Source organism: Pristiophorus japonicus, chromosome 30 (assembly GCF_044704955.1).
Source record: "Pristiophorus japonicus isolate sPriJap1 chromosome 30, sPriJap1.hap1, whole genome shotgun sequence".
Classification (NCBI taxonomy): Eukaryota; Metazoa; Chordata; class Chondrichthyes; family Pristiophoridae; genus Pristiophorus; species Pristiophorus japonicus.
In genome coordinates, this window is record NC_092006.1 from 14062480 (window position 1) to 14128170 (window position 65691).

The 65691-nt window shown below is 55.0% G+C and overlaps 1 protein-coding gene across 1 annotated transcript; it reads right to left on the bottom strand.

The window, feature by feature from the left end:
- Window positions 1-39987: 39987 nt before the first annotated feature.
- Window positions 39988-57826, bottom strand: LOC139240129 (ephrin-A3-like). Its single transcript, XM_070868504.1, has 5 exons — window positions 57732-57826; window positions 50336-50625; window positions 48493-48558; window positions 46357-46437; window positions 39988-40112 (listed from the first exon to the last, which is right to left on the bottom strand). Exons 1-5 carry the CDS (start codon window positions 57824-57826, stop codon window positions 39988-39990), a joined length of 657 nt encoding a protein of 218 aa, XP_070724605.1.
- Window positions 57827-65691: the final 7865 nt, after the last annotated feature.

A 65691-nucleotide genomic window follows, 5' to 3' on the forward strand; every position in this document is an offset into this window, starting at 1 on the left:
CTGGTAAATCTCCTCTGTACCCTCTCCAGGGCAACATCCTGGTAAATCTCCTCTGTACCCTCTCCAGTGCAACATCCTGGTAAATCTCCTCTGTACCCTCTCTAGTGCAACATCCTGGTAAATCTCCTCTGTACCCTCTCCAGTGCAATCATATCTTTCCTGTAATGTGGTGACCAGAACTGCACGCAGTACTCCAGCTGTGGCCTAACCAGTGTTTTATACAGATTTAAACACAAACTCCCTGCTCTTGTATTCTGTGCCTCGGCTAATAAAGCCAAGTATTCCGGATGCCTTCTTAACCACCTTATCTACCTGGCCTGCTACCTTCAGGGATCTGTGGGCCTGCACTCCAAGGTCCCTCTGTTCCTCTACACTTCTCAGTGTCCTACCATTTAATGTGTATTCCCTTGCCGAGTTAACCCTCCCCAGATGCATTACCTCACACTTCTCCGGATTGAATCCCATTTGCCACTGATCTGCCCATCTGACCAGTTCATCGATATCTTCCTGCAGTCCGCAGCTTTCTTCTTCATTATCAACCACACGGCCCATTTTTCCCTACGGAGCCCAGACCCCAACCAAAGGAAGAGAGTGGGGAGGCCGGCGTGCGATGGGTAGGTGTGGGTGTTAGGGGGAAATAATCAAGGAGAAGCGGCGAGGATAAGGAGGATAAAGATCAGTTGGATTGCCCGCACTGCCGAGACGTCGCTCCTGAGGTCTGAAGGCCCCCAGGGCGGCTGACGTCATGCCTGAATGGGCAATGGGCCATTGATCTGGAGCGCTGAGGTCAGGTTTGGTGAGCACTGCCAATGACCTGATGTTTGAGCAGGCAGGACGATCAGTGGGCCACTCCGGGGTGATGGACTGCCTACGCTGGCTCTCTGGGAACGTCCCCGCATCCGCTTTATGGGCACAGGCTTCGTTACCACACTTAGTTGTTCCCATGAGCCTCTGATCCTGTGTCCTCGGGTCCCAGCGTTCCTGTGTTCCTGTGTCTCTGTGTCCCTGTGTTCCTGTGTCTCTGTGTCCCTGTGTCCCTGTGTGCCTGTGTCCCTGTGTTCCTGTGTCTCTGTGTCCCTGTGTTCCTGTGTCTCTGTGTTCCTGTGTCCCTGTGTCTCTGTGTCCCTGTGTCCCTGTGTGCCTGTGTCCCTGTGTTCCTGTGTCTCTGTGTCCCTGTGTCCCTGTGTCTCTGTGTCCCTGTGATCCTGTGTCTCTGTGTCCCTGTGTTCCTGTGTCCCTGTGTTCCTGTGTCTCTGTGTTCCTGTGTCCCTGTGTCTCTGTGTTCCTGTGTCCCTGTGTCCCTGTGTTCCTGTGTCTCTGTGTTCCTGTGTCCCTGTGTCCCTGTGTCCCTGTGTCTCTGTGTCTCTGTGTCCCTGTGTCTCTGTGTCCCTGTGTTCCTGTGTCTCTGTATCTCTGTGTTCCTGTGTTCCTGTGTCTCTGTGTCCCTGTGTCCCTGTGTCTCTGTGTCTCTGTATCTCTGTATCCCTGTGTCTCTGCAACCCTGTGTCTCTGTGTCTCTGTGTCCCTGTGTTCCTGTGTCTCTGTGTCTCTGTATCTCTGTATCTCTGTGTTCCTTTGTCTCTGTGTCTCTGTGTCTCTGTGTCCCTGTGTCTCTGTGTCTCTGTGTTCCTGTGTTCCTGTGTCTCTGTGTCTCTGTATCTCTGTATCTCTGTGTTCCTTTGTCTCTGTGTCTCTGTGTCTCTGTGTCCCTGTGTCTCTGTGTCCCTGTATCTCTGTGTCTCTGTATCTCTGTGTTCCTGTGTCTCTGTGTTCCTGTGTTCCTGTGTCTCTGTGTTCCTGTGTTCCTGTGATCCCGTGTCTCTGTGTTCCTGTGTACCTGTATTCCTGTGTTCCTGTGTTCCTGTGTCTCTCTATCACTGTATCTCTGTATCTCTGTGTTCCTGTGAACCCGTGTCTCTGTGTTCCTGTCTTCCTGTGTCCCTGTGTCTCTGTGTTCCTGTATCTCTGTATCTCTGTGTTCCTGTGACTCTGTATCTCTGTGTTCCTATGTTCCTGTATCTCTGTATCTCTATGTTCCTGTGTTCCTGAGTCCCTGTGTTCCTGTGTACCTGTGTCCCTGTATCCCTGTGTTCCTGTGTACCTGTGTCCCTGTATCTCTGTGTTCCTGTGTTCCTGTGTCCCTGTGACTCTGTATCTCTGTGTTCCTGTGTTCCTGTATCCCTGTGTTCCTGTGTTCCTGTGTCCCTGTATCCCTGTGTTCCTGTGTTCCTGTGTCCCTGTGTCTCTGTGTTCCTGTGTATCTGTGTCCCTATGTTCCTGTGTCCCTGTGTTCCTGTGTTCCCGTGTCACTGTGTTCCTGTGTCTCTGTGTCTCTGTGTTCCTGTGTCTCTGTGTCTCTGTGTCTCTGTGTCCCTGTGTTCCTGTGTCTCTGTGCCTCTGTGTCTCTGTATCTCTGTTTTCCTGTGATCCGTGTCTCTGTGTCCCTGTGTCCCTGTGTCTCTGTGTCTCTGTATCTCTGTATCCCTGTGTCTCTGCAACCCTGTGTCTCTGTGTCTCTGTGTCCCTGTGTTCCTGTGTCTCTGTGTCTCTGTATCTCTGTATCTCTGTGTTCCTTTGTCTCTGTGTCTCTGTGTCTCTGTGTCCCTGTGTCTCTGTGTATCTGTGTTCCTGTGTTCCTGTGTCTCTGTGTCTCTGTATCTCTGTATCTCTGTGTTCCTTTGTCTCTGTGTCTCTGTGTCTCTGTGTCCCTGTGTCTCTGTGTCCCTGTATCTCTGTGTCTCTGTATCTCTGTGTTCCTGTGTCTCTGTGTTCCTGTGTTCCTGTGTCTCTGTGTTCCTGTGTTCCTGTGATCCCGTGTCTCTGTGTTCCTGTGTACCCGTATTCCTGTGTTCCTGTGTTCCTGTGTCTCTCTATCACTGTATCTCTGTATCTCTGTGTTCCTGTATCTCTGTATCTCTGTGTTCCTGTGACTCTGTATCTCTGTGTTCCTATGTTCCTGTATCTCTGTATCTCTATGTTCCTGTGTTCCTGTGTCCCTGTGTTCCTGTGTACCTGTGTCCCTGTATCCCTGTGTTCCTGTGTACCTGTGTCCCTGTATCTCTGTGTTCCTGTGTTCCTGTGTCCCTGTGACTCTGTATCTCTGTGTTCCTGTGTTCCTGTATCCCTGTGTTCCTGTGTTCCTGTGTCCCTGTATCCCTGTGTTCCTGTGTTCCTGTGTCCCTGTGTCTCTGTGTTCCTGTGTCTCTGTGTCCCTATGTTCCTGTGTCCCTGTGTTCCTGTGTTCCCGTGTCACTGTGTTCCTGTGTCTCTGTGTCTCTGTGTTCCTGTGTCTCTGTGTCTCTGTGTCTCTGTGTCCCTGTGTTCCTGTGTCTCTGTGTCTCTGTGTCTCTGTATCTCTGTTTTCCTGTGATCCGTGTCTCTGTGTCCCTGTGTCCCTGTGTCTCTGTGTCTCTGTGTTCCTGTGTCTCTGTGTCTCTGTGTCTCTGTGTCTCTGTGTCCCTGTGTTCCTGTGTCTCTGTGTCTCTGTGTCTCTGTATCTCTGTTTTCCTGTGATCCGTGTCTCTGTGTCCCTGTATCCCCGTGTCCTGTATCCCTGTGTCCCTGTGTCCCTGTGTCCCTGTGTCCCTGTGTTCCTGTATCTCTGTGTCTCTGTATGTCTGTATCTCTGTATCTCTGTGATCCCGTGTCTCTGTGTTCCTGTGTCCCTGTATCCCTGTGTTCCTGTGTTCCTGTATCTCTGTATCTCTGTGTTCCTGTGTTCCTGTGTACCTGTGTTCCTGTGTCCCTGTGTCCCTGTATCTCTGTGTTCCTGTGTTCCTGTGTCCCTGTGACTCTGTATCTCTGTGTTCCTGTGTTCCTGTGTTCCTGTTTCCCTGTGTTCCTGTGTTCCTGTGTCCCTGTATACCTGTGTTCCTGTGTTCCTGTGTCTCTGTGTTCCTGTGTCCCTGTGTCTCTGTGTCCCTGTGTTCCTGTGTCCCTGTGTTCCTGTGTCCCTGTGTTCCTGTGTCTCTGTGTCCCTGTGTCTCTGTGTCTCTGTATCTCAGTATCTCTGTGTCTCTGTATCTCTGAATCTCTGTGTTCCTGTGATCCCGTGTCTCTGTGTCCCTGTGCTCCTGTGTCCCTGTGACTCTGTATCTCTGTGTTCCTGTATCTCTGTGTTCCTGTGTTCCTGTGTCTCTGTGTTCTTGTGTCCCTGTGTTCCTGTGTCTCTGTATCTCTGTATCTCTGTGTCTCTGTATCTCTGTATCTCTGTATATCTATGTTCCTGTGATCCCGTGTCTCTGTGTCCCTGTGTTCCTGTATCCCTGTGTTCCTGTGTTCCTGTGTCCCTGTATCCCTGTGTTCCTGTGTTCCTGTGACTCTGTATCTCTGTGTCTCTGTGCCTCTGTATCTCTGTGTCCCTGTGTCCCTGTGACTCTGTATCTCTGTATCTCTGTGTTCCTGTGTTCCTGTGTCCCTGTGTCCCTGTGTCCTTGTGTCTCTGTATCTCTGTATCTCTGTGTTCCTGTGTACCCGTGTCCCTGTATTCCTGTGTTCCTGTGTTCCTGTGACTCTGTATCTCTGTATCTCTGTATCTCTGTGTCCCTGTGTTCCTGTGTCTCTGTATCTCTGTGTTCCTGTGTTCCTGTGTCCCTGTGACTCTGTATCTCTGTATCTCTGTGTCTCTGTGTCCCTGTGTTCCTGTGTCCCTGTGTCCCTGTATCCCTGTGTTCCTGTGTTCCTGTGTCCCTGTGACTCTGTATCTCTGTGTTCCTGTGTTCCTCTATCTCTTTATCTCTGTGTTCCTGTGTTCCTGTGTTCCTGTGTCCCTGTATCCCTGTGTTCCTGTGACTCTGTATCTCTGTATCTCTGTGTTCCTGTGTTCCTGTGTCCCTGTGACTCTGTATCTCTGTGTTCCTGTGTTCCTCTATCTCTTTATCTCTGTGTTCCTGTGTTCCTGTGTTCCTGTGTCCCTGTATCCCTGTGTTCCTGTGACTCTGTATCTCTGTATCTCTGTGTTCCTGTGTTCCTGTATCCCTGTGTTCCTGTGTTCCTGTGTCCCTGTATCCCGGTGTCTCTGTATATCTGTGTTCCTGTGTTCCTGTGTCCCTGTGTCCCTGTGTCTCTGTGTTCCTGTGTTCCTGTGTCCCTGTGACTCTGTATCTCTGTATCTCTGTGTTCCTGTATTCCTGTGTCTCTGTGTCTCTGTATCTCTGTATCTCTGTGTTCCTGTGTCCCTGTGTTCCTGTGTCCCTGTGTTCCTGTGTCCCTGTATCTCTGTGTTCTTGTGTCCCTGTGTTCCTGTGTCCCTGTGACTCTGTATCTCTGTGTTCCTGTGTTCCTGTATCTCTGTATCTCTGTGTTCCTGTGTTCCTGTGTACCTGTGTCCGTGTATCCCTGTGTTCCTGTATTCCTGTCTTCCTGTATCTCTATGTTCCTGTGTTCCTGAGTTCCTGTGTCCCTGTGTCTCTGTGTCTCTGTGTTCCTGTGTTCCTGTGTCCCTGTGACTCTGTAGCTCTGTATCTCTGTGTTCCTGTGTTCCTGTGTCCCTGTATCTCTGTATCTCTGTGTTCCTGTGTCCCTGTGTTCCTGTGTCCCTGTATCTCTGTGTTCCTGTGTTCCTGTGTCCCTGTGTTCCTGTGTCCCTGTGTTCCTGTGTTCATGTGTCCCTGTGTCCCTGTATCTCTGTGCCCCTGTGTCCCTGTGTCTCTGTGTCTCTGTGTTCCTGTGCTCCTGTGTCCCTGTGTTCCTGTGTCCCTGTGTTCCTGTGTCCCTGTGTCTCTGTGTCCCTGTGACTCTGTATCTCTGTATCTCTGTGTTCCTGTGTTCCTGTGTCTCTGTATCTCTGTATTTCTGTGTTCCTGTGTCCCTGTGTTTGTTTGTCCCTGTGTTCCTGTGTCCCTGTATCTCAGTGTTCCTATGTTCCTGTGTTCCTGTGTTCCTGTGTCCCTGTATCTCTGTGTTCCAGTGTTCCTGTATCTCTGGGTTCCTGTGTCTCTGAATATCTGTGTTCCTGTGTTCCTGTGTCTCTGTGTCCCTGTGTTCCTGTGTCCCTGTGTCCCTGTGTCCCTGTGACTCTGCAAATCTGTGTCCCTGTGTTCCTGTGTCTCTGTGTCTCTGTGTTCCTGTGTCTCTGTGTCTCTGTATCTCTGTATCTCTGTGTTCCTGTGATCCCGTGTCTCTGTGCTCCTGTGTCCCTGTGACTCTGTATCTCTGTGTTCCTGTATCTCTGTGTTCCTGTGTTCCTGTGTCTCTGTGTTCTTGTGTCCCTGTGTTCCTGTGTCTCTGTATCTCTGTATCTCTGTGTCTCTGTATCTCTGTATCTCTGTATATCTATGTTCCTGTGATCCCGTGTCTCTGTGTCCCTGTGTTCCTGTATCCCTGTGTTCCTGTGTTCCTGTGTTCCTGTGTTCCTGTGTCCCTGTATCCCTGTGTTCCTGTGTTCCTGTGACTCTGTATCTCTGTGTCTCTGTGCCTCTGTATCTCTGTGTCCCTGTGTCCCTGTGACTCTGTATCTCTGTATCTCTGTGTTCCTGTGTTCCTGTGTCCCTGTGTCCCTGTGTCCTTGTGTCTCTGTATCTCTGTATCTCTGTGTTCCTGTGTACCCGTGTCCCTGTATTCCTGTGTTCCTGTGTTCCTGTGACTCTGTATCTCTGTATCTCTGTATCTCTGTGTCCCTGTGTTCCTGTGTCTCTGTATCTCTGTGTTCCTGTGTTCCTGTGTCCCTGTGACTCTGTATCTCTGTATCTCTGTGTCTCTGTGTCCCTGTGTTCCTGTGTCCCTGTGTCCCTGTATCCCTGTGTTCCTGTGTTCCTGTGTCCCTGTGACTCTGTATCTCTGTGTTCCTGTGTTCCTCTATCTCTTTATCTCTGTGTTCCTGTGTTCCTGTGTTCCTGTGTCCCTGTATCCCTGTGTTCCTGTGACTCTGTATCTCTGTATCTCTGTGTTCCTGTGTTCCTGTGTTCCTGTATCCCTGTGTTCCTGTGTTCCTGTGTCCCTGTATCCCGGTGTCTCTGTATATCTGTGTTCCTGTGTTCCTGTGTCCCTGTGTCCCTGTGTCTCTGTGTTCCTGTGTTCCTGTGTCCCTGTGACTCTGTATCTCTGTATCTCTGTGTTCCTGTATTCCTGTGTCTCTGTGTCTCTGTATCTCTGTATCTCTGTGTTCCTGTGTCCCTGTGTTCCTGTGTCCCTGTGTTCCTGTGTCCCTGTATCTCTGTGTTCTTGTGTCCCTGTGTTCCTGTGTCCCTGTGACTCTGTATCTCTGTGTTCCTGTGTTCCTGTATCTCTGTATCTCTGTGTTCCTGTGTTCCTGTGTACCTGTGTCCGTGTATCCCTGTGTTCCTGTATTCCTGTCTTCCTGTATCTCTGTGTTCCTGTGTTCCTGAGTTCCTGTGTCCCTGTGTCTCTGTGTCTCTGTGTTCCTGTGTTCCTGTGTCCCTGTGACTCTGTAGCTCTGTATCTCTGTGTTCCTGTGTTCCTGTGTCCCTGTATCTCTGTATCTCTGTGTTCCTGTGTCCCTGTGTTCCTGTGTCCCTGTATCTCTGTGTTCCTGTGTTCCTGTGTCCCTGTGTTCCTGTGTCCCTGTGTTCCTGTGTTCATGTGTCCCTGTGTCCCTGTATCTCTGTGCCCCTGTGTCCCTGTGTCTCTGTGTCTCTGTGTTCCTGTGCTCCTGTGTCCCTGTGTCCCTGTGTCCCTGTGTTCCTGTGTCCCTGTGTCCCTGTGACTCTGTATCTCTGTATCTCTGTGTTCCTGTGTTCCTGTGTCTCTGTATCTCTGTATCTCTGTATTTCTGTGTTCCTGTGTCCCTGTGTTCGTTTGTCCCTGTGTTCCTGTGTCCCTGTATCTCAGTGTTCCTATGTTCCTGTGTTCCTGTGTCCCTGTATCTCTGTGTTCCAGTGTTCCTGTATCTCTGGGTTCCTGTGTCTCTGAATATCTGTGTTCCTGTGTTCCTGTGTCTCTGTGTCCCTGTGTTCCTGTGTCCCTGTGTCCCTGTGTCCCTGTATCTCTGTGTCCCTGTGTTCCTGTGTCTCTGTGTCTCTGTGTTCCTGTGTCTCTGTGTCTCTGTATCTCTGTATCTCTGTGTTCCTGTGATCCCGTGTCTCTGTGTTCCTGTGTTCCTGTGTCCCTGTGTCCCTGTATCTCTGTGTTCCTGTGTTCCTGTGTTCCTGTATCTCTGGGTTCCTGTGTCTCTGAATATCTGTGTTCCTGTGTTCCTGTGTCTCTGTGTCCCTGTGTTCCTGTGTCCCTGTGTCCCTGTGTCCCTGTGACTCTGTATCGCTGTGTCCCTGTGTTCCTGTGTCTCTGTGTCCTGGTGTTCCTGTGTCTCTGTGTCTCTGTATCTCTGTGTTCCTGTGATCCCGTGTCTCTGTGTTCCTGTGTTCGTGTGTACCTGTGTTCCTGTATCCCTGTGTTCCTGTGTTCCTGTGTCCCTGTGACTCTGTATCCCTGTGTTCCTGTGTCCCTGTGTCTCTATATCTGTGTTCCTGTGTTCCTGTGTCCCTGTGTCTCTGTATCTCTGTGTTCCTGTGTTCCTGTGTTCCTGTGTCCCTGTGTTCCTGTGTCCCTGTGTCTCTGTGTCTCTGTGTCTCTGTGTTCCTGTGTTCCTGTGTCTCTGTATCTCTGTGTTCCTGTATCTCTGTGTTCCTGTGTTCCTGTGTCCTCGTGTCTCTGTGTCCCTGTATCTCTGTGTCTCTGTATATCTGTGTTCCTGTGTTCCTGTGTCCCTGTGTCTCTGTGTCTCTGTGTCCCTGTGTCCCTGTGTTCCTGTGTCCCTGTGTTCCTGTATTCCTGTGTCCCTGTGTTCCTGTGTCTCTGTGTCCCTGTGTCTCTGTGTTCCTGTGTTCATGTTTCCCTGTATCTCTGTGTCCCTGTGTCCCTGTGTTCCTGTGTTCCTGTGTTCCTGTGTCTCTATGTCCCTGTGTCCCTGTATCTCTGTATCTCTGTGTTCCTGTGTCCCTGTGTTCATGTGTCCCTGTGTCTCTGTGTTCCTGTGTTCATGTGTCCCTGTGTCTCTGTGTTCTTGTGTTCTTGTGTCCCTGTGTTCCTGTGTCCCTGTGTCTCTGTGTTCCTGTATTCCTGTGTTCCTGTGTCCCTGTGTTCCTGTGTCCCTGTGTCCCTGTATTCCTGTGTTCCTGTGTCCCTGTATCCCTGTATCTCTGTATCTCTGTGTTCCTGTGTCCCTGTGTTCCTGTGTTCCTGTATCTCTGTATCTCTGTGTTCCTGTGTTCCTGTGTCTCTGTGTCCCTGTGTCCCTGTGTTCCTGTGTCCCTGTATCTCTGTGTTCCTGTGTTCCTGTGTCCCTGTGTCTCTGTATCTCTGTGTTCCTGTGTTCCTGTGTCCCTGTGTCCCTGTGTCCCTGTGTCTCTGTATCTCTGTGTTCCAGTGTTCCTGTGTCCCTGTGACTCTGTATCTCTGTATCTCTGTGTTCCTGTGTCCCTGTGTCCCTGTATCGCTGTGTTCCTGTGTTCCTGTGTCCCTGTGTTCCTGTGTCCCTGTGTCCCTGTATTCCTGTGTTCATGTGTCCCTGTGTCTCTGTGTTCTTGTGTTCTTGTGTCCCTGTGTTCCTGTGTCCCTGTGTCTCTGTGTTCCTGTATTCCTGTGTTCCTGTGTCCCTGTGTTCCTGTGTCCCTGTGTCCCTGTATTCCTGTGTTCCTGTGTCCCTGTATCCCTGTATCTCTGTATCTCTGTGTTCCTGTGTCCCTGTGTTCCTGTGTTCCTGTATCTCTGTATCTCTGTGTTCCTGTGTTCCTGTGTCTCTGTGTCCCTGTGTCCCTGTGTCCCTGTGTTCCTGTGTCCCTGTATCTCTGTGTTCCTGTGTTCCTGTGTCCCTGTGTCTCTGTATCTCTGTGTTCCTGTGTTCCTGTGTTCCAGTGTTCCTGTGTCCCTGTGACTCTGTATCTCTGTATCTCTGTGTTCCTGTGGCCCTGTGTCTCTGTATCTCTGTGTTCCTGTGTCCCTGTGTTCCTGTGTTCATGTGTCCCTGTATCTCTGTGTCCTTGTGTTCCTGTGTCCCTGTATCCCTGTGTCTCTGTATCTCTGTGTTCCTGTGTTCCTGTGTCCCTGTATCTCTGTGTCCCTGTGTCTCTGTCACTGTGTCCCTGTGTCTCTGTGTCACTGTGTTCCTGTGTTCCTGTGTACCTGTGTCCCTATATCCCTGTGTTCCTGTGTCCCTGTGTTCCTGTGTCCCTGTGTCCCTGTGTTCATGTGTCCCTGTGTCTCTGTGTCCCGCTGTCCCTGTGTCCTTGTGTCTCTGTGTCTCTGTGTCTCTGTGTTCCTGTGTACATTTGTACCTGTATCTCTGTGTTCCTGTGTTCCTGTGTCCCTGTGACTCTGTATCTCTGTATCCCTGTGTTCCTGTGTTCCTGTGTCCCTGTGTCTCTATATCTCTGTGTTCCTGTGTTCCTGTGTACCTGTGTCCCTGTATTTCTGTGATCCTGTGTCCCTGTGACTCTGTTTCTCTGTATCTCTGTGTTCCTGTGTTCCTGTATACCTGTATCTCTGTGATCCTGTGTTCCTGTGTCCCTGTGACTCTGTATTGCTGTGTTCCTGTGTCCCTGTGTTCCTGTGTCCCTGTGTCCCTGTGTTCCTGTGTCCCTGTGTCTCTGTATCTCTGTATATCTGTGTTGCTGTGTCCCTGTGTTCCTGTGTTCCTGTGTCCCTGTGTTCCTGTGTTCTTGTGTCCCTGTATCCCTGTATCTCTGTATCTCTGTGTTCCTGTGTCCCTGTGTTCCTGTGTTCCTGTATCTCTGTATCTCTGTGTTCCTGTGTCTCTGTGTCCCAGTGTTCCTGTGTCTCTGTGTATCTGTGTCCCTGTGTCCCTGTGTCTCAGTTTCTCTGTGTCCCTGTGTTCCTGTGTCCCTGTGTCTCAGTATCTCTGTATATCTGTGTTCCTGTGTCCCTGTGTCCCTGTATCTCTGTGTTCCTGTGTCCCTGTGTCTCAGTATCTCTGTATATCTGTGTTCCTGTGTCCCTGTGTCCCTGTATCTCTGTGTTCCTGTGTTCCTGTGTCCCTGTGACTCTGTATCTCTGTATCTCTGTATCTCTGTGTCCCTGTGTTCCTGTATCTCTGTGTTCCTGTGTACCTGTGTACCTGTGTCCCTGCGTCCTTGTGTTCCTGTGTCCCTGTGTCCCTGTATCTCTGTGTTTCTGTATATCTGTGTTCCTGTGTTCCTATGTCCCTGTGTTCCTGTGACTCTGTATCTCTGTATCTCTTTATATCTGTGTTCCTGTGTTCCTGTGTCCCTGTATCTCTGTGTCCCTGTGTTCCTGTGTCTCTGTGTCTCTGTGTCCCTGTATCTCTGTGTTCCTGTGTTCCTGTGTCCCTGTATCTCTGTATATCTGTGTTCCTGTGTCCCTGTGACTCTGTATCTCTGTATCGCTTTATATCTGTGTTCCTGTGTCCCTGTGTCTCTGTGTCTCTGTGTCTCTGTGTTCCTGTGTTCCTGTGTCTCTGTATCTCTGTGTTCCTGTATCTCTGTGTTCCTGTATCTCTGTGTTCCTGTGTTCCTGTGTCCTCGTGTCTCTGTGTCCCTGTATCTCGGTGTCTCTGTATATCTGTGTTCCTGTGTTCCTGTGTCCCTGTGTCTCTGTGTCTCTGTGTCCCTGTGTCCCTGTGTTCCTGTGTCCCTGTGTTCCTGTATTCCTGTGTCCCTGTGTTCCTGTGTCTCTGTGTCCCTGTGTCTCTGTGTTCCTGTGTTCATGTTTCCCTGTATCTCTGTGTCCCTGTGTCCCTGTGTTCCTGTGTTCCTGTGTTCCTGTGTCTCTATGTCCCTGTGTCCCTGTATCTCTGTATCTCTGTGTTCCTGTGTCCCTGTGTTCATGTGTCCCTGTGTCTCTGTGTTCCTGTGTTCATGTGTCCCTGTGTCTCTGTGTTCTTGTGTTCTTGTGTCCCTGTGTTCCTGTGTCTCTGTGTTCCTGTATTCCTGTGTTCCTGTGTCCCTGTGTTCCTGTGTCCCTGTGTCCCTGTATTCCTGTGTTCCTGTGTCCCTGTATCCCTGTATCTCTGTATCTCTGTGTTCCTGTGTCCCTGTGTTCCTGTGTTCCTGTATCTCTGTATCTCTGTGTTCCTGTGTCCCTGTATCTCTGTGTCCCTGTGTCCCTGTGTCTCTGTATCTCTGTGTTCCAGTGTTCCTGTGTCCCTGTGACTCTGTATCTCTGTATCTCTGTGTTCCTGTGTCCCTGTGTCCCTGTATCGCTGTGTTCCTGTGTTCCTGTTTTCACGTGTCCCTGTGTCCCTGTGTTCCTGTGGCCCTGTGTCTCTGTATCTCTGTGTTCCTGTGTCCCTGTGTTCCTGTGTTCATGTGTCCCTGTATCTCTGTGTCCCTGTGTTCCTGTGTCCCTGTATCCCTGTGTCTCTGTATCTCTGTGTTCCTGTGTTCCTGTGTCCCTGTATCTCTGTGTCCCTGTGTCTCTGTGTCACTGTGTCCCTGTGTCTCTGTGTCACTGTGTTCCTGTGTTCCTGTGTACCTGTGTCCCTATATCTCTGTGTCCCTGTGTCCCTGTGTTCCTGTGTCCCTGTGTTCCTGTGTCCCTGTGTCCCTGTGTTCATGTGTCCCTGTGTCTCTGTGTCCCGCTGTCCCTGTGTCCTTGTGTCTCTGTGTCTCTGTGTCTCTGTGTTCCTGTGTACTTTTGTACCTGTATCTCTGTGTTCCTGTGTTCCTGTGTCCCTGTGACTCTGTATCTCTGTATCCCTGTGTTCCTGTGTTCCTGTGTCCCTGTGTCTCTATATCTCTGTGTTCCTGTGTTCCTGTGTACCTGTGTCCCTGTATCTCTGTGATCCTGTGTCCCTGTGACTCTGTTTCTCTGTATCTCTGTGTTCCTGTGTTCCTGTATACCTGTATCTCTGTGATCCTGTGTTCCTGTGTCCCTGTGACTCTGTATTGCTGTGTTCCTGTGTCCCTGTGTTCCTGTGTCCCTGTGTCCCTGTGTTCCTGTGTCCCTGTGTCTCTGTATCTCTGTATATCTGTGTTGCTGTGTCCCTGTGTTCCTGTGTTCCTGTGTCCCTGTGTTCCTGTGTTCTTGTGTCCCTGTATCCCTGTATCTCTGTATCTCTGTGTTCCTGTGTCCCTGTGTTCCTGTGTTCCTGTATCTCTGTATCTCTGTGTTCCTGTGTCTCTGTGTCCCAGTGTTCCTGTGTCTCTGTGTATCTGTGTCCCTGTGTCCCTGTGTCTCAGTTTCTCTGTGTCCCTGTGTTCCTGTGTCCCTGTGTCTCAGTATCTCTGTATATCTGTGTTCCTGTGTCCCTGTGTCCCTGTATCTCTGTGTTCCTGTGTCCCTGTGTCTCAGTATCTCTGTATATCTGTGTTCCTGTGTCCCTGTGTCCCTGTATCTCTGTGTTCCTGTGTTCCTGTGTCCCTGTGACTCTGTATCTCTGTATCTCTGTATCTCTGTGTCCCTGTGTTCCTGTATCTCTGTGTTCCTGTGTACCTGTGTACCTGTGTCCCTGCGTCCTTGTGTTCCTGTGTCCCTGTGTCCCTGTATCTCTGTGTTTCTGTATATCTGTGTTCCTGTGTTCCTATGTCCCTGTGTTCCTGTGACTCTGTATCTCTGTATCTCTTTATATCTGTGTTCCTGTGTTCCTGTGTCCCTGTATCTCTGTGTCCCTGTGTTCCTGTGTCTCTGTGTCTCTGTGTCTCTGTGTCCCTGTATCTCTGTGTTCCTGTGTTCCTGTGTCCCTGTATCTCTGTATATCTGTGTTCCTGTGTCCCTGTGACTCTGTATCTCTGTATCTCTTTATATCTGTGTTCCTGTGTCCCTGTGTCTCTGTGTCTCTGTGTCTCTGTGTTCCTGTGTTCCTGTGTCTCTGTATCTCTGTGTTCCTGTATCTCTGTGTTCCTGTATCTCTGTGTTCCTGTGTTCCTGTGTTCCTGTGTCCCTGTGTTCCTGTGTCCCTGTGTCCCTGTATTCCTGTGTTCCTGTGTCCCTGTATCCCTGTATCTCTGTATCTCTGTGTTCCTGTGTCCCTGTGTTCCTGTGTTCCTGTATCTCTGTATCTCTGTGTTCCTGTGTTCCTGTGTCTCTGTGTCCCTGTGTTCCTGTGTATCTGTATATCTGTGTCCCTGTGTTCCTGTGTCCCTGTGTCTCAGTTTCTCTGTATATCTGTGTTCCTGTGTCCCTGTATCTCTGTATCTCTGTGTTGCTATGTCCCTGTGTTCCTGTGCTCCTGTATCTCTGTGTTCCTGTGTCCCTGTGTCTCTGTGTCTCTGTGTTCCTGTGTTCCTGTGTCTCTGTGATCCTGTGTTCCTGTGTCCCTGTGTTCCTGTGCTCCTGTATCTCTGTGTTCCTGTGTTCCTGTGTTCCTGTGTCCCTGTGTCTCTGTGTTCCTCTGTTCCTGTATCTCTGTGTCCCCGTGTTCCTGTGTTCCTGTGTCCCTGTGAATCTGTATCTCTGTATCTCTGTATCTCTGTGTTCCTGTGTTCCTGTGTCCCTGTATCTCTGTGTCCCTGTGTTCCTGTGTCTCTGTGTTCCTGTGTCCCTGTATCTCTGTGTTCCTGTGTCCCTGTATCTCTGTGTTCCTGTGTCCCTGTATCTCTTTTTTCCTGTGTTCCTGTGTCCCTGCGTCTCTGTATCTCTGTGTCCCTGTGTTCCTGTATCTCTGTACATCTGTGTTCCTGTGTCCTTGTATTTCTGTGTTCCTGTGTTCCTGTGTCCCTGTGTTCCTGTGTCCCTGTATCTCTGTGTTCCTGTGTCCTTGTATTTCTGTGTTCCTGTGTCCCTGTGTCTCTGTGTCTCTGTATCCCTGTATTCCTGTGTCTCTGTGTTCCTGTGTCTCTGTATCTCTGTATCTCTGTATCTCTGTATCACTGTGTTCCTGTGATCCCGTGTCTCTGTGTTCCTGTGTTCCTGTATCTCTGTGTTCCTGTGTTCCTGTGTCCCTGTGACTCTGTATCTCTGTGTCCCTGTGTTCCTGTATGTCTGTATATCTGTGTTCCTGTGTCCTTGTATTTCTGTGTTCCTGTGTTCCTGTGTCCCTGTGTTCCTGTGTCTCTGTATCTCTGTGTTCCTGTGTCCTTGTATTTCTGTGTTCCTGTGTTCCTGTGTCCCTGTGTCTCTGTGTCTCTGTATCCCTGTATTCCTGTGTCTCTGTGTTCCTGTATCTCTGTATCTCTGTATCTCTGTATCACTGTGTTCCTGTGATCCCGTGTCTCTGTGTTCCTGTGTTCCTGTGTTCCTGTATCTCTGTGTTCCTGTGTTCCTGTGTCCCTGTGACTCTGTATCTCTGTATCTCTGTATCTCTGTGTCCCTGTGTTCCTGTATCTCTGTATCTCTGTATCTCTGTGTTCCTGTGTTCCTGTGTCTCTGTGTTCCTGTGTTCATGTGTCCCTGTGTTTCTGTGCTCCTGTATCTCTGTGTTCCTGTGTTTCTGTGTCTCTTTGTTCCTCTGTTCCTGTGTCTCTGTGTCCCTGTGTTCCTGTGTTCCTGTGTCCCTGTGAATCTGTATCTCTGTATCTCTGTATCTCTGTGTTCCTTTGTTCCTGTATCCCTGTATCTCTGTGTTCCTGTGTCCCTGTGTTCCTGTGTCTCTGTGTTCCTGTGTCCCTGTGTTCCTGTGTCCCTGTGTCTCTGTATCTCTGTGTCCCTGTGTTCCTTATCTCTGAATATCTGTGTTCCTGTGTCCTTGTATTTCTGTGTCCCTGTGTTCCTGTGTCTCTGTGTTCCTGTGTTCCAGTGTCCCTGTTTTCCTGTGTCTCTGTATCTCTGTGTTCCTCTGTCCCTGTATCTCTGTGTTCCTGTGTTCCTGTGTCCTTGTGTTCCTGTGTCCCTGTGTCTCTGTGTTCCTGTGTCCCTGTATCTCTGTGTTCCTGTGTCCCTGTGTCTCTGTATCTCTGTATCTCTGTGTTCCTGTGTTCCTGTGTCTCTGTGTCCCTGTGACTCTGTATCTCTGTGTTCCTGTGTCCCCGTGTCCCCGTGTCTCTGTGTTCCTGTGTCTCTGTGTTCCTGTGTCCCTGTGACTCTGTATCTCTGTGTTCCTGTGTTCCTGTGTCCCTGTGACTCTGTATTGCTGTGTTCCTGTGTCCCTGTGTTCCTGTGTCCCTGTGTCCCTGTGTTCCTGTGTCCCTGTGTCTCTGTATCTCTGTATATCTGTGTTGCTGTGTCCCTGTGTTCCTGTGTTCCTGTGTCCCTGTGTTCCTGTGTTCCTGTGTCCCTGTGTTCCTGTGTTCCTGTGTCCCTGTATCCCTGTATCTCTGTATCTCTGTGTTCCTGTGTCCCTGTGTTCCTGTGTTCCTGTATCTCTGTATCTCTGTGTTCCTGTGTCTCTGTGTCCCAGTGTTCCTGTGTCTCTGTATATCTGTGTCCCTGTGTCTCAGTTTCTCTGTGTCCCTGTGTTCCTGTGTCCCTGTGTCTCAGTATCTCTGTATATCTGTGTTCCTGTGTCCCTGTGTCCCTGTATCTCTGTGTTCCTGTGTCCCTGTGTCTCAGTATCTCTGTATATCTGTGTTCCTGTGTCCCTGTGTCCCTGTATCTCTGTATCTCTGTGTTCCTGTGTTCCTGTGTCCCTGTGACTCTGTATCTCTGTATCTCTGTGTCCCTGTGTTCCTGTATCTCTGTGTTCCTGTGTACCTGTGTACCTGTGTCCCTGCGTCCTTGTGTTCCTGTGTCCCTGTGTCCCTGTATCTCTGTGTTTCTGTATATCTGTGTTCCTGTGTTCCTATCTCCCTGTGTTCCTGTGACTCTGTATCTCTGTATCTCTTTATATCTGTGTTCCTGTGTTCCTGTGTCCCTGTATCTCTGTGTCCCTGTGTTCCTGTGTCTCTGTGTCTCTGTGTCCCTGTATCTCTGTGTTCCTGTGTTCCTGTGTCCCTGTATCTCTGTATATCTGTGTTCCTGTGTCCCTGTGACTCTGTATCTCTGTATCTCTTTATATCTGTGTTCCTGTGTCCCTGTGTCTCTGTGTCTCTGTGTCTCTGTGTTCCTGTGTTCCTGTGTCTCTGTATCTCTGTGTTCCTGTATCTCTGTGTTCCTGTATCTCTGTGTTCCTGTGTTCCTGTGTCCTCGTGTCTCTGTGTCCCTGTATCTCTGTGTCTCTGTATATCTGTGTTCCTGTGTTCCTGTGTCCCTGTGTCTCTGTGTCTCTGTGTCCCTGTGTTCCTGTGTCCCTGTGTTCCTGTATTCCTGTGTCCCTGTGTCCCTGTGTCTCTGTGTTCCTGTGTTCATGTTTCCCTGTATCTCTGTGTCCCTGTGTCCCTGTGTTCCTGTGTTCCTGTGTCTCTATGTCCCTGTGTCCCTGTATCTCTGTATCTCTGTATCTCTGTGTTCCTGTGTCCCTGTGTTCATGTGTCCCTGTGTCTCTGTGTCCCTGTGTTCCTGTGTCCCTGTGTCTCTGTGTTCCTGTATTCCTGTGTTCCTGTGTCCCTGTGTTCCTGTGTCCCTGTGTCCCTGTATTCCTGTGTTCCTGTGTCCCTGTATCCCTGTATCTCTGTATCTCTGTGTTCCTGTGTCCATGTGTTCCTGTGTTCCTGTATCTCTGTATCTCTGTGTTCCTGTGTCTCTGTGTCCCTGTGTTCCTGTGTCTCTGTATATCTGTGTTCCTGTGTCCCTGTGTCTCAGTTTCTCTGTATATCTGTGTCCCTGTGTTCCTGTGTCCCTGTGTCTCAGTATCTCTGTATATCTGTGTTCCTGTGTCCCTGTGTTCCTGTGTCCCTGTATCTCTGTATCTCTGTGTTCCTGTGTCCCTGTATCTCTGTATCTCTGTGTTGCTATGTCCCTGTGTTCCTGTGCTCCTGTATCTCTGTGTTCCTGTGTTCCTGTGTCTCTGTATCTCTGTGTTCCTGTATCTCTGTGTTCCTCTATCTCTGTGTTCCTGTGTTCCTGTGTCCTCGTGTCTCTGTGTCCCTGTATCTCTGTGTCTCTGTATATCTGTGTTCCTGTGTTCCTGTGTCCCTGTGTCTCTGTGTCTCTGTGTCCCTGTGTTCCTGTGTCCCTGTGTTCCTGTATTCCTGTGTCCCTGTGTCCCTGTGTCTCTGTGTTCCTGTGTTCATGTTTCCCTGTATCTCTGTGTCCCTGTGTCCCTGTGTTCCTGTGTTCCTGTGTCTCTATGTCCCTGTGTCCCTGTATCTCTGTATCTCTGTATCTCTGTGTTCCTGTGTCCCTGTGTTCATGTGTCCCTGTGTCTCTGTGTTCCTGTGTTCATGTGTCCCTGTGTCTCTGTGTTCTTGTGTTCTTGTGTCCCTGTGTTCCTGTGTCCCTGTGTCTCTGTGTTCCTGTATTCCTGTGTTCCTGTGTCCCTGTGTTCCTGTGTCCCTGTGTCCCTGTATTCCTGTGTTCCTGTGTCCCTGTATCCCTGTATCTCTGTGTTCCTGTGTCCATGTGTTCCTGTGTTCCTGTATCTCTGTATCTCTGTGTTCCTGTGTTCCTGTGTCTCTGTGTCCCTGTGTTCCTGTGTCTCTGTATATCTGTGTTCCTGTGTCCCTGTGTCTCAGTTTCTCTGTATATCTGTGTCCCTGTGTTCCTGTGTCCCTGTGTCTCAGTATCTCTGTATATCTGTGTTCCTGTGTCCCTGTGTTCCTGTGTCCCTGTATCTCTGTATCTCTGTGTTCCTGTGTCCCTGTATCTCTGTATCTCTGTGTTGCTATGTCCCTGTGTTCCTGTGCTCCTGTATCTCTGTGTTCCTGTGTTCCTGTGTCTCTGTGATCCTGTGTTCCTGTGTCCCTGTGTTCCTGTGCTCCTGTATCTCTGTGTTCCTGTGTTCCTGTGTTCCTGTGTCCCTGTGTCTCTGTGTTCCTCTGTTCCTGTATCTCTGTGTCCCCGTGTTCCTGTGTTCCTGTGTCCCTGTGAATCTGTATCTCTGTATCTCTGTATCTCTGTGTTCCTGTGTTCCTGTGTCCCTGTATCTCTGTGACCCTGTGTTCCTGTGTCTCTGTGTTCCTGTGTCCCTGTATCTCTGTGTTCCTGTGTCCCTGTATCTCTGTGTTCCTGTGTCCCTGTATCTCTTTTTTCCTTTGTTCCTGTGTCTCTGTGTCTCTGTGTTCCTGTATCTCTGTGTTCCTGTGTTCCTGTGTCCCTGCGTCTCTGTATCTCTGTGTCCCTGTGTTCCTGTATCTCTGTATATCTGTGTTCCTGTGTCCTTGTATTTCTGTGTTCCTGTGTTCCTGTGTCCCTGTGTTCCTGTGTCTCTGTATCTCTGTGTTCCTGTGTCCTTGTATTTCTGTGTTCCTGTGTTCCTGTGTCTCTGTGTCTCTGTATCCCTGTATTCCTGTGTCTCTGTGTTCCTGTGTCTCTGTATCTCTGTATCTCTGTATCTCTGTATCACTGTGTTCCTGTGATCCCGTGTCTCTGTGTTCCTGTGTCCTTGTATTTCTGTGTTCCTGTGTTCCTGTGTCCCTGTGTCTCTGTGTCTCTATATCCCTGTATTCCTGTGTCTCTGTGTTCCTGTGTCTCTGTATCTCTGTATCTCTGTATCTCTGTATCACTGTGTTCCTGTGATCCCGTGTCTCTGTGTTCCTGTGTTCCTGTATCTCTGTGTTCCTGTGTTCCTGTGTCCCTGTGACTCTGTATCTCTGTATCTCTGTATCTCTGTGTCCTTGTGTTCCTGTATCTCTGTATCTCTGTATCTCTGTGTTCCTGTGTTCCTGTGTCTCTGTGTTCCTGTGTTCATGTGTCCCTGTGTTTCTGTGCTCCTGTATCTCTGTATCTCTGTGTTCCTGTGTTCCTGTGTCTCTGCGTTCCTGTGTTCCTGTGTTCCTGTGCTCCTGTATCTCTATGTTCCTGTGTTCCTGTGTCTCTTTGTTCCTCTGTTCCTGTGTCTCTGTGTCCCTGTGTTCCTGTGTTCCTGTGTCCCTGTGAATCTGTATCTCTGTATCTCTGTATCTCTGTGTTCCTTTGTTCCTGTATCCCTGTATCTCTGTGTCCCTGTGTTCCTGTGTCCCTGTATCTCTGTGTTCCTGTGTCCCTGTATTTCTGTGTTCCTGTGTTCCTGTGTCCCTGTGTCTCTGTATCTCTGTGTCCCTGTGTTCCTGTATCTCTGAATATCTGTGTTCCTGTGTCCTTGTATTTCTGTGTCCCTGTGTTCCTGTGATTCTGTGTTCCTGTGTTCCAGTGTCCCTGTGTTCCTGTGTCTCTGTATCTCTGTGTTCCTCTGTCCCTGTATCTCTGTGTTCCTGTGTTCCTGTGTCCTTGTGTTCCTGTGTCCCTGTGTCTCTGTGTTCCTGTGTCCCTGTATCTCTGTGTTCCTGTGTCCCTGTGTTCCTGTGTCTCTGTATCTCTGTATCTCTGTGTTCCTGTGTCCCTGTATCTCTGTGTTCCAGTGTTCCTGTGTTCCTGTGTCCCTGTGACTCTGTATCTCTGTGTTCCTGTGTCCCCGTGTCCCCGTGTCTCTGTGTTCCTGTGTCTCTGTGTTCCTGTGTCCCTGTGACTCTGTATCTCTGTGTTCCTGTGTTCCTATGTCCCTGTGTCCCCGTGTACCCGTGTCTCTGTGTTCCTGTGGCTCTGTGTTCCTGTGTCCCTGTGACTCTGTATTCCTATGTTCCTGTGTTCCTGTGTTCCTGTGCCCCTGTGTCCCTGTGTCCCTGTGTTACTGTGTTCCTGTGTCCCTGTATCTCTGCGTCCCTGTGTCCATGTGTTCCTGTGTCCCTGTGTCTCTGTATTCCTGTGTTCCTGTGTTCCTGTGTTCATGTGTTCCTGTGTCCCTGTATCTCTGTGTCCCTGTGTCCCTGTGTCCCTGTGTTCCTGTGTCCCTGTGTTCCTGTGTCCCTGTATTTCTGTGTTCCTGTGTCCCTGTGTCCCTGTGTTCCTGTGTCTCTGTATCTCTGTGTTCCTGTATATCTGTGTTCCTGTGTTCCTGTGTCCCTGTGTCCCTGTGTTCCTGTGTCTCTGTATCCCTGTGTTCCTGTGTCCCTGTGTCCCTGTATTCCTGTGTCTCTGTATATCTGTATCTCTGCGTCCCTGTGTCCCTGTATCTCTGTGTTTCTGTGTTTCTGTGTCTCCGTATATCTGTATCTCTGTGTCCCTGTGTCCCTGTGTCCCTGTGTCCCTGTATCTCAGTGTTTCTGTGTTTCTGTGTTTCTGTGTTTCTGTGTTTCTGTGTTCTTGTGTTCCTGTGTTCCTGTGTCCCTGTATCTCTGTGTCCCCGTGTCCCCGTGTCTCTGTATCTCTGTATCTCTGTGTTCCTGTGTTCCTGTGTTCATGTGTCCCCGTGTCCCCGTTTTCCCGTGTCTCTGTATCTCTGTGTTCCTGTGTTCCTGAGTTCCTGTATCTCTGTATTTCTGTGTTCCTGTGTTCCTGTGTCCCTGTGTTCCTGTGTCTCTGTATCTCTGTGTTCCTGTATATCTGTGTTCCTGTGTTCATGTGTCCCTGTGTCCCTGTATCTCTGTGTTCCTGTGTCCCTGTGTCCCTGTGTTCCTGTGTCTCTGTATCACTGTGTTCCTGTGTCCCTGTGTTCCTGTGTCCCTGTATCTCTGTGTTCCTGTGTTCCTGAGTTCCTGTATCTCTGTATTTCTGTGTTCCTGTGTTCCTGTGTCCCTGTGTTCCTGTGTCTCTGTATCTCTGTGTTCCTGTATATCTGTGTTCCTGTGTTCATGTGTCCCTGTGTCCCTGTATCTCTGTGTTCCTGTGTCCCTGTGTCCCTGTGTTCCTGTGTCTCTGTATCACTGTGTTCCTGTGTCCCTGTGTCCCTGTATTCCTGTGTCTCTGTATATCTGTATCTCTGTGTCCCTGTGTCCCTGTGTCCCTGTGTCCCTGTATCTCTGTGTTTCTGTGTTCCTGTGTCCCTGTATCTCTGTGTTCCAGTGTTCCTGTGTTCCTGTGTCCCTGTGACTCTGTATCTCTGTGTTCCTGTGTCCCCGTGTCCCCGTTTCTCTGTGTCCCTGTGTTCCTGTGTCCCTGTATCTCTGTATCTCTGTGTTGCTGTGTCCCTGTGTCCCCGTTTCTCTGTGTCCCTGTGTTCCTGTGTCCCTGTATCTCTGTATCTCTGTGTTGCTGTGTCCCTGTGTCCCCGTTTCTCTGTGTCCCTGTGTTCCTGTGTCCCTGTGACTCTGTATCTCTGTGTTCCTGTGTCCCTGTGTCCCTGTGTCCCCGTGTCCCCGTGTTCCCATGTTCCTGTGTCCCTGTGTCCCTGTGTCCCCGTGTTCCTGTGTTCCTGTGTCCCTGTGTCCCTGTGTCCCCGTGTCCCCGTGTTCCTGTGTCTCTGTGTCCCTGTGTCCCTGTGTCCCTGTGTTACTGTGTTACTGTGTTCCTGTGTCCCTGTATCTCTGTGTCCCTGTATCTCTGTGTCCCTGTGTCCGTGTCCCTGTGACCCTGTGTTCCTGTGTCCCTGTGTTCTTGTGTTTCTGTGTTCCTGTGTTCCTGTGTCCCTGTGTTCCTGTGTCTCTGTGTCTCTGTATCTCTGTGTCCCTGTGTCCCTGTGTCCCTGTATCTCTGTGTTTCTGTGTTTCTGTGTCTCTGTATATCTGTATCTCTGTGTCCCTGTGTCCCTGTATCTCTGTGTTTCTGTGTTTCTGTGTCTCTGTATATCTGTATCTCTGTGTCCCTGTATCCCTGTGTCCCTGTATCTCTGTGTTTCTGTGTTTCTTTGTTCCTGTGTTCCTGTGTTCCTGTGTCCCTGTGTCCCTGTATCTCTGTGTTTCTGTGTCCCTGTGTTCCTGTGTCTCTGTATCCCTGTGTTCCTGTGTCCCTGTATTCCTGTGTCTCTGTATATCTGTATCTCTGTGTCCCTGTTTCCCTGTGTCCCTGTGTCTCTGTGTTTCTGTGTTCCTGTGTTCCTGTGTCCCTGTATCTCTGTATATCTGTATCTCTGTGTTCCTGTGTTCCTGTGTCCCTGTATCTCTGTATATCTGTGTCCCTGTGTCCCTGTGTCCCTGTTTCTCTGTATATCTGTGTCCCTGTGTCCCTGTGTCCCTGTTTCTCTGTATATCTGTATCTCTGTGTCCCTGTGTCCCCGTGTCCCCGTGTCCCTGTGTTCCTGTGTCCCTGTTTCTCTGTATATCTGTATCTCTGTGTCCCTGTGTCCCCGTGTCTCTGTATCTCTGTATCTCTGTATCTCTGTGTTCCTGTGTTCATGTGTTCCCGTGTCCCCGTTTTCCCGTGTCTCTGTATCTCTGTGTTCCTGTGTTCCTGAGTTCCTGTATCTCTGTGTTCCTGTGTCCCTGTGTTCCTGTGTTCCTGTATCCCTGTGTTCCTGTGTCCCTGTGTTCCTGTATCTCTGTGTTCCTGTGTTCCTGTGTCCCTGAGTTCCTGTGTCTCTGTTTTCATTTGATCTTGTGTTCCTGACTGCCCCTCTGACAGTGCGGCGCTCCCTCAGTACTGTTTCTGTTCGAGTCCCACTCTCGGAATTTAAACATATAAATCTAGGCTGACACTCCCAGTGCAGTACTGAGGGAGCGCCGCCCTGTCAGAGGGGCAGTACTGAGGGAGCACCGCACTGTCGGAGGGGCGGTACTGAGGGAGCGCCGCACTGCCAGAGGGGCAGTACTGAGGGAGCACCGCACTGTCGGAGGGGCAGTACTGAGGGAGCGCCGCACTGCCGGAGGGGCGGTACTGAGGGAGCGCCGCACTGTCGGAGGGGCAGTACTGAGGGAGCACCGCACTGCCGGAGGGGCGGTACTGAGGGAGCGCCGCACTGTCGGAGGGGCAGTACTGAGGGAGCGCCGCACTGTCGGAGGGGCAGTACTGAGGGAGCGCCGCACTGTCGGAGGGGCGGTACTGAGGGAGCACCGCACTGTCGGACGGGCAGTACTGAGGGAGCGCCGCACTGTCAGAGGGGCAGTACTGAGGGAACGCCGCACTGTCGGAGTGGCAGTACTGAGGGAGTGCCGCACTGTCGGAGGGGCAGTACTGAGGGAGCGCCGCACTCTCGGAGGGGCAGTACTGAGATAGCGCCGTACTGTCGGAGGGGCAGTACTGAGGGAGCACCGCACTGTCGGAGGGTCCGTCTTTCAGATGAGACATTAAACCGAGGCCCCGTCTGCCCTCTCGGGTGGATGTAAAAGATCCCGGGGCCACTATTGGAAGAAGAGCAGGGGGAGTTCTCCCCGGTGTCCTGGGGCCAATATTTATCCCTCAACCAACATCACTAAAACAGATGATCCGGGTCATTATCACATCGCTGTGTGTGGGAGCTTGCTGTGCGTAAATTGAGCTGCCGCGTTTCCCACAATACAACAGTGACCACACCCCAAAAGTACTTCATTGGCTGTGAAGCGATTTGGATCGTCCTGAGGTGGTGAAAAAGGTGACGTTTAGATGCAAGTTCTTTGGAAGAAGCTTCGAGTTTCCGCACTACAAAGGAATAAAGGCCCTTTGTGAAAGTCTGGGTTGCAAACGGCAATCACGGCCTCTTGGGAGCCGGTGCGGACTGTGAAATTAATGGCTCTGTAACAATGAACGACCCAGTTACTGAGACTTACATTGTAGTTCGTTTCTTCATCGCAAACAGGTGGTGCCAAAATTGCTGCTTTGTCCGCACTTTGCATCTCCTCAGTCGCCATCCATCTTCCCCATCGCCAGCGCATCCCAAGAGGGATTGCTTGTTCTATTAAACTTCCCCCCCCCCCCCCCTCCACGCCACCCTCCTTTGTGCTCCGTAACCGAGTATCAGCGCTGGCTCCGTGGGCAGCTCTCTCTCTCTCTCGCCTCTGAGTCCCACTCCAGAGACTCGAGCACATGATCCAGGCCCACACTCCCAGTGCATCGCTGAGGGAGCGCCGTACTGCACTGCCGGAGGGGCGGTACTGAGGGAGTGCCGTACTGTCGGAGGGGCAGTACTGAGGGAGTGCCGTACTGTCGGAGGGGCAGTACTGAGGGAGCGCCGCACTGTCGGAGGGGCAGTACTGAGGGAGCGCCGTACTGCACTGCCGGAGGGGCGGTACTGAGGGAGTGCCGTATTGTCGGAGGGGCAGTACTGAGGGAGTGCCGTACTGTCGGAGGGGCCGTACTGAGGGAGCGCCGCACTGTCGGAGGGGCAGTACTGAGGGAGCGCCGTACTGCCGGAGGGGCAGTACTGAGGGAGCGCCGTACTGTCGGAGGGGCGGTACTGAGGGAGTGCCGCACTGCCGGAGGGGCAGTACTGAGGGAGCGCCGCACTGCCGGAGGGGCAGTACTGAGGGAGTGCCGTATTGTCGGAGGAGCAGTACTGAGGGAGTGCCGTACTGTCGGAAGGGCAGTACTGAGGGAGAGCCACACTGCCGGAGGGGCGGTACTGAGGGAGTGCCGTATTGTCGGAGGAGCAGTACTGAGGGAGTGCCGTACTGTCGGAAGGGCAGTACTGAGGGAGAGCCACACTGTCGGAGGGGCAGTACTGAGGGAGTGCCGTACTGTCGGAAGGGCAGTACTGAGGGAGAGCCACACTGTCGGAGGGGCAGTACTGAGGGAGAGCCGCACTGTCGGAGGAGCAGTACTGAGGGAGCGCCGCACTGCTGGAGGGGCGGTACTGAGGGAGCGCCGTACTGTCGGAGGGGCAGTACTGAGGGAGAGCCACACTGTCGGAGGGGCAGTACTGAGGGAGAGCCGCACTGTCGGAGGAGCAGTACTGAGGGAGCGCCGCACTGTCGGAGTGGCAGTACTGAGGGAGTGCCGCACTGTCGGAAGGGCAGTACTGAGGGAGCGCCGCACTGTCGGAAGGGCAGTACTGAGGGAGCGCCACACTGTCGGAGGGGCAGTACTGAGGGAGCGCCACACTGTCGGAGGGGCAGTGCTGAGGGAGCACCGCACTGTTGGAGGTGCCATCTTTCAGATGAGACATTAAACCGAGGCCCCGTCTGCCCTCTCGGGTGGATGTAAAAGATCCCGGGGCCACTATTGGAAGAAGAGCAGGGGGAGTTCTCCCCGGTGTCCTGGGGCCAATATTTATCCCTCGACCAACATCACTAAAACAGATGATCCGGGTCATTATCACATCGCTGTGTGTGGGAGCTTGCTGTGCGCAAAAGGACGGCCACGTTTCCCACAATACAACAGTGACTACTCTTCATTAATTGCAAATTTTTCTTTCTCAGGCTCCCCGGACCCGTGTCCCAGTGAAAACGATGTCTAGTGTAAGCTATGCACCTCTGTGTCGCTGTTGAAATGTTTCATTAAAGGCTCAAAAATGTTAATTTTGTGTATTCGAGCGCCCTTGCCAAAAAGCGGCATTGGATTATGCGTTTCAACTAAAAGAGTTGTCGCGCTGTTGAGTTGGGAGTGGTTGAGCCAGTCACGTGATGTTCACAAGATTCAATAAAACCCCAGCCAGTTGGGTTCGGGGGATGAGGTTTGCCGTTGTGAGCCTGGTGGATGAACTAGTAATGTTCGGTGTGATTGTTAAACCTTTCGCTGATAAACCAACTAGTTTAATAGTTGCTATGAATTCTTAAGCTAAGAACCCACAAAGGAGATACGTTGCAGACAACTCTCGGTTATCCGCTCACGGATCCAATGGGAAACCATTGTGACGGGATTTAAAATTTCCGGCCTGGGAAGGCATCGGGTATTAAACTTTATAATGTCAATCGCTCTAATGGAGAACTCATTTACCCAATCCCCAAGGGACCCAGATAATCGAGAGCTGCCTGTACATCAGAACTTCAGAAATAGGAGCAGGAGTCGGCCATTCGGCCCTTCGAGTCTGCTCCGCCATTTACATAGAAACATAGAAAATAGGTGCAGGAGTAGGCCATTCGGCCCTTCGAGCCTGCACCGCCATTCAATGAGTTCATGGCTGAACATGTAACTTCAGTACCCCATTCCTGCTTTCTCACCATACTCCTTGATCCCTCTAGTAGTAAGGACTACATATAACTCCCTTTTGAATAGATTTAGTGAATTGGCCTCAACAACTTTCTGTGGTAGAGAATTCCACAGGTTCACCACTCTCTGGGTGAAGAAGTTTCTCCTCATCTCGGTCCTAAATGGCTTACCCCTTATCCTTAGACTGTGTCCCCTGGTTCTGGACTTCCCCAACATTGTGAACATTCTTCCTGCATCTAACCTGTCTAAACCCGTCAGAATTGTAAACGTTTCCATGAGGTCCCCTCTCATTCTTCTGAACTCCAGTGAATACAAGCCCAGTTGATCCAGTCTTTCTTGATATGTCAGTCCCGCCATCCCGGAAATCAGTCTGGTGAACCTTCGCTGCACTCCCTCAATAGCAAGAATGTCCTTCCTCAAGTTAGGAGACCAAAACTGTACACAATACTCCAGGTGTGGCCTCACCAAGGCCCTGTACAACTGTAGCAACACCTCCCTCCCCGTGTACTCAAATCCCCTCGCTATGAAGGCCAACATGCCATTTGCTTTCTTAACCGCCTGCTGTACCTGCATGCCAACCTTCAATGACTGATGTACCATGACACCCAGGTCTCGTTGCACCTCCCCTTTTCCTAATCTGTCACCATTCAGATAATAGTCTGTCTCTCTGTTAATATGATCATGGCTGATCCGATCATGGACTCAGCTCCACTTCCCTGCCCGCCCCCTTATCCCCTTATTGGTTAAGAAACTGTCTATCTCTGTCTTAAATATATTCAATGTCCCGGCTTCCACAGCTCTCTGAGGCAGCGAATTCCACAGATTTACAACCCTCTGAGAGAAGAAATTCCTCCTCATCTCAGTTTTAAATGGGCGGCCCCTTATTCTAAGACCATGCCCCCTAGTTCTAGTCTCCCCCATCAGTGGAAACATCCTCTCTGCATCCACCTTGTCGAGCCCCCTCATAATCTGATACGTTTCGATAAGATCACCTCTCATTCTTCTGAATTCCAATGAGTAGAGGCCCAACCTCCTCAACCTTTCCTCATAAGTCAACCCCCTCATCCCCGGAATCAACCGAGTGAACCTTCAGCGAGAATATCTGGGATAAACCAGCCCCAACTTAGCCCTCACCCTTTAGTGAAGAACCAACGAAGAAAAGAGAGAGAGAAACTCAGGTGACAGGGGTTTGTTTTAATTCTTTGAGAGACTGACAGTAGAATATGAAAATGGCAGCCAAAGCAGTTCTGTTTTTTTTTTCATTTTCTCAAAAAAGTTTAATGTTTTTTTTTTAAAAGTGTCCGTGCTTTGCATAGATTGGTCTTCACTGAAGACATTACGTTTCTCTCCTAACTATGTACAAGTATTCAATGTTTACAGCCGCTTTAAGCACCTGGTTACCACGCGAGGCCACCCCTTCCCCCCCCCACCACCCCAGCCGCCCGAAATCCGTGACTGTGAAATTGGTGACCACGGTGGGGCCTACTCCCTCCGCGTCGCCACGGGTCAGAGTTCATCCGGGCCTTCTTGGCATCAATGGATCTGTGTCGGGGGCGGTGGGGCGGGGGTGCGAAACGTACCCTCTGTAGAAGCCGCGCAGAAGCCCACACTCTGCCGAAACATCGTGTAGCCCCTCGCGGAAGAGACTCCTTCATGCATCTTATAATTGCCCTCCAAACACAGGGGGTGATGCTTATACGCCAAATGCGACGTATTGCCCAGGTTTTACGGTAAGTGCAGAACAGGTGAGACGAGGGCCTGAAGTGGAAGGGGGCGGAACATTTCGATGAGACGCGTTTCAATGCACATGACCTCAGCGATAGAGGCGGAACGAGACTCGCAACACAGGCGGTATATTTCACCCCGAAATGAGCTTCTGGCCACATATCCACGGCATAACTAAACCCGCCTGTTTCCACCTCCGTAACATCGCCCGTCTCCGCCCGCTGCCTCAGCTCATCCGCTGCTGAAACCCTCATCCGTGCCTCTGTTACCTCCAGACTTGACTATTCCAACGCGCTGCGCTCCTGGCCGGCCTCCCACATTCTACCCGACGTAAACTCGAGGTGATCCAAAACTCGCCTGCCCCTGTGTCCTAACTCGCACCGAGTCCCGCTCACCCATCACCCCCTGTGCTCGCTGCCCCCGTGTCCTAACTCGCACCGAGTCCCGCTCACCCATCACCCCCTGTGCTCGCTGCCCCGTGTCCTAACTCACACCCAGTCCCGCTCACCCATCACCCCCTGTGCTCGCTGCCCCCGTGTCCGAACTCGCACCGGGTCCCGCTCAACCATCTCCCCCTGTGCTCGCTGCCCCGTGTCCTAACTCACACCCAGTCCCGCTCATCCATCTCCCCCTGTGCTCGCTGCCCCGTGTCCTAACTCGCACCCAGTCCCACTCACCCATCACCCCCTGTGCTCACTGCCCCATGTCCTAACTCGCACCGAGTCCCGCTCACCCATCACCCCCTGTGCTCACTGCCCCGTGTCCTAACTCACACCAAGTCCCACTCACCCATCATCCCCTGTGCTCGCTGCCCCCGTGTCCTAACTCGCACCGAGTCCCGCTCACCCATCTCCCCCTGTGCTCGCTGCCCCGTGTCCTAACTCGCACCGAGTCCCGCTCACCCATCACCCCCTGTGCTCGCTGCCCCGTGTCCTAACTCACACCCAGTCCCGCTCACCCATCACCCCCTGTGCTCGCTGCCCCCGTGTCCTAACTCGCACCGGGTCCCGCTCATCCATCTCCCCCTGTGCTCGCTGCCCCGTGTCCTAACTCACACCCAGTCCCGCTCATCCATCTCCCCCTGTGCTCGCTGCCCCGTGTCCTAACTCGCACCCAGTCCCACTCACCCATCACCCCCTGTGCTCACTGCCCCATGTCCTAACTCGCACCGAGTCCCGCTCATCCATCACCCCCTGTGCTCGCTGCCCCCGTGTCCTAACTCGCACTGAGTCCCACTCACCCATCACCCCCTGTGCTCACTGCCCCCGTGTCCTAACTCGCACCGAGTCCCACTCACCCATCACCCCCTGTGCTCACTGCCCCCGTGTCCTAACTCGCACCGAGTCCCACTCACCCATCACCCCCTGTGCTCGCCGACCTCCATTGGCTCCCGGTTAAGCAACGCCTCGATTTCAAAATTCTCATCCTGGTTTAGAAATCCCTCCATGGCCCTCGCCCCCTCTCTATCTCTGTAACCTCCTCCAGCCCCTACACCCCTCCCTATCTCTGTAACCCCCTCCAGCCCCACAACCCCCGAGAATCTCTGCGCTCCTCTAACTCTGCCCTCCTGACCATCCCTGATTATAATCGCTCCACCATCGGTGGCCGTGCCTTCAGCTGCCTGGGCCCCAAGCTCTGGAACTCCCTCCCTAAACCTCTCCGCCTCTCTCTCCTCCTTCAAGACGCTCCTTAAAACCGACCTCTTGGTCACCTGCGCTTATTTCTCCTTATGTGGCTTGGTATCAAATGCATTTATTGTGTCTGATCATCATCATCATAGGCAGTCCCTCGAATCGAGGATGACTTGCTTCCACGTAAAAAAGTTCACAGGTGTTTCAATGAAGGACCTAATATTCCGGATCCCGAACTCCATCCTGAAGGGTGGAAGATGCCTGTGGGTGGATTGTTTTAACGTGGGGTGACCGTTGTACACCAGGTACCACACGGGGCTTGACAGAGCGAGGTCTTGGTCCAGGGGCAAGGGTTAACCAGGACGACTGGAGATCAGCTCTGCTGCACGGACCCAGTGCGCCCACATATCGCACAGTGTGGGCTGGGCCCGTGCTGCCCCTGGGCCCTCGCCTCTTCTAGGCCCCGAACCCGCGCCTCTCCCGGGCCCCAATAACCGCTCCTGTGAAGCGCCTTGGGACGTTTTACCACATTGAAGGCGCTATATAAACGCAGGTTGTTGGTATCGTAAACCCCGCACATGGCAAATGCTGCTCAACTCACGCGCTCCAAATTGCGAGCAGAGAATTGGTTCCCGCCTCGAGGGAGTGTTTGGGGATGACGGACCCTCGCTTGCTCCGGAGAGTGTGACCACACGATCACCGCCGGCAGCCCCAGCAAACCCGCGGCGTGGAATCAGCGTCGCCACTCGGCTCAGACCCTCCCCCGCGTTCACCTCGCTGGAACGAAGCCCATTCACCCAAAGCCCTGGCTCAGTGGGTCCCTCGCTCGCTCTCTCCCTCGCCCCGGAGTCAGAAGGTCGTGGGTTCGAGTCCCACTCCAGAGACTCGAGCCCACAATCCAGGCCGACACTCCCAGTGCAGTACTGAGGGAGCGCCGCACTGTCGGAGGGGCAGTACTGAGGGAGCGCCGCACTGTCGGAGGGGCAGTACTGAGGGAGCGCCGCACTGTCGGAGGGGCGGTACTGAGGGAGCGCCGCACTGTCGGAGGGGCGGTACTGAGGGAGCGCCGCACTGTCGGGGGGGCGGTACTGAGGGAGCGCCGCACTGTCGGAGGGGCAGTACTGAGGGAGCGCCGCACTGTCGGAGGGGCAGTACTGAGGGAGAGCTGCACTGTCGGAGGGGCAGTACTGAGGGAGCGCCGCACTGTCGGAGGGGCGGTACTGAGGGAGCGCCGCACTGTCGGAGGGGCGGTACTGAGGGAGCGCCGCACTGTCGGAGGGGCAGTACTGAGGGAGCGCCGCACTGTCGGAGGGGCAGTATTGAGGGAGCGCCGCACTGTCGGAGGGGCAGTACCGAGGGAGTGCCGCACTGTCGGAGGGGCGGTACTGAGGGAGCGCCGCACTGTCGGAGGGGCAGTACTGAGGGAGCCCCGCACTGTCGGAGGGACGGTACTGAGGGAGCCCCGCACTGTCGGAGGTGCTGTCTTTTGGATGAGACGTTAAACCGAGGCCCCGTCTGCCCTCTCGGGTGGATGTGAAAGATCCCGGGGCCACTATTGGAAGAAGAGCAGGGGGAGTTCTCCCCGGTGTCCTGGGGCCAATATTTATCCCTCAACCAACATCACTAAAACAGATGATCCGGGTCATTATCACATTGCTGAGTGTGGGAGCTTGCTGTGCGCAAATTGAGCTGCCGCGTTTCCCACAATACAACAGTGACCGCACTCCAAAAGTACTTAATTGGCTGTAAAGCGCTTTGGGACGTCCGGTGGTCGTGAAAGGCGCCATATAAATGCAAGTCTTTCTCCCTCATGTGTTTATCCAGCCTCCCCTTAAATGCCTCGATACTATTTGCCTCGACCCCTCCCTGTGGCAGTGAGTTCCACATTCTCACCACTCTCTGGGTAAAGAAGTTTCTCCTGAATTCCCCGTTGGGTTTATCAGTGACTGTCTGATATTGATGGCCCCCAGTTCTGGTCTCCCCAACAAGGGGAAACATCTTCTCTACGTCTACCCGATCGAACCCTTTCATCATCTTTAAAGATCTTTATTGGGTCACCCCCATCTCTTTTTGAGACAAAACAGCACCAGTATTATTTATCACCATTCCAAAGGCACTTCACTGAAGTGTGAGGTAACCATGGGAACCGAGACAAAGATATTCGGGACAGGTGACCAAGAGGTGGTTTTTCAAGACAGTCTTGAAGGAGGAGAGAGAGGCGGAGAGGTTTAGGGAGGGAGTTCCAGAGCTTGGGGCCCAGGCAGCTGAAGGCACGGCCACCGATGGTGGAGCGATTATAATCAGGGATGGTCAGGAGGAGAGAATTAGAGGAGCACAGGTATCTCGGGGGGTTGTGGGGCTGGAGGAGGTTACAGAGATAGGGAGGGGTGTCGGGGCTGGAGGTGGTTACAGAGATAGGGAGGGGTGTCGGGGCTGGAGGTGGTTACAGAGATAGGGAGGGGTGTAGAGGCTGGAGGGGGTTACAGGATAGGGAGGGGTGTAGGGGCTGGAGGAGGTTACAGAGATAGGTAGGGGTGTAGGGGCTGGAGGGGGTTACAGGATAGGGAGGGGTGTAGGGGCTGGAGGAGGTTACAGAGATAGGTAGGAGTGTAGGGGCTGGAGGGGGTTACAGAGATAGGTAGGGGTGTAGGGGCTGGAGGGGGTTACAGGATAGGGAGGGGTGTAGGGGCTGGAGGAGGTTACAGAGATAGGGAGGGGGTGTAAGGTCTGGAGGAGGTTACAGAGATAGGGAGGGGTGTAGGGGCTGGAGGGGGTTACAAAGATAGGGAGGGGACAACCCCCAGAGATCTCTGCGCTCCTCTAATTCTGCCCTCCTGACTATCCCTGATTATAATCGCTCCACCAGCTGCCTGGGCCCCAAGCTCTGGAACTCCATCCCTAAACCTCCCCGCCTCTCTCTCCTCCTTCTTTAAGATGCTCCTTAAAACCGACCTCTCTGATGAAGTGCATGGTCGTCTGTCCTAATATCTCGTTATAAGAACATCAGAAATAGGAGCAGGAGTCGGCCATTCGGCCCCTCGAGCCTGCTCCGCCATTTAATACGATCATGGCTGATCCGATCATGGACTCAGCTCCACTTCCCTGCCCGTCCCCTTATCCCCTTATCGTTTAAGAAACTGTCTATTTCTGTCTTAAATTTATTCAATGTCCCGGCTTCCACAGCTCTCTGAGGCAGCGAATTCCACAGATTTACAACCCTCTGAGTGAAGAAATTTCTCCTCATCTCAGTTTTAAATGGGCGGCCCCTTATTCTAAGACCATGCCCCCTAGTTCTAGTCTCCCCCATCAGTGCAAACATCCGCTCTGCATCCACCTTGTCAAGCCCCCCTCATAATCTTATACGTTTCGATAAGGTCACCTCTCATTCTTCTGAACTCCAATGAGTAGAGGCCCAACCTCCTCAACCTTTCCTCATAAGTCAACCCCCTCATCTCAAAGGTGCTAGAAAATGCAAGTTTGAGTTGTAAACATTGGCACTCTCCACCCCACCGGCCCATACATGGACAACACTGCGGTCAATCAGGGAAATACTCGCTCAGTGCTGGGCTGGGAGTGCAGGCCTGGCTGACAGGCCTCAAGGCCTACATGTGGACCTCGAGCCCGCGAGCTCCTGACTCAGGAGTGACGTGCTGAATCAAGCCGACACCTCAGAAAGATCAGAACAATGAGCCCTTTATTGTTTCCAACACCTGGGGCCGATTGTGCAGCTTCTAATTCCAATCGTGAGGTGTTTTTTGGGAATGAGTCAATGGAAGAGTGTCAACAACATTTGGCCTCGCTGGGAGAATTACCTCAGAGTCTGTTGTTGAACCGAATCCAGCCTCGAGATCTCCACCTTGTTTTTCACCATTCCAATGATCTGCTAGAAAAACATTTTAGTTTTTTGTGGATTTATCTCACTGTGCGTTTGAGAAAAAAAAATCCCAACAAAAACTCCCATTTCTATCGAGCCATAGGCGTCAGTGGGTGGCTCTTTGTCTCTCTCTCTCGCCTGAGTCAGAAGGTCATGGGTTCGAGTCCCACTCCAGGGGCTTGAGCACAGAAATCCAGGCCGACACTCCCAGTGCAGGACTGAGGGAGCGCCGCACTGTCGGAGGGGCGGTACTGAGGGAGCGCCGCACTGTCGGAGGGGTGGTACTGAGGGAGTGTCGCACTGTCGGAGGGGCGGTACTGAGGGAGAGCCGCACTGTCGGAGGGGCGGTACTGAGGGAGCGCCGCACTGTCGGAGGGGCAGTACTGAGGGAGCGCCGCACTGTCAGAGGGGCGGTACTGAGGGAGAGCCGCACTGTCGGAGGGGCAGTACTGAGGGAGCGCCGCACTGTCGGAGGGGCGGTACTGAGGGAGCGCCGCACTGTCGGAGGGGCGGTACTGAGGGAGCGCCGCACTGTCGGAGGGGCGGTACTGAGGGAGCGCCGCACTGTCGGAGGGGCTGTACTGAGGGAGCGCCGCACTGTCGGAGGGGCCGTCTTTCAGATGAGACGTTAAACCGAGGCCCCGTCTGCCCTCTCGGGTGGATGTAAAAGATCCCGGGGCCACTATTGGAAGAAGAGCAGGGGGAGTTCTCCCCGGTGTCCTGGGGCCAATATTTATCCCTCGACCAACATCACTAAAACAGATGATCTGGGTCATTATCACATCGCTGTGTGTGGGAGCTTGCTGTGCACAAATTGGCGTTTCCCACAATACAACAGTGAGCACACTCCAAAAGTACTTCATTGGCTGTGAAGCACTTTAGGACGTCCGGTGGGTGTGAAAGGCGCTATATAAATGCAATGCTTTCTTTCTTTAGTCCATGCCCTCAGGGAACCTCTGAGATTCGTAGAATCAGAACCTCACGGCACAGGAGGATCCCATTGGGCCCATGGATCACGTGCTGTGCCGGCTCTGTGACAGAGCGATCCAATCAGTCCCACTCCCTCCTGCTCTTTCCCCACAGCCCGGCACATTTCCCCCCACCCAGTATTTACCCAATTCCCCCGTTTGAAAGTCCCGATTGAATCTGCTCCCACCGCCCTTTCAGGCAGCGCGTTCCCGATCACAACAACTCGCTGCGTCAAAACACATTCTCCCCATCTCCCCCTCTGGTTCCATCGCCGATTATCATCAATCTGTGTCCCTCTGGTTACCCACCCTCCTGCCCCCGGGAACAGTCTCTCCTGATTTACTCCTCAAAAACCCTCGTGATAGTGAACCCCTCGATTAAATCTCCAGCAAATCTTTGAGCCCTTCAGAAGTTTGCAGGGTGAGGGTATGGAGGGATATTGGATTCATCAAACACTCCCAGGGCAGGTACAGCACGGGGTTAGATACAGAGTAAAGCTCCCTCTACACTGTCCCATCAAACACTCCCAGGGCAGGTACAGCACGGGGTTAGATACAGAGTAAAGCTCCCTCTACACTGTCCCCATCAAACACTCCCAGGGCAGGTACAGCACGGGGTTAGATACAGAGTAAAGCTCCCTCTACACTGTCCCATCAAACACTCCCAGGACAGGTACAGGGGGTGAGATACAGAGTAAAGCTCCCTCTACACTGTCCCATCAAACGCTCCCAGGACAGGTACAGGGGGTTAGATACAGAGTAAAGCTCCCTCTACACTGTCCCATCAAACACTCCCAGGGCAGGTACAGCACGGGTTAGATACAGAGTAAAGCTCCCTCTACACTGTCCCATTAAACACTCCCAGGGCAGGTACAGCACGGGGTTAGATACAGAGTAAAGCTCCCTCTACACTGTCCCATCAAACACTCCCAGGGCAGGTACAGCACGGGTTAGATACAGAGTAAAGCTCCCTCTACACTGTCCCATCAAACACTCCCAGGGCAGGTACAGCACGGGGTTAGCTACAGGGTAATTAGAATGCCCGTTTCCTGTTCTAATGTCCTTATTCCCCCAACAGCCCTAGTTGAGGAAGTTGTGACAGATGATTGGTCCATTATTACGGCACATTTTCGAGCAGTGGGATTCGGTTGTGACCAAGTAATATTGTCCTTACAGGTTCCAGGTCGGAGACTTTGATGCGTTGACTGAAACGAGATTTGCCTTTGAAAAAATGGTCCTCTCCCAGCTTGCCCCTTGCCCCCTTCTTCGACCCTTGACCCCATTACACAAGTAGACCGCCTATTCCCACCTCCGTAACATCGCCCGTCCCGCCCCCTGCCTCAGCTCATCCGCTGCTGAAACCCTCATCCGTGCCCTCGTTACCTCCAGACTTGACTATTCCAACGCTCTCCTGGCTGGGCACTCACATTCTACGTAAACTAGAGGTGATCCAAAACTCGGCTGCCCCCGTGTCCTAACTCGCACCGAGTCCAGCTCACCCATCACCCCCTGTGCTCACTGCCCCCGTGTCCTAACTCGCACCGAGTCCCGCTCACCCATCACCCCCTGTGCTCACTGCCCCCGTGTCCTAACTCGCACCGAGTCCCACTCACCCATCACCCCCTGTGCTCACTGCCCCGTGTCCTAACTCGCACTGAGTCCCACTCACCCATCACCCCCTGTGCTCACTGCCCCGTGTCCTAACTCGCACCGAGTCCCGCTCACCCATCACCCTCTGTGCTCGCTGCCCTGTGTCCTAACTCGCACCGAGTCCCACTCACCCATCACCCCCTGTGCTCACTGCCCCCGTGTCCTAACTCGCACCGAGTCCCGCTCGCCCATCACCCCCTGTGCTCGCTGCCCCCGTGTCCTAACTCGCACCGAGTCCCGCTCACCCATCACCCTCTGTGCTCGCTGCCCCGTGTCCTAACTCGCACCGAGTCCCACTCACCCATCACCCCCTGTGCTCGCTAACCTACATTGGCTCCTGGTTAAGCAATGCCTCGATTTCAAAATGTTCATCCTTGTTTACAAATCCCTCCCTGGCCCTCGCCCTCTCCCTATCTCTGTAACCTCCTCCAACCCCTACACCCCTCCCTATCTCTGTAACCTCCTCCAGCCCCTACACCCCTCCCTATCTCTGTAACCTCCTCCAGCCCCTACACCCCTCCCTATCTCTGTAACCTCCTCCAGCCCCTACACCCCTCCCTATCTCTGTAACCTCCTCCAGCCCCACAACCCCCCCGAGATCTCTGCGCTCCTCCAATTCTGCCCTCATGACCATCCCTGATTATAATCGCTCCACCATCGGTGGCCGTGCCTTCAGCTGCCTGGGCCCCAAGCTCTGGAACTCCCTCCCTAAACCTCTCCGCCTCTCTCTCCTCCTTCAAGACGCTCCTTAAAACCGACCTCTTTGACCCAGCTTTTGGTCACCTGTCCCTAATATCTCCTTATGCGGCTCGGTGTCTAATTTATATCGCGCAGTACTCCTGTGAAGCGCCTCGGTACGTTTCACTACGTTAAAGGCGCTATATAGATGCAGGGTGTTGTTGAAGCACAAAGAGGCGATCCCGCCCACCACAACCTCCGACCCAGAAAGCACTTTGCACTTTGGTGTCGTCACATGACCGTTTGCACGCCTGGCCGCCACTTTGTTTTGATGCGCTCGCGCGAGGAATATTTTTTTCTTGCCCGATCCGACTCTTGTTCGCGCAGTCGCGCAAGGGGTTTACGTTTCGAGCCAGCGTCGCGCCCCCGATTTATTTTCTTGCCCACCTCCAACTCCCGCTCCCCTGACGCCCCCCCCCCCCGGACCCCTGCCCCTGTCCTCTTCGACACGCGGCAATGCCCGAGAAGGCCTCTTGGTCCACACAAGGCCTCCCCAGCTGTGCGTAGATCGTAAGAACACAAGAAATAGGAGCAGGAGTCGGCCATTCGGCCCCTCGAGCCTGCTCCGCCATTCAATAAGATCACGGCTGATCTTCGACCTCAACTCCACTTTCCCGCCCGATCCCTCGATTCTCCGAGAGTCCAAAACCCTACCGCTCTCAGCCTTGAATATACTCAACGACTGAGCCTCCACAGCCCTCTGGGGCAGAGAATCCCAAAGATTCACCCCACTCTGAGTGAAGAAATTCCTCCTCATCTCAGTCCTCAATGGCCGAGCCCTTATCCTGAGACTGTGTGACCCCCTGGTTCTAGACTCCCCAGCCCAGGGGGAAACATCTACCCTGCATCTACCCTGTCGAGCCCTGTCAGAATTGTGTGTGTTTCAATGAGATCACCTCTCATTCTTCTAAACTCCAGAGAATATCGGCCCAGTCTGCTCAATCTCTCCTCATAGGACAATCCCCCCATCCCAGGAATCAGTCTGGTGAACCTTCGCTGCACTCCCTCTGTGGCGAGTATATCCTTCCTTAGGTAAGGAGACCAGAACTGTGCACAATACTCCAGGTGTGGTCTCACCAGGGCCCGATATAGTCGCAGTAAGACGTCTTTACCCTTATACTCCAATCCTCCTGTAATAAAGGCCAACATACCATTTGCTTTCCTAATTGTTTGCTGTAGCTGCAGGTTAACTTTCAGTGATTGGTGCACAAGGACACCCAGGTCCCTGTGAACACCAACAATTCCCAATCCTTCACCGTTTAAAAAATACTCTGCTTTTTTATTTTTCCGACCAAAGCAGATAACTTCACATTTCCCGACATTAAGAACATCAGAAATAGGAGCAGGAGTTGGCCATTCGGCCCCTCGAGCCTGCTCCGCCATTTAATACGATCATGACTGATCCGATCATGGACTCAGCTCCACTTCACTGCCCGCTCCCCATAACCCTTGACCCCATTATCGCTCAAAAATCTGTCTATCTCCACCTTAAATATGTTCAATGACCCAGCCTCCACAGCTCTCTGAGGCAGTGAATTCCACAGATTTACAACCCTCTGAGAGAAGAAATTCCTCCTCATCTCAGTTTTAAATGGGCGGCCCCTTATTCTAAGACCATGCCCCCTAGTTCTAGTCTCCCCCATCAGTGGAAACATCCTCTCTGCATCCACCTTGTCAAGCCCCCCTCATAATCTGATACGTTTCAATAAGGTCACCTCTCATTCTTCTGAATTCCAATGAGTAGAGGCCCAACCTACTCAACCTTTCCTCATAAGTCAACCCCCTCATCTCCGGAATCAACCGAGTGAACCTTCTCTGAACTGCCTCCAAAGCAAAGATATCCTTTCGTAAATATGGAAACCAAAACTGCACGCAGTATTATATTCCATTTGCCATGTTCTTGTCCAATTACTTCGCCTGTCCATAGTCCCTTGAAGCCTCTTTGCATCATCCTTAAAACTTGCCCGTTAACCTTCAGTGATTCGTGTACGAGGACACCCAGTAACTCTGTGAACCTGCTCTGTTCCCCCCAAACCCCCCCACCCTCGTACCCACCCCCCGTCCCCGTCCCTTACCCCCTCCCCCATCTGATGAGCCCCCTTCCCTCTCTCTCTCTCTCTCTCTCTCTTTCTGTCTCTCTCGCTCTGCCTGGTAACCACCGGCAACCCGTTCCTGAGCCAGGCTTCTGCCAAACTGCAGAAAATGGCCGCCTTCTAATTCCGGGCGCGAGCCGGATAAAGCGGTGGGGGGGGGGGGGGTCAGCGCCGAAGCCTTTCCAGGGAATATTCCGGAAGTCGAACCCCGCCCGTTTGCGCGACCATTTTTTCCGCGGGTACGGATTTGGGCAGACGAGGGGAGGAAGGATCGGAAGTCTGGTCAAGTTGGGCGGCCATTTTGTTTCTGTCGCCAAGCAACGGCCTGACTAAAATATGCACAACTTTGACTATTTTCTAAAAAAGATTGGGGGTTTTTTTTGTGTTTTTTTCCCGTCTGTGTGTGTGTGTGTGTGTGTGTGTGTGTTCTATTTGTAAATTTGTCGTCCAGTAGTTCGTATCTCCAATGCGGCTCGAACCGCGACGGTTTCGGAGTTTTGTTTCTGCAGGAGAAATTCGTCCGGGTCGGAAAGGTCAGAGTTCAACGTTGACGGACGGCTGACCTTTTGTGGGGGAGGGGAAAAGGAGGGGAAGGGGGGTGGGGAGGAGGAGGTGGGGAGGGAGAGGGATAGGCCGTACCGTGCCCCAACTCATGTTCATTCTGTACTCTTCCCCCAACGACGGGGAGACACCAAGACCGGGATTGCTCCGAGCTACGAGGCCAATAGTGTCAAGAGGAGCAAGAGGGACAACACGACCGTCAGCTTCAGGTGCCTTCGACTCGGACTGCTCCCACTCACGCTCTTCTCCAGTTTCGGGACCTCGGGTTTGAAGTTGTCTGCGGGGGAGAGAGAGAGAGAGAGAGAATGAACCATCACTAGTCCGCCCTCCCCAGGCCCTGCAGCCCTCCCACAAAGCTGGGCTCTTGACCTCAAATGGTCATCCTCCAATCCCTCCTCGCCTCCTCCCTATCTCTGTCACCTCCTCCAGCCCCTACACCTCTCCCTATCTCTGTAACCTCCTCCAGCCCCGACACCCCTCCCTATCTCTGTCACCTCCTCCAGCCCCTACACCTCTCCCTATCTCTGTAACCTCCTCCAGCCCCGACACCCCTCCTTATCTCTGTAACCTCCTCCAGCCCATACAACCCTCCCTATCTCTGTCACCTCCTCCAGCCCCTACACCTCTCCCTATCTCTGTAACCTCCTCCAGCCCTGACACCCCTCCCTATCTCTGGAACCCCCTCCAGCCCCTACACCCCTCCCTATCTCTGTAACCTCCTCCAAGCCCCTACACCCTTCCCTATCTCTGTAACCTCCTCCAGCCCCGACACCCCTCCCTATCTCTGTAACCTCTTCCAGCCCCTACACCCCTCCCGACCTCTGTAACCTCCTCCAGCCCCTACATCCCTCCCCATCTCTGTAACCTCCTCCAGCCCCACACTCCACCCTATCTCTGTAACTTCCTCCAGCCCCTACACCCCTCCCTATCTCTGTAACCTCCTCCACCCCTACAGCCATCCCTATCTCTGTAACCTCCAGCCCCACACCCCTCCCTATCTCTGTAACCTCCTCCAGCCCCTACATCCCTCCCTATCTCTGTAACCTCCTGCAGCCCCTACACCCCTCCCTATCTCTGTAACCTCCTCCAGCCCCTACACTTCTCCCTATCTCTGTAACCTCCAGCCCCACACCCCTCCCTATCTCTGTAACCACCTCCAGCCCCTACACCCCTCCCTATCTCTGTAACCTCCTCCAGCCCCTACACCCCGTCCTATCTCTGTAACCTCCTCCAGCCCTACAACCCTCCGAGATCTCTGTAATCTCCTCCAACCCCTACAACCCCCCCGAAATCTCTGCGCTCCTCCAATTCTGCCCTCTTGAGCATCCCCCAATTCAGCTGCCTGGGCCCCAAGCTCTGGAACTCCCTCCCTAAACCTCTCCGCCTCTCTCTCTCCTCCTTTAAGACGCTCCTTAAAACCGACCTCTCTGACCCAGCTTTTGGTCGCCTGTCCCTGATATCTCCTTCTGTGGCTCGGGGTCAAATTCTGTTAGATAATTGCTCCTGTGAAGCGCCTTGGGACGATTTACTACACATTATAGGCGCTATATAAATGCAATTTGTTGTTGGTGATGGACTCTGCTTGCTACTGGCCTCGCATTCCCAGAGATCGCGAGTTCACGTCTCGTCATGCCAACATTTGAGGCAAATAAATGCGATCATTGGTGGATTGACTCCAGCCAAACTCTACCAGGAATCTGTGGACAACACAACCCGAGTTGATTGACACCCTTCAGGGAAGTGAACTGGCCAACCAAATGGCAGGACACTGAGAAGTGTAGAGGAACAGAGGGACTCTGGAGTGCAGGTCCACAGATCCCTGAAGGTAGCAGGCCTGGTGGATAAGGTGGTTAAGAAGGCATACGGAATACTTGCCTTTATTAGCCGAGGCACAGAATACAAGAGCAGGGAGGTTATGCTTGAACTGTATAAAACACTGGTTAGGCCACAGCTGGAGTACTGCGTGCAGTTCTGGTCACCACATTACAGGAAAGATGTGATTGCACTGGAGAGGGTACAGAGGAGATTTACCAGGATGTTGCACTGGAGAGGCTGCAGAGGAGATTTATCAGAATGTTGTAATAGAGAGGGTACAGAGGAGATTTATCAGGATGTTGCACTGGAGAGGGTACAGAGGAGATTTACCAGGATGTTGCACTAGAGAGGGTACAGAGGAGATTTACCAGGATGTTGCACTGGAGAAGGTACAGAGGAGATTTACCAGGATGTTGCACTGGAGAGGGTACAGAGGAGATTTACCAGAATGTTGCACTGGAGAGGGTACAGAGGAGATTTACCAGGATGTTGCACTGGAGAGGGTACAGAGGAGATTTACCAGGATGTTGCACTAGAGAGGGTACAGAGGAGATTTACCAAAATGTTGCACTAGAGAGGGTACAGAGGAGATTTACCAGGATGTTGCACTGGAGAGGGTACAGAGGAGATTTACCAGGATGTTGCCAGGACTGGAGAATTTTAGCGATGAGGAAAGATTGGATAGGCTGGGGTTGTTTTCTTTGGAACAGAGGAGGCTGAGGGGAGACCTGATTGAGGTGTATAAAATGATGAGGGGCCTGGATAGAGTGGATAGGACGGACCTGTTTTCCTTGGCAGAGGGGTCAACAACCAGGGGGCATAGATTTAAAGTAATTGGAGGGAGGTTTAGAGGGGATTTGAGGGGAAATGTCTTCACCCAGAGGGTGGTGGGGTCTGGGGTGGAACTCACTGCCTGAAAGGGTGGTAGAGGCAGAAACCCTCACCACATTTAAAAAGTACCTGGATGTAACACTTGAAGTGCCGTAATCCACAGGGCCACGGACCGAGAGCGGGAAAGTGGGATTAGGCTGGGTGGCTCTTTGTCGGCCGGCGCGGGACACGATGGGCCGAATGGCCTCCTTCCGCGGCATAAACCTCTTCAATTCTGTGACTCCTCATTTACGGGGAATAAGCAGCAACGAAAGAGGCAAATCAGCCCAACGGGTGGGTCCGGTTTATGCTCCACTCGAGCCTCCCAGACCCTCGTCACCTCGCCCGAGCCTTCGAGTCCTGCCTCAGGCCCAGGCATTGAGTCTCACCGTGATGCTCGACGGCAGAATGCTTCGCACGCAACGGATTATGGTCTATAAAAGCCCAACGGAGTCCGGTCCTGGCCCTCTGGCCAACTGGCTGTCGGAGGTCGCTCTCTGTGCTCCCCAACGTTCCAGTGTGAATCTCCTGGGCCAAGGCATTTGGAGAGTGCCGTTCTTAACCCCGTTGCCTTACTGGTGGACATGAAAAGGCCCGGTCAGACGAACGAGACTGCTGGAGAGGTGTGCTGGTTAATGGCAATTAATGCGAAGCTTAGCATCTAACTGCTGCACGGAAGAGGTGAGATGTGGCACGATAATGGCTCACCCATCGAAGCCCATCCCCCAGTGCCCTAACCCTCCCATCGAAGCCCATCCCCCCAGTCCCCTAACTCTCCCATCGAAGCCCATCCCCCCAGTCCCCTAACTCTCCCATCGAAGCCCATCCCTCCAGTCCCCTAACCCTCCCATCGAAGCCCATCCCTCCCGTCCCCTAACCCTCCCATCGAAGCCCATCCCTCCAGTCCCCTAACCCTCCCATCGAAGCCTATCCCTCCAGTCCCCTAACTCTCCCATCGAAGCCCATCCCTCCAGTCCCCTAACCCTCCCATCGAAGCCCATCCCTCCCGTCCCCTAACCCTCCCATCGAAGCCCATCCCTCCAGTCCCCTAACCCTCCCATCGAAGCCTATCCCTCCAGTCCCCTAACTCTCCCATCGAAGCCCATCCCTCCAGTCCCCTAACCCTCCCATCGAAGCCCATCCCTCCAGTCCCCTAACTCTCCCATCGAAGCCCATCCCTCCAGTCCCCTAACTCTCCCATCGAAGCTCATCCCTCCCGTCCCCTAACTCTCCCATCGAAGCCCATCCCTCCCGTCCCCTAACCCTCCCATCGAAGCCCATCACTCCAGTCCCCTAACCCTCCCATCGAAGCCCATCCCTCCAGTCCCCTAACTCTCCCATCGAAGCCCATCCCTCCCATCCCCTAACCCTCCCATCGAAGCCCATCCCTCCTGTCCCCTAACTCTCCCATCGAAGCCCATCCCTCCAGTCCCCTAACCCTCCCATCGAAGCCCATCCCTCCAGTCCCCTAACTCTCCCATCGAAGCCCATCCCTCCCATCCCCTAACCCTCCCATCGAAGCCCATCCCTCCAGTCCCCTAACCCTCCCATCGAAGCCCATCCCTCCAGTCCCCTAACTCTCCCATTGAAGCCCATCCCTCCAGTCCCCTAACCCTTCCATCGAAGCCCATCCCTCCAGTCCCCTAACCCTCCCATCGAAGCCCATCCCTCCAGTCCCCTAACCCTCCCATCGAAGCCCATCCCTCCAGTCCCCTAACCCTCCCATCGAAGCCCATCCCTCCAGACCCCGAACCCTCCCATCGAAGCCCATCCCTCCAGTCCCCGAACTCTCCCATCGAAGCCCATCCCTCCAGTCCCCTAACCCTCCCATCGAAGCCCATCCCTCCCATCCCCTAACCCTCCCATCGAAGCCCATCCTTCCAGTCCCCGAACCCTCCCATCGAAGCCCATTCCCCCAGTCCCCAACCCTCCCATCGAAGCCCATCCCTCCAGTCCCCTAACTCTCCCATCGAAGCCCATCCCTCCAGTCCCCTAACCCTCCCATCGAAGTCCATCCCTCCAGTCCCCTAACCCTCCCATCGAAGCCCATCCCTCCTGTCCCCTAACCCTCCCATCGAAGCCCATCCCTCCAGTCCCCTAACTCTCCCATCGAAGCCCATCCCTCCAGTCCCCTAACTCTCCCATCGAAGCCCATCCCTCCAGTCCCCGAACCCTCCCATCGAAGCCCATCCCTCCAGTCCCCTAACCCTCCCATCGAAGCCTATCCCTCCAGTCCCCTAACCCTCCCATCGAAGCCCATCCCTCCAGTCCCCTAACTCTCCCATCGAAGCCCATCCCTCCAGTTCCCTAACCCTCCCATCGAAGCCCATCCCTCCAGTTCCCTAACCCTCCCATCGAAGCCCATCCCTCCAGTCCCCTAACCCTCCCATCGAAGCCCATCCCTCCAGTCCCCTAACCCTCCCATCGAAGCCGAGCCCTCCAGTCCCCTAACCCTCCCATCGAAGCCCATCCCTCCCGTCCCCTAACCCTCCCATCGAAGCCCATCCCTCCAGTCCCCTAACACTCCCATCGAAGCCCATCCCTCCCATCCCCTAACCCTCCCATCGAAGCCCATCCCTCCCGTCCCCTAACCCTCCCATCGAAGCCCATCCCTTCAGTCCCCGAACCCTCCCATCGAAGCCCATCCCTCCCGTCCCCTAACCCTCCCATCGAAGCCCATCCCTCCCATCCCCTAACCCTCCCATCGAAGCCCATCCCTCCAGTCCCCTAACCCTCCCATTGAAGCCCATCCCTCCAGTCCCCTAACCCTCCCATCGAAGCCCATCCCTCCCATCCCCTAACTCTCCCATCGAAGCCCATCCCTCCAGTCCCCTAACTCTCCCATCGAAGCCCATCCCTCCCGTCCCCTAACTCTCCCATCGAAGCCCATCCCTCCAGTCCCCTAACCCTCCCATCGAAGCCCATCCCTCCAGTCCCCTAACCCTCCCATCGAAGCCCATCCCTCCCGTCCCCTAACTCTCCCATCGAAGCCCATCCCTCCCGTCCCCTAACCCTCCCATCGAAGCCCATCCCTCCAGTCCCCTAACCCTCCCATCGAAGCCCATCCCTCCAGTCCCCTAACCCTCCCATCGAAGCCCATCCCTCCAGTCCCCTAATCCTCCCATCGAAGCCCATCCCTCCAGTCCCCTAACCCTCCCATCGAAGCCCATCCCTCCAGTCCCCTAACCCTCCCATCGAAGCCCATCCCTCCAATCCCCTAACCCTCCCATCGAAGCCCATCCCTCCAGTCCCCTAACCCTCCCATCGAAGCCCATCCCTCCCGTCCCCTAACCCTCCCATCGAAGCCCATCCCTCCAGTCCCCTAACTCTCCCATTGAAGCCCATCCCTCCCGTCCCCTAACCCTCCCATCGAAGCCCATCCCTCCAGTCCCCTAACCCTCCCATCGAAGCCCATCCCTCCAGTCCCCTAACCCTCCCATCGAAGCCCATCCCTCCAGTCCCCTAACTCTCCCATCGAAGCCCATTCCCCCAGTCCCCAACCCTCCCATCGAAGCCCATCCCTCCAGTCCCCTAACTCTCCCATCGAAGCCCATCCCTCCAGTCCCCTAACCCTCCCATCGAAGCCCATCCCTCCCGTCCCCTAACTCTCCCATCGAAGCCCATCCCTCCCGTCCCCTAACCCTCCCATCGAAGCCCATCCCTCCCGTCCCCTAACCCTCCCATCGAAGCCCATCCCTCCAGTCCCCTAACCCTCCCATCGAAGCCCATCCCTCCAGTCCCCTAACCCTCCCATCGAAGCCCATCCCTCCAGTCCCGAGTGCGGCCCTGTTTGTGCCCGAGCCGATCTCAGCGCCCCGCGGCAGCGCGTGACTCACCCAGGTCCTCTATGGTCTTCACGTCGTGGCCCACCGTGAACTGCGGGGCGGTCGGGGTAAGCTTCTCGCTCGGGTGTGAAGCTGCAAAGGCAAAGGGCAAAGGTCAAAGGGCAAATCACACCCGGGCCTGTGATCAAGCTGCTGGGACACACGGCCAGGCCTGGCGGGGGACTGGACGACCTCTAAAAGCCCCGAGATGGAAAGAAGAAGGAGGTTGGAACGATCTGGGAAGGCCGTACAGGCTGGGGTCCTTTCTCGAGATAAGAGATTGCTGAGGGAGGACCTTACTGAGGCCTGTACGATTATGAGAGGGTTCAATAGGATAGACGGCGAGGGATCTGAACTAGGGGGCTGTAATAGGTTTGCATCATGGGTTCTATGCTTAAGAATTCATAGCAACACATTGCTATTAAGAACTAGTTGACACCTCAAGTCGCTGGAGAAATATCCACCAACGATGTCTCCGCAAGATCCTGCAAATCCCCTGGGAGGACAGACGCACCAACGTTAGCGTCCTCGACCAGGCCAACATCCCCAGCATCGAAGCACTGACCACACTCGACCAGCTCCGCTGGGCAGGGCCACATTGTCCGCATGCCCCCGACACGAGACTCCCAAAGCAAGCGCTCTACTTGGAACTCCTTCATGGCGAACGAGCCCAAGGTGGGCAGAGGAAACGTTACAAGGGACCACCCTCAAAGCCTCCCTGATAAAGTGCAACATCCCCACCGACACCTGGGAGTCCCTGGCCCAAAGACCAGTCCGCCCTAAGTGGAGGGAGTGCATCCGGGAGGGCGCTGAGCACCTCGAGTCTCGTCGCCGAGAGCGTGCAGAAACCAAGCGCAGGCAGCGGAAGGAGCGTGCGGCAAACCAGTCCCACCCTCCCCTTCCCTCAACCACTGTCTGTCCCACCTGTGACAGGGACTGTGGCTCTCGTATTGGACTGTTCAGCCACCTGAGGACTCATGTTAACAGTGGAAGCAAGTCTTCCTCGATTCCGAGGGACCGCCCATGATGATGATGGCTTGATCAGCGAAAGGTTTAACAATCGCACCGAACATTACTAGTTCATCCACCAGGCTCACAACTGCATACCTCATGCCCCGAACCTAACTGGCTGGGGCTTTATTGAGTCTTGCCAACATCATGTGACTGGCTAAGCCACTCCCAACTCAACAGCTCGACAAACCAGTGAGCATCCTCAATATAAGACAGTCACTGATAAACCCAAAGGGGGAATTCAGGAGAAACTTCTTTACCCAGAGAGCGGTGAGAATGTGGAACTCGCTGCCACAGGGAGGGGTTGAGGCGAATAGTATCGAGGCATTTAAGGGGAGGCTGGACTTGGAGGATGAGCAGTGCCGATTCACCAGAATACCACCGGGGATAAAGGGGTTAAATTATGAGGATAGGTTGCACAGTCGAGGGGAGCCAGCTGTGGCTCAGTGGGCAGCATATTGGGCTCCGATTCCGATGGTTGTGGGTTCAAGTCCCACTCCAGGGAGTTGTGCACTTAAATCCAGGCCGACACTCCCTGTGCAGTACTGAGGGAGCGCCGCAGTGCGCTGTCGGAGAGGCAGTACTGAGGGAGTGCCGCACTGTCGGAGGGGCGGTACTGAGGGAGCCCCGCACTGTCGGAGGGGCAGTACTGAGGGAGTGCCGCACTGTTGGAGGGGCAGTACTGAGGGAGTGCTGCACTGTCGGAGGGGCAGTACTGAGGGAGAGCCGCACTGTCGGAGGGGCAGTACTGAGGGAGTGCCGCACTGTCGGAGGGGCAGTACTGAGGGAGCACCGCACTGTCGGAGGGGCAGTACTGAGGGAGCGCCGCACTGTCGGAGGGGCGGTACTGAGGGAGTGCCGCACTGTCGGAGGGGCAGTACTGAGGGAGTGCCGCACTGTCGGAGGGGCAGTACTGAGGGAGTGCCGCACTGTGGGAGGGGCGGTACTGAGGGAGCGCCGCACTGTCGGAGGGGCAGTACTGAGGGAGCCCCACACTTTCGGAGGGGCAGTACTGAGGGAGCCCCACACTGTCGGAGGGGCAGTACTGAGGGAGCGTCGGAGGGGTGATAGAAATGTAAGTCTAGATTATGAGGCGGTACATCTCTCCAACTGAAGCTACTCCTCACAGATACTCACAGGTTGAACAGCACACAAACACCTTCATCTTCAGGCACGTTTTCCCGTGGTGATGGGTCGGAGTAGCTACAACAGAAAAACAAAAGTTGTAACAAGAGTTGCGCCCATTCTCCCCTCCCTATCTCTGTAACCCCCTCCAGCCCCTACACCCCTCCCTATCTCTGTAACCCCCTCCAGCCCCTCCACCCCTCCCTATCTCTGTAACCCCCTCCAGCCCCTCCCTATCTCTGTAACCCCCTCCAGCCCCTACACCCCTCCCTATCTCTGTAACCTCCTCCAGCCCCTACACCCCTCCCTATCTCTGTAACCTCCTCCAGCCCCTACACCCCTCCCTATCTCTGTAACCTCCTCCAGCCCCTACACCCCTCCCTATCTCTGTAACCTCCTCTAGCCCCTACACCCCTCCCTATCTCTGTAACCCCCTCCAGCCCCTACACCCCTCCCTATCTCTGTAACTCCCTCCAGCCCCTACATCCCTCCCTATCTAAAAGATCCTGTTCTTTCTCCCCGATCTCTAACTATTTCTCTCTAACTAACACTATATCTGTCTCTATCTCTATCTATCTATCGAACTATCACACCAACATCCGTCACTCCCTCCGTCTGTGTCATTTTCTGTCTCTCCCTTTTTCACACGTTCTCTCTCTCTGTTTCGCTCTATATTGCTCCTTCTCTCCCTCTTTCTCACGTACGTTGACACTCTCCATCTGCAATTCTCTCAATCCCCCCATCTCCCTCAAACTGTCTCGTTCTCCCTCCCTCTCCCTCTCCCTCTCTCTCTCCCTCTCTATCTCCCTCCCTCTATCTCGCCCTCCGTCTCTCTCTCCCTCCCCCCTCTCTCCCTCCCTCCCTCCCTCCCCCTCCCGCTCTCTCTCCCTCCCTTCCTCCCGCTCTCTCTCCCTTCCCCCTGCTCTCTCTCTCCCGCCCCCCACTCTCTCTCTCCCCTCCACTCTCTCCCTCCCTCCCTGCCCCCTCTCTCCCTCCCTCCCTCCCTCCCCCTCCAAGCTCACTCTCCCTCCCTTCCTCCCGCTCTCTCTCCCTTCCCCCTGCTCTCTCTCCCGCCCCCCACTCTCTCTCTCCCCCCCCCCACTCTCTCCCTCCCTCCCTCCCTCCCTCCCCCTCCAAGCTCTCTCTCCCTCCCTTCCTCCCGCTCTCTCTCCCTTCCCCCTGCTCTCTCTCCCGTCCCCCACTCTCTCCCTCCCCCTCCCGCTCTCTCTCCCTCCCTTCCACCCGCTCTCTCTCCCTTCCCCCTGCTCTCTCTTCCGCCCCCCCACTCTCTCTCCCCCCCCCCACTCTCTCTCTCCCCCCGCCTCTCTCTCTCCCCCCACTCTCTCCCTCCCTCCCCCCCCCACTCTCTCTCTCCCCCCGCCTCTCTCTCTCCCCCCACTCTCTCTCTCCCTCCCCCCGCCTCTCTCTCTCCCCCCACTCTCTCTCTCCCGCCCCCCACTCTCTCTCTCCCCTCCACTCTCTCCCTCCCTCCCTCTCTCTCCCTCCCTCCCTCCCTCCCCCTCCAAGCTCTCTCTCCCTCCCTTCCTCCCACTCTCTCTCCCTTCCCCCTGCTCTCTCTCCCGCCCCCCCACTCTCTCTCTCCCCCCCACTCTCTCTCTCCCCCCACTCTCTCCCTCCCTCCCTCCCCGCTCTCTCTCTCCCCCCGCCTCTCTCTCTCCCCCCACTCCCCCCTCCCTCCCCCCACTCCCCCCTCCCTCCCCACACTCCCCCCTCTCTCCCTCCCCCCACTCCCCCCTCCCTCCCCACACTCCCCCCTCTCTCCCTCCCCCCACTCCCCCCTCCCTCCCCCCACTCCCCCCTCTCCCCCCCCACTCCCCCCCATTCCCACACTCACAGATGTAGTAATACTCGTGCCCGACATGGAACTCATATCCCAGGGAGAAGGCGCTGTAACGCTGGAACTTCTCGGAGAACTTGATGGGGCTGTGGGGGGCGTGGGGCCGGTTACACTCCCAGCGTTTGAAGCCCAGGTTGGTGTTGCAGGAGCGGTATCCCTCGCGGTTGACCATGTACAGGATGTACTGCTCCATCTTGTGCTCCGCCACCGAGCCGTTGTAGTGTGGGCAGTAAATATCCAGGTAATCGTTCACGTTCACCTGCACCGTGTAACCCTCCCGCCGCAGGCTGCACACACAGGGGACAAACCGTGACACCCGTCAGAGAATGTCTCCGTCGCTTCCCCCAGCCCCACCCCCTCCAATTGTCCCCCCTCCCCTCCCTCTGGCAGTCTCCCAGTGTCAGACGGTCGGAGGGGCAGTACTGAGGGAGCGCCGCACGGTCGGAGGGGCAGTACTGAGGGAGTGCCGCACTGTCGGAGGGGCAGTACTGAGGGAGCGCCGCACTGTCGGAGGGGCAGTACTGAGGGAGTGCCGCACTGTCGGAAGGGCAGTACTGAGGGAGCGCCGCACTGTCGGAGGGGCAGTACTGAGGGAGTGCCGCACTGTCGGAGGGGCAGTACTGAGGGAGTGCCGCACTGTCGGAAGGGCAGTACTGAGGGAGTGCCGCGCTGTCGGAGGGGCAGTACTGAGGGAGTGCCGCGCTGTCGGAGGGGCGGTACTGAGGGAGCGCCGCACTGTCGGAGGGGCGGTACTGAGGGAGCGCCGCACTGTAGGAGGGGCGGTACTGAGGGAGCGCTGCACTGTCGGAGGGGCGGTACTGAGGGAGCGCCGCACTGTCGGAGGGGCGGTACTGAGGGAGTGCCGCACTGTCGGAGGGGCGGTACTGAGGGAGTGCCGCACTGTCGGAGGGGCAGTACTGAGGGAGCGCCGCACTGTCGGAGGGGCAGTACTGAGGGAGCGCCGCACTGTCGGAGGGGCAGTACTGAGGGAGTGCCGCACTGTCGGAGGGGCGGTACTGAGGGAGTGCCGCACTGTCGGAGGGGCGGTACTGAGGGAGTGCCGCACTGTCGGAGGGGCGGTACTGAGGGAGTGCAGCACTGTCGGAGGGGCGGTACTGAGGGAGTGCCGCACTGTCGGAGGGGCGGTACTGAGGGAGTGCCGCACTGTCGGAGGGGCGGTACTGAGGGAGAGCCGCACTGTCGGAGGGGCGGTACTGAGGGAGCGCCGCACTGTCGGAGGGGCGGTACTGAGGGAGCGCCGCACTGTCGGAGGGGCGGTACTGAGGGAGCGCCGCACTGTCGGAGGGGCGGTACTGAGGGAGCGCCGCACTGTCGGAGGGGCGGTACTGAGGGAGTGCCGGACTGTCAGAGGGACCATCTTTTGGATGAGACGTTAAACCGAGGCCCCGTCTGCCCTCTCGGGTGGATGTAAAAGATCCCGGGGCCACTATTGGAAGAAGAGCAGGGGGAGTTCTCCCCGGTGTCCTGGGGCCAATATTTATCCCTTAACCAACATCACTAAAACAGATGATCCGGGTCATTATCACATTGCTGTGTGTGGGAGCTTGCTGTGCGCAAATTGAGCTGCCGCGTTTCCCACAATACAACAGTGAGCACACTCCAAAAGTACTTCATTGGATGTGCAGCGCTTTGTGACGTCCGGTGGTCGTGAAAGGCGCTATAGAAATGCAAGTCTGCCTTTTCTTTCTATCTCCAGCCCGTTCTGACATTCAATGAGATTATGGCTGAACTGTGACCTATCTCCATCCACTCACCTCATACCCTGTTCATTGATATCCGGACCCAACAAAACTCTACCCATCTTTCAACTCTACCCTGGTTCGAAGACCAGGCCCTCAAACCTACCACCGAGCTCATGGTCTACAGGGCTGTAGTGATACCCGCCCTCCTGTATGGCTCACAGACATGGACCATGTACAGTAGACACCTCAAGTCGCTGGAGAAATACCACCAACGATGTCTCCGCAAGATCCTGCAAATCCCCTGGGAGGACAGACGCACCAACGTTAGCGTCCTCGACCAGGCCAACATCCCCAGCATCGAAGCACTGACCACACTCGACCAGCTCCGCTGGGCAGGGCCACATTGTCCACATGCCCCCGACACGAGACTCCCAAAGCAAGCGCTCCACTCGGAACTCCTTCACGGCAAACGAGCCAAAGGTGGGCAGAGGAAACGTTACAAGGGACCACCCTCAAAGCCTCCCTGATAAAGTGCAACATCCCCACTGACACCTGGGAGTCCCTGGGCCCAAAGACCAGTCCGCGCTAAGTGGAGGAAGTGCATCCGGGAGGGCGCTGAGCACCTCGAGTCTCGTCGCCGAGAGCGTGCAGAAACCAAGCGCAGGCAGCGGAAGGAGCGTGCGGCAAACCAGTCCCACCCTCCCCTTCCCTCAACCACTGTCTGTCCCACCTGTGACAGGGACTGTGGCTCTCGTATTGGGCTGTTCAGCCACCTAAGGACTCGTGTTAAGAGCGGAAGCAAGTCTTCCTCGATTCCGATGGACTGCCTAAGATGCTGACCCATCTCAGTCTTAATAGCTCCAATTCAACCCTCAGCATCCACAGCTTTTTGTGGGGAACAGCTGAAAAGTCCACTCCATCTTCCCACATCTTCGGAAGCTGTGTAAAATCCCGGAATTTCCACATAGCAGAGACCACAGCGCTCTCAAGTGGTGAACACCCGCATTACCAGCCTGTGCTGCATTAATATTACAGGGCAATCAGACAGGAGTGAGTTACAGGCTGGAATCTAATCGAGGGGTTCGGGGGGGTTTATATATAGAATAACAGATACCCAGGAGTGAGTTACAGGCTGGAATCTAATCGAGGGGTTCGGGGGGTTTATATATAGAATAACAGATACCCGGGAGTGAGTTACAGGCTGGAATCTAATCGAGGGGTTCGGGGGGGTTTATATATAGAATAACAGATACCCGGGAGTGAGTTACAGGCTGGAATCTAATCGAGGGGTTCGGGGGGATTATATATAGAATAACAGATACCTGGGAGTGAGTTACAGGCTGGAATCTAATCGAGGGGTTCGGGGGGATTATATATAGAATAACAGATACCTGGGAGTGAGTTACAGGCTGGAATCTAATCGAGGGGTTCGGGGGGTTTATATATAGAATAACAGATACCCGGGAGTGAGTTACAGGCTGGAATCTAATCGAGGGGTTCGGGGGGGTTTATATATAGAATAACAGATACCCGGGAGTGAGTTACAGGCTGGAATCTAATCGAGGGGTTCGGGGGGTTGATATATAGAATAACAGATACCTGGGAGTGAGTTACAGGCTGGAATCTAATCGAGGGGTTCGGGGGGGTTTATATATAGAATAACGGATACACCGGGAGTGAGTTACACGCTGGAATCTAATCGAGGGGTTCGGGGGGTTGATATATAGAATAACGGATACCCGGGAGTGAGTTACAGGCTGGAATCTAATCGAGGAGTTCGGGGGATTTATATATAGAATAATAGATACCCGGGAGTGAGTTACAGGCTGAAATCTAATCGAGGGGTTCAGGGGCTTTATATATAGAATACCAGATTTTGGCAAGAGTTACCAGCTGGAATCTAACCGAGGAGTTCGGTGGGGTTTATATGTAGAATAACGGGTACCCGGGAGTGAGTTACAGGCTGGAATCTAATCGAGGGGTTCAGGGGGTTTATATATAGAATAACAGATACCTGGGAGTTAGTTACAGGCTGGAATCTAATCGAGGGGTTCAGGGGTGTTTATATATAGAATAACAGATACCCCGGGAGTGAGTTACAGGCTGGAGTCTAATCGGGGGGTTCGGGGGGTTTATATATAGAATAACAGATACCCCGGGAGTGAGTTACAGGCTGGAATCTAATCGAGGGGTTTGGGGGGTTTATATATAGAATAACGGATACCCGGGAGTGAGTTACAGGCTGGAATCTAATCGGGAGGTTCGGGGGGTTTATATATAGAATAACAGATAACCGGGAGTGAGTTACAGGCTGGAATCTAATTGAGGGGTTCGGGGGGTTTCTATATAGAATAAAGGATACCCGGGAGTGAGTTACAGGCTGGAATCTAATCGAGGGGTTCAGGGGATTTATATATAGAATAACAGATACCCGGGAGTGAGTTACAGGCTGGAATCTAATCGAGGGGTTCGCGGGTGTTTATATATAGAAAAACGGATACCCAGGAGTGAGTTACAGGCTGGAATCTAATCGAGAGGTTCGGGGGGTTTATATATAGAATAACGGAATCCCGGGAGTGAGTTACAGGCTGGAATCTAATCGAGGAGTTCAGGGGGGTTTATATATAGAATAACGGATACCCGGGAGTGAGTTACAGGCTGGAATCTAATCGAGAGGTTCGGGGGGTTTATATATAGAATAACGGAATCCCGGGAGTGAGTTACAGGCTGGAATCTAATCGAGGGGTTCGGGGGTTTATATATAGAATCACGGATACCTGGGATTGAGTTACAGGCTGGAATCTAATCGAGGGATTATATATAGAATCACGGATACCTGGGATTGAGTTACAGGCTGGAATCTAATCGAGGGGTTCAGGGGGTTTATATATAGAATCACGGATACCTGGGATTGAGTTACAGGCTGGAATCTAATCGAGGGGTTCGGGGGGTTTATATATAGAATAACAGATACCCGGGAGTGAGTTACAGGCTGGAATCTAATCGAGGGGTTCGGGGGGGGTTTATATATAGAATAACAGATACCCGGGAGTGAGTTACAGGCTGGAATCTAATCGAGGGGTTCGGGGGGGGTTTATATATAGAATAACAGATACCCGGGAGTGAGTTACAGGCTGGAATCTAATCGAGGGGTTCGGGGGGTTTATATATAGTATAAAAGGGGTATTTAACATGAAAAGAAAAAGATTTTGTTCAACTAATGGAATAAATAAATTCCGTTGCGGCCTCGCCTATCAGATCACTGAAATACCTGCCTTTGTTTCTTAATGTCGTCACAGAGCACAGCAAACATTTACACATCTCAAATAAACCCACACCACCCTCACCGCACGTACAGCACGGGGTTAGATACAGAGTAAAGCTCCCTCTACACTGTCCCATCAAACACTCCCAGGGCAGGTACAGGGGGTTAGATACAGAGTAAAGCTCCCTCTACACTGTCCCATCAAACACTCCCAGGGCAGGTACAGGGGGTTAGATACAGAGTAAAGCTCCCTCTACACTGTCCCATCAAACACTCCCAGGGCAGGTACAGCACGGGGTTAGATACAGAGTAAAGCTCCCTCTACACTGTCCCATCAAACACTCCCAGGGCAGGTACAGCACGGGGTTAGATACAGAGTAAAGCTCCCTCTACACTGTCCCATCAAACACTCCCAGGGCAGGTACAGCACGGGGTTAGATACAGAGTAAAGCTCCCTCTACACTGTCCCATCAAACACTCCCAGGGCAGGTACAGCACGGGGTTAGATACAGAGTGAAGCTCCCTCTACACTGTCCCATCACACACTCCCAGGGCAGGTACAGCACGGGGTTAGATACAGAGTAAAGCTCCCTCTACACTGTCCCATCAAACACTCCCAGGGCAGGTACAGCACGGGGTTAGATACAGAGTAAAGCTCCCTCTACACTGTCCCATCAAACACTCCCAGGGCAGGTACAGCACGGGGTTAGATACAGAGTAAAGCTCCCTCTACACTGTCCCATCAAACACTCCCAGGGCAGGTACAGCACGGGGTTAGATACAGAGTAAAGCTCCCTCTACACTGTCCCCATCAAACACTCCCAGGGCAGGTACAGGGGGTTAGATACAGAGTAAAGTTCCCTTTCTTTAAATCTACATCCCCTGGTTGTTGACCCCTCTGCTGAGGGAAACAGGACCGTCCTATCCACTCTATCCAGGCCCCTCATAATGTTATACACCTCAATCAGGTCTCCCCTCAGCCTCCTCTGTTCCAAAGAAAACAACCCCAGCCTATCCAATCTTTCCTCATCGCTAAAATTCTCCAGTCCAGTGCAACATCCTGGTAAATCTCCTCTGTACCCTCTCCAGTGCAACATCCTGGTAAATCTCCTCTGTACCCTCTCCAGTGCAACATCCTGGTAAATCTCCTCTGTACCCTCTCCAGTGCAACATCCTGGTAAATCTCCTCTGTACCCTCTCCAGTGCAACATCCTGGTAAATCTCCTCTGTACCCTCTCCAGTGCAACATCCTGGTAAATCTCCTCTGTACCTTCTCCAGTGCAACATCCTGGTAAATCTCCTCTGTCCCCTCTCTAGTGCAACATCCTGGTAAATCTCCTCTGTACCCTCTCCAGTGCAACATTCTGGTAAATCTCCTCTGTACCCTCTCTAGTGCAACATCCTGGTAAATCTCCTCTGTACCCTCTCCAGTGCAACATCCTGGTAAATCTCCTCTGTACCCTCTCTAGTGCAACATCCTGGTAAATCTCCTCTGTACCCTCTCCAGTGCAACATCCTGGTAAATCTCCTCTGTACCCTCTCTAGTGCAACATCCTGGTAAATCTCCTCTGTACCCTCTCCAGTGCAACATCCTGGTAAATCTCCTCTGTACCCTCTCTAGTGCAACATCCTGGTAAATCTCCTCTGTACCCTCTCTAGTGCAACATCCTGGTAAATCTCCTCTGTACCCTCTCCAGTGCAACATCCTGGTAAATCTCCTCTGTACCCTCTCCAGTGCAACATCCTGGTAAATCTCCTCTGTACCCTCTCTAGTGCAACATCCTGGTAAATCTCCTCTGTACCCTCTCTAGTGCAACATCCTGGTAAATCTCCTCTGCACCCTCTCTAGTGCAACATCCTGGTAAATCTCCTCTGCACCCTCTCCAGTGCAACATCCTGGTAAATCTCCTCTGTACCCTCTCTAGTGCAACATCCTGGTAAATCTCCTCTGTACCCTCTCCAGTGCAACATCCTGGTAAATCTCCTCTGTACCCTCTCTAGTGCAACATCCTGGTAAATCTCCTCTGTACCCTCTCCAGTGCAACATCCTGGTAAATCTCCTCTGTACCCTCTCCAGTGCAACATCCTGGTAAATCTCCTCTGTACCCTCTCTAGTGCAACATCCTGGTAAATCTCCTCTGCACCCTCTCTAGTGCAATCACATCTTTCCTGTAATGAGGTGACCAGAACTGCACGCAGTACTCCAGCTGTGGCCTAACCAGTGTTTTATACAGTTCAAGCATAACCTCCCTGCTCTTGTATTCCATGCCTCGGCTAATAAAGGCAAGTATTCCGTGTGCCTTCTTAACCACCTTATCCACCTGGCCTGCGACCTTCAGGGATCTGTGGACCTGCACTCCAGGGTCCCTCTGTTCCTCTACACTTCTCAGTGTATGACCATTTAATGTGTATTCCCTTGCATTACCTCACACTTCTCCGGATTGAATCCCATTTGCCACTGCTCTGCCCACCTGACCAGTTCATCGATATCTTCCTGCAGTCTGCAGCTTTATTCTTCATTATCAACCCCACGGCCCATTCTAGTATCATCTGTAAACTTCTTAATCATACCCCCGACATTCCGAACCACTCCTATCGCCCTTTGGAGGAAGAAATATTTCCCAACTTTTTTCCTGAACGACTAGCTCTGATTTTAAGGATAGGCAGGGCCACCCCTCCCCACCCCACCGCCCCAGCAGTGGAAAAAAGGTTTAAGAACATAAGAAATAGGAGCAGGAGTCGGCCATTCGGCCCCTCGAGCCTGCTCCGCCATTTAATACGATCATGGCTGATCCGATCATGGACTCAGCTCCACTTCCCTGCCCGCTCCCCATAATCCTTCACTCCCTTATCGCTCAAAAATCTGTCTATCTCCACCTTAAATATATTCAATGTCCCAGCCTCCACAGCTCTCTGGGGCAGTGAATTCCACAGATTTACAACCCTCTGAGAGAAGAAATTCCTCCTCATCTCAGTTTTAAATGGGCGGCCCCTTATTCTAAGACCATGCCCCCTAGTTCTAGTCTCCCCCATCAGTGGAAACATCCTCTCTGCATTCACCTTGTCAAGCCCCCTCATAATCTTATACCTTTCCATAAGTTCTACCCCATCAAAGTCCTAAAAGAGCTCAATAAAATCACCCCCTAGCATTCTCTAATCTAACAACAACAAATTGTATTTATATTGCGCCTTTAACCTAGTAAAATCTATCAAGGTGCTTCACAGCAGCGTAACAAGACAAAACAGATAAATTTGACCCCGAGCCACAGGAGGAGATATTGGGGACAGGTGACCAAAAGCTGGGTCAAAGAGATCGGTTTTACGGAGCGTTTCGAAGGAGAGAGGGGTGGAGAGGTTTAGGGAGGGAGTTCCAGAGCTTGGGGCCCAGGCAGCTGAAGGCACGGCCACCGATGGTGGAGCGATTATAATCAGGGATGCTCAGGAGGGCAGAATTAGAGGAGCGCAGAGATCTCGGGGGATTGTGGGGCTGGAGGAGGTTACAGAGATAGGGAGGGTTGTAGGGGCTGGAGGAGGTTACCGAGATAGGGAGGGGTGTAGGGGCTGGAGGAGGTTACAGAGATAGGGAGGGGTGTAGGAGCTGGAGGTGGTTACAGAGATAGGGAGGGGTGTAGGGGTTGGAGGAGGTTACAGAGATAGGGAGGGGTGTAGGGGTTGGAGGAGGTTACAGAGATAGAGAGGGGTGTAGGGGCTGGAGGAGGTTACAGAGATAGGGAGGGGTGTAGGGGTTGGAGGAGGTTACAGAGATAGGGAGGGGTGTAGGGGCTGGAGGGGGTTACAGAGATCGGGAGGGGTGTAGGGAAGGAGGAGGTTACAGAGATAGGGAGGAGTGTAGGGGCTGGAGGGGGTTACAGAGATCGGGAGGGGTGTAGGGAAGGAGGAGGTTACAGAGATAGGGAGGGGTGTAGGGGCTGGAGGGGGTTACAGAGATAGGGAGGGGTGTAGGGGCCATGGAGGGATTTGAAAACAAGGCTGAGAATTTTGAAATCGAGGCATTGCCGGACTTGGAGCCAATGTAGGTCAGCGAGCACAGGGGGTGATGGGTGAGTGGGACACGGTGCGAGTTAGGACACGGGGCAGCGAGCACAGGGGGTGATGGGTGAGTGGGACTCGGTGCGAGTTAGGACACGGGGGCAGCGAGCACAGGGGGTGATGGGTGAGCGGGACTCGGTGCGAGTTAGGACACGGGGGCAGCGAGCACAGGGGGTGATGGGTGAGCGGGACTCGGTGCGAGTTAGGACACGGGGGCAGCGAGCACAGGGGGTGATGGGAGAGCGGGACTCGGTGCGAGTTAGGACACGGGGGCAGTGAGCACAGGGGGTGATGGGTGAGCGGGACTCGGTGCGAGTTAGGACACGGGGACAGCCGAGTTTTGGATCACCTCTAGTGTACGTGGGGGGGGAAATGTGGGAGGCCGGCCAGGAGCGCAGCGCGTTGGAATAGTCAAGTCTGGAGGTAACGAGGGCACGGATGAGGGCTTCTGCAGCGGATGAGCTGAGGCAGGGGGCGGGGACGGGGCGATGTTACGGAGGGGGGAAATAGGCGGTCTGCGGATACGTGGTGGGAAGCTTGTTGCAGGGGTGAGATCTGATTGCCGGGAATAGCAGCCTGCGTTGGCTGATGGCTGGTGTGAGTGTGAACCTTGTAACCCTGGGCGTGTGAGGGAACACGTCGGAGCAGAGTTGGTCTGTGTTGTCGTCGTGCTGTGTGGACTTTGGGACTGTTCCGCGGAGGTCAGGGTGTGCCACAGTCAGGGTTCACCCATCACTGGCCAACACTTGAGTGCCTCTCTCCCTCCCCTGTCCACCTCACCCCTCTGCCCCCGTGCCGACACGCTCTTGCAAACACGTAGCCCTGGTACATCCTGGCACAGCAAGCAGGCCCTTGCACAACGAGGCAGTTGGGCAGGCCGCCAAGGAGTGTCGTAGTTATCCTAAGTGCCGTCCCGCTCGAATTACGCTGCTCCCGAGTTGGGTCGTTGTTGTAGGTTCAGAAACTCTTGGACCTCCTGGTCATTCTCATCAAACCAGTCCTGGTGTTTCTTGGTCTGCAGGGCTGTGGTGATACCCGCCTCCTGTATGGCTCAGAGACACGGACCATGTACAGTAGGCACCTCAAGTCGCTGGAGAAATACCACCAACACTGTCTCCGCAAGATCCTACAAATCCCCCGGGAGGACAGACGCACCAACGTTAGCGTCCTCGACCAGGCCCAACATCCCCAGCATCGAAGCACTGACCACACTCGACCAGCTCCGCTGGGCAGGGCCACATTGTCCGCATGCCCTCCAGACACGAGACTCCCAAAGCGAGCGCTCTACTCGGAACTCCTTCACGGGCAAACGAGCCAAAGGTGGGCAGAGGAAACGTTACAAGGGACCACCCTCAAAGCCTCCCTGATAAAGTGCGACATCCCCACCGACACCTGGGAGTCCCTGGCCCAAAGACCAGTCCGCCCTAAGTGGAGGAAGTGCATCCGGGAGGGCGCTGAGCACCTCGAGTCTCGTCGCCGAGAGCATGCAGAAACCAAGCGCAGGCAGCGGAAGGAGCGTGCGGCAAACCAGTCCCACCCTCCCTTTCCCTCAACCACTGTCTGTCCCACCTGTGACAGGGACTGTGGCTCCCGTATTGGACTGTTCAGCCACCTGAGGACTCATGTTTAGAGTGGAAGCAAGTCTTCCTCGATTCCGAGGGACTGCCTCTGATGATGACTCTCTCCACACAACCAGCCCCCCACAAACCTTCTCCTCTCCGCCCCCCCACCCAGACCCCCACCCCCAAACAGAGCAATGTGCGCAGCAACAAAGAAAGCTCTGCTGTGACCACCCACGGCTGACTATTTGGCCGTGGCGTGCAGCACTGCTGAGCCTGGGACGGCAGCAAGAGCGATTTAAAAATAAAAACTCCTTCCCGAGATGTGGGCGTCGCTGGCAAGGCCGGCCTTTATTGCCCGTGGCCGAATTGTCACAATGCCGCTACTTTTTATTTCTCGTTTTGTCCCCTGTGACAGGACCTGTAGTCGTTCCACGGTGGGCCGCCCCGACCTGCGAGGGAACATCTCCGCCGGTCGGGGCTATAAAAAGAGCTGGAGCGCGGCCACGGAAGATTCCAGCGCGTGCCGACACAAGTTGTGCGACAGCTTCGAGGTGGGCTCCTGGGCGACCGCATCAGGACACAGGTCGCCGTTTGGAGTGCCGGCTGTGTTCTGGGACAGCAGAGGAGCGGGAAGGATCGTGGCGGACGAGCGACAGGTGATCGGCGCGAAGGAGCGATGGGGGGACCATGGCTGAAATTTGGCGGGCGATTGTGACGGAGGTTCGGCGAATGTTTGGTGCGGAGGAGCGGCGAGAGATCGGGGCGGAGGAGCGGCGAGAGATCGGGGCGGAGGAGTGGCGAGAGATCGGGGGCGGAGGAGCGGCGAGAGATCGGGGCGGAGGAGCGGCGAGGGATCGGGGGCGGAGGAGCGGCGAGAGATCGGGGCGGAGGAGCGGCGAGAGATCGGGGGCGGAGGAGCGGCGAGAGATCGGGGCGGAGGAGCGGCGAGAGATCGGGGCGGAGGAGTGGCGAGAGATCGGGGGCGGAGGAGCGGCGAGAGATCGGGGCGGAGGAGCGGCGAGGGATCGGGGGCGGAGGAGCGGCGAGAGATCGGGGGCGGAGGAGCGGCGAGAGATCGGGGGCGGAGGAGCGGCGAGAGATCGGGGCGGAGGAGCGGCGAGAGATCGGGGCGGAGGAGTGGCGAGAGATCGGGGGCGGAGGAGCGGCGAGAGATCGGGGCGGAGGAGCGGCGAGGGATCGGGGGCGGAGGAGCGGCGAGAGATCGGGGGCGGAGGAGCGGCGAGAGATCGGGGGCGGAGGAGCGGCGAGAGATCGGGGCGGAGGAGCGGCGAGAGATCGGGGGCGGAGGAGCGGCGAGAGATCGGGGGCGGAGGAGCGGCGAGAGATCGGGGCGGAGGAGTGGCGAGAGATCGGGGCGGAGGAGCGGCGAGAGATCGGGGCGGAGGAGCGGCGAGAGATCGGGGGCGGAGGAGCGGCGAGAGATCGGGGCGGAGGAGCGGCGAGGGATCGGGGGCGGAGGAGCGGCGAGGGGTCGGGGCGGAGGAGCGGCGAGAGATCGGGGCGGAGGAGTATCGAGAGATCGGGGCGGAGGAGCGGCGAGAGATCGGGGCGGAGGAGCGGCGAGGGATCGGGGGCGGAGGAGCGGCGAGAGATCGGGGGCGGAGGAGCGGCGAGGGATCGGGGGCGGAGGAGCGGCGAGGGATCGGGGGCGGAGGAGTATCGAGAGATCGGGGCGGAGGAGCGGCGAGAGATCGGGGGCGGAGGAGCGGCGAGGGATCGGGGGCGGAGGAGCGGCGAGAGATCGGGGACGGAGGAGCGGCGAGGTTTCGGGGCGGAGGAGCGGCGAGAGATCGGGGACGGAGGAGTATCGAGAGATCGGGGACGGAGGAGCGGCGAGAGATCGGGGACGGAGGAGCGGCGAGAGATCGGGGCGGAGGAGCGGCGAGGGATCGGGGCGGAGGAGCGGCGAGGGATCGGGGGCGGAGGAGCGGCGAGAGATCGGGGCGGAGGAGTATCGAGAGATCGGGGACGGAGGAGCGGCGAGGGATCGGGGGCGGAGGAGCGGCGAGAGATCGGGGCGGAGGAGTATCGAGAGATCGGGGGCGGAGGAGCGGCCAGAGATCGGGGCAGAGGAGCGGCGAGAGATCGGGGACGGAGGAGCGGCGAGAGATCGGGGCGGAGGAGTATCGAGAGATCGGGGGCGGAGGAGCGGCGAGAGATCGGGGCGGAGGAGCGGCGAGAGATCGGGGACGGAGGAGCGGCGAGAGATCGAGGAGGAGGAGCGGCGAGAGATCGGGGCGGAGGAGCGGCGAGGGATCGGGGGCGGAGGAGCGGCGAGAGATCGGGGGCGGAGGAGCGGCGAGAGATCGGGGGCGGAGGAGCGGCCAGAGATCGGGGCGGAGGAGCGGCGAGAGATCGGGGGCGGAGGAGCGGTGAGAGATCGGGGCGGAGGAGCGGCGAGAGATCGGGGCGGAGGAGCGGCGAGAGATCGGGGACGGAGGAGCGGCGAGAGATCGGGGCGGAGGAGCGGCGAGAGATCGGGGCGGAGGAGCGGCGAGAGATCGGGGACGGAGGAGCGGCGAGAGATCGAGGAGGAGGAGCGGCGAGAGATCGGGGCGGAGGAGCGGCGAGGGATCGGGGGCGGAGGAGCGGCGAGAGATCGGGGGCGGAGGAGCGGCGAGAGATCGGGGGCGGAGGAGCGGCCAGAGATCGGGGCGGAGGAGCGGCGAGAGATCGGGGGCGGAGGAGCGGCGAGAGATCGGGGCGGAGGAGCGGCGAGAGATCGGGGCGGAGGAGCGGCGAGAGATCGGGGCGGAGGAGCGGCGAGAGATCGGGGACGGAGGAGCGGCGAGAGATCGGGGCGGAGGAGCGGCGAGAGATCGGGGGCGGAGGAGTATCGAGAGATCGGGGGTGGAGGAGCGGCGAGAGATCGGGGCGGAGGAGCGGCGAGAGATCGGGGGCGGAGGAGCGGCGAGAGATCGGGGGCGGAGGAGCGGCGAGAGATCGGGGGCGGAGGAGCGGCGAGGGATCGGGGGCGGAGGAGCGGCGAGAGATCGGGGGCGGAGGAGCGGCGAGAGATCGGGGGCGGAGGAGCGGCCAGAGATCGGGGCGGAGGAGCGGCGAGAGATCGGGGGCGGAGGAGCGGCGAGAGATCGGGGGCGGAGGAGCGGCGAGAGATCGGGGCGGAGGAGCGGCGAGAGATCGGGGCGGAGGAGCGGCGAGAGATCGGGGACGGAGGAGCGGCGAGAGATCGGGGCGGAGGAGCGGCGAGAGATCGGGGGCGGAGGAGTATCGAGAGATCGGGGGTGGAGGAGCGGCGAGAGATCGGGGCGGAGGAGCGGCGAGAGATCGGGGGCGGAGGAGCGGCGAGAGATCGAGGAGGAGGAGCGGCGAGAGATCGGGGGCGGAGGAGCGGCGAGAGATCGAGGAGGAGGAGCGGCGAGAGATCGGGGCGGAGGAGCGGCGAGAGATCGGGGGTGGAGGAGCGGCGAGAGATCGAGGAGGAGGAGCGGCGAGAGATCGGGGGAGGAGGAGCGGCGAGAGATCGGGGGTGGAGGAGCGGCGAGAGATCGGGGGCGGAGGAGCGGCGAGAGATCGGGGCGGAGGAGCGGCGAGAGATCGGGGGCGGAGGAGCGGCGAGAGATCGGGGCGGAGGAGCGGCGAGAGATCGGGGCGGAGGAGCGGCGAGAGATCGGGGGAGGAGAAGCGGCGAGAGATCGGGGCGGAGGAGCGGCGAGAGATCGGGGCGGAGGAGCGGCGAGAGATCGGGGGCGGAGGAGCGGCGAGAGATCGGGGCGGAGGAGCGGCGAGAGATCGGGGGCGGAGGAGCGGCGAGAGATCGGGGCGGAGGAGCGGCGAGAGATCGGGGGCGGAGGAGCGGCGAGAGATCGGGGCGGAGGAGCGGCGAGAGATCGGGGGCGGAGGAGCGGCGAGAGATCGGGGGCGGAGGAGTATCGAGAGATCGGGGGCGGAGGAGCGGCGAGAGATCGGGGGCGGAGGAGCGGCGAGAGATCGGGGCGGAGGAGCGGCGAGAGATCGGGGCGGAGGAGCGGCGAGAGATCGGGGCGGAGGAGCGGCGAGAGATCGGGGCGGAGGAGCGGCGAGAGATCGGGGCGGAGGAGCGGCGAGAGATCGGGGCGGAGGAGCGGCGAGAGATCGGGGGCGGAGGAGCGGTCAGAGATCGGGGGCGAGAGGAGCGGCGAGAGATCGGGGGCGGAGGAGCGGCGAGAGATCGGGGCGGAGGAGCGGCGAGAGATCGGGGCGGAGGAGAATCGAGAGATCGGGGGCGGAGGAGCGGCGAGAGATCGGGGCGGAGGAGCGGCGAGAGATCGGGGCGGAGGAGCGGCGAGAGATCGGGGCGGAGGAGCGGCGAGAGATCGGGGCGGAGGAGCGGCGAGAGATCGGGGGCGGAGGAGCGGCGAGAGATCGGGGCGGAGGAGCGGCGAGAGATCGGGGCGGAGGAGCGGCGAGAGATCGGGGCGGAGGAGCGGCGAGAGATCGGGGACGGAGGAGCGGCGAGAGATCGGGGGCGGAGGAGCGGCGAGAGATCGGGGCGGAGGAGCGGCGAGAGATCGGGGACGGAGGAGCGGCGAGAGATCGGGGCGGAGGAGCTGCGAGAGATCGGGGCGGAGGAGCGGCGAGAGATCGGGGGTGGAGGAGCGGCGAGAGATCGGGGCGGAGGAGCGGCGAGAGATCGGGGGCGGAGGAGCGGCGAGAGATCGGGGCGGAGGAGCGGCGAGAGATCGGGGCGGAGGAGCGGCGAGAGATCGGGGCGGAGGAGCGGCGAGAGATCGGGGACGGAGGAGCGGCGAG

Coding starts and splice junctions, on each gene's coding strand:
- LOC139240129 (XM_070868504.1), bottom strand. CDS start 57,826: ATGAAGAATAAAGCTGCAGACTGCAGGAAGATATCGATGAACTGGTCA. Junction 50,626..57,731: donor TCAATCCGGAGAAGTGTGAG/GTAATGCAAGGG, acceptor CTGTGTGTGCAG/CCTGCGGCGGGAGGGTTACA. Junction 46,438..48,492: donor GTTTGTGTGCTGTTCAACCT/GTGAGTATCTGT, acceptor TTGCCTTTGCAG/CTTCACACCCGAGCGAGAAG.